The 64,904-nt window shown below is 52.1% G+C and overlaps 1 protein-coding gene and 1 non-coding gene across 2 annotated transcripts; both read left to right on the top strand.

Annotated features, from left to right (window-relative positions):
• The first annotated feature begins 8,908 nt into the window (after nt 1-8,908).
• Nucleotides 8,909-64,810, top strand: LOC116969901 (mediator of DNA damage checkpoint protein 1-like). Its single transcript, XM_033016658.1, has 19 exons — nt 8,909-9,294; nt 26,465-26,662; nt 29,649-32,538; nt 33,763-34,866; nt 36,783-36,906; nt 37,360-37,453; nt 38,698-38,784; nt 42,053-42,169; nt 43,489-43,587; nt 44,519-44,661; nt 50,191-50,329; nt 52,034-52,156; nt 55,733-55,924; nt 57,339-57,749; nt 57,785-57,983; nt 58,379-58,385; nt 58,702-58,951; nt 61,633-61,722; nt 64,473-64,810. The coding sequence occupies exons 1-19, from the start codon at nt 9,292-9,294 to the stop codon at nt 64,758-64,760; spliced, it is 6,558 nt and encodes a 2,185-aa protein (XP_032872549.1). The 5' UTR covers nt 8,909-9,291; the 3' UTR covers nt 64,761-64,810.
• LOC116969906 lies at nt 52,657-52,814 on the top strand. Its single transcript, XR_004410955.1, has one exon. It is a non-coding gene; the product is annotated as a U1 spliceosomal RNA (small nuclear RNA).
• Nucleotides 64,811-64,904: the final 94 nt, after the last annotated feature.

Raw genomic sequence — 64,904 nt, 5'->3', positions numbered from 1 at the left:
GTGGCCTCACCAGGGCCCTGAATAACTGCAGAAGGACCACTTTGCTCTGATACTTAACTCCTCTCGTTATGAAGGCCAACATGCCATTAGCTTTTTTCACTGCACCTGGAAAGACTGCTTATGTCCTTGAATGGAGTTAAGTGGGGAGGTAAAGCGACAAGTGTAGCGGTTGCAAGGGAACGTGCCAGGAGAGGCGGTGGTTTGGGTGGGAAGGGACGAATTGACCAGGGAGTTACAGAGGGAACGGTCTCTGCGGAAAGCAGACAGGCGAGGAGATGGAAAGATGTGGCCAGTGGTGGGATCCCGTTGGAGGTGGCGAAAATGTCGGAGGATTATTTGTTGTATGTAAATTTTTGTCTTATGCAAATTTTTGTTTTATGTAAATTTTTCTCTTATGCAAATTTGCTAATGTTACTTTTAATTCCCTCATCTAAATCATTGATGTATATTGTAAATAGCTGTGGTCCTAGCACCGAGACTTGCGGTACGCCACGTCACTGCCTGCCATTCTGAAAGGGACCCGTTAATCCCTACTTTTTGTTTCCTGTCTGCCAACCAATTTTCTATCCATGTCAGCACTCTACCCCCAATACCATGTGCTCTAATTTTGCCCACTAATCCCCTGTGTGGAAACTTATCAAAGGCTTTCTGAAAGTCCAGGTACACTACATCCACTGGCTCTCCCTTGTCCATTTTACTTGTTACATCCTCAAAAAACTCCAGAAAATTAGTCAGGCATGATTTCCCCTTTGTAAATCCATGCTGACTTTGACCGATCCTGTTACTGCTATCCAAATGTGCCGCTATTACATCTTTGATAATCGACTCCAGTATTTCCCCACCACTGATGTCAGGCTAACTGGTCTATAATTCCCTGCTTTCTCTCTCCCTCCTTTCTTGAAAAGTGGGATTACATTAGCTGCCCTCCAATCCACAGGAACTGATCCAGAATCTATAGAACATTGTAAAATGATCACCAATGTGTCCACGATTCCTAAGGCCACCTCGAGTACCCTGGTATGCAGACCATCAGGCCCTGGGAGTTTATCAGCCTGCAGTCTACCCAACATAATTTCCTGACTAATGTGAATTTCCTTCAGTTCCTCCGTCACCCTAGGTCCTCTGTCCGCTAGTACATCTGGGAGATTGTTTGTGTCTTCTTTAGTGAAGACAGAACCGAAGTACCTGTTCAACTCGTCTGCCATTTCCTTGTTCCCCATAATAAATTCACCTGTTTCTGTCTTTAAGGGACCCACATTTGTCTTAACTATTTTTCCCCTCTTCACATACCTAAAGAAGCTTTTACTATCCTCCTTTATATTCTTGATTAGCTTACCTTCGTACTTCATCTTTTCTCCCCGTATTGCCTTTTTAGGTACCTTCTGTTGATCTTTAAATGTTTCTCAATCCTCTGGCTTCCCGCTCATCTTTGCTATGTTATACGTCTTCTGCCTTACATTCTGCTATACATTCTTCTGCCTTCTCCCAATAACCCCCGACACCCATACTAATCAAAAATCTATTTATCTCTGTAGTAAAAATATCGACGAATTCCACAGATTCACCACCCTCTGACTAAAGAAATGTCTCCTCATCGCCTTCCTAAATGAATGTCCCTTTTATTCTGAGGCTGTGCCCTCTAGACCTAGACTCTCCCACCAGTGGAAACATCCTCTCCACATCCATTCTTTCTAGTGATGAGAAGGAATAACGTGGTAGTTAGAGAGTTGGACTGTAAACACAAGAGACTAGCTGGAAGAACAGCATTTTATATTCTGTTTGGCCAGCCTACAATCCAACAGCATGAAGACCGAACTCTCGTTTAGATATCCCCCATTCCATCCCCCCCCCCCGCTACTTCCCTGTGTACCAATGCACCATTGTGTGCCCTCATGGGCTACATGTTGCAGTATAGTGTTATCATCTGACACCAGCACGAAGGACAGTGTGCTGCCAATGGATTACTGCTGGCCGTGGATACAATCTTATAAAGTTTGAGTGTGATCTAAGAAGTAATTTAAAAGATGATGACTTCAGACTTTAGAGATACAGCGTGGAAACGGTCCCTTCGGCCCACAGTCCGTGCCGACCAGCACTACCACTGTTCTACACACAAAGGACAAAATTGACAATTTACACAAGCCAATCAACCTACAAACCTGTACGAATTTGGAGTGTGGGAAGAAACCGGAGCATCCGGAGAAATCCCATGTGGTCACGGGGAGAAGGTGCAAACTCCGTACAGGCACGATTGAACCCATGTCTCTGGCGCTGTGAGGCAGCAGCTCCACCATTGTGCCACCATACCTGTGGTAAAGATTCGAGTTTCCTCCGTTCTGAGAAAAGACTGCCCACAAGGTCTGTTTCCCTTTCCACAGAAGCTGCCTGATCAACTAAGTGTTTCTGCCATTCTGTTTCTTTCTAACCAGATTTCCAACATCTGCAGTTTTTCATTTTTGCAGAGACTTATGAAGACGTTGTTTTGATTCGAGGGCGTGAGCTATTTGGAAAGGTTGAGCAGGCTAGGATTGTTTTCCTAGTAATACAGGAGGCTGAGTTGTGATCTCATAGAGCCATATAAGATTATGAGGAAAATTGATAGGGTGAATGAAAGGGTCTTTTATCCAGGGAAAGGGAACCAAGAACCAGATGACAAAAGTTTAAGTATAGAGGGGAAAGTATTAATAGGAACCTGAAAGGCCACATTTTCAATCAACAGGTGGTGGGTATATGAAATGAGCTGCCAGAGGAGGTAGTTGAGGCAGGTACTATAGCAGCATTTAAAAGACAGGTGCATGGCTGGAAACATTTTGAGGGATATGGATCAAACGCGGGCAAATGTGTTGACCTTAGGTTGGGCATCTTGGTTGGCATTGATGAGGGGCCGAAGGGCTTGTTTCCATGATGTATCTCTATGATAACTGTGTGTAGGATGGAATTACGGTTGCTGCTTTATACTGAAGATAGGCACAGAGTGCTGGAGTAACTCAGCGGGTCAGGCTGCATCTCTGGAGAAAAATGATGGGTGACGTTTTGGGTCGGATCCCTTCTTCAGACTGTTTGAGTTTGCCTGAAGAAGGGTTCTGACCCGAAGCGTCACCCATCCTTTTTCTCCAGAGATGCAGCCTGACCCGCTGAGTTACTCCAGCACTCTGTGTCTATCTTTGATAATTGTGTTGGGGATTTTCCGTTTTCTTTTAGATGACATGCTGGTAGATTAATTTGCTACTGTAAATGAATCCAATTTGCTGGTATTAATTCCCTGTCCTTCTGTGCCCTCCTCTGGCAGATTTTTATTAAATTATTTTTATTTCTACTTGAGAGGGAGCTGCATAACCAGCCCTGCTGGTGGCAATGTTGCTCCATCTGAGATTGAAGGTAGATCATTGCAATGCCTCACATCCTGTGGCTCCAACTCACCTCTGTCTCCGGTGCAAATGTGGAGACATGGGCATCATCGATATGTGAATCATATGATGAGCATCATTCACTTTCACGGTGCAGATGTGGCACCAATACCGCCGCGTGTGTTGGATGGATTCAGGAGCTGACACCGACATCCAGAGTTTAGTTTAGTTTTGTTTAGGGATACAGCCCTTCGGCCCACCAAGTGATCCTACATGATCCCACACACTAGCGACAATTTACATTTTTTACCAAAGCCAACCAACCCGTAAACCTTTTGGAGTGTGGGAGGAAATATCTACCGGGTGGCGTCAGCAATGGCTGCCTCGCCAACATTCTGTCTGTCCTTTCCTTCCTTTGTTGTTTGTTTGTATATATATATGTTAAATGTATATTTTTTGTGTTCTTTAACTTGTTGTGTTTGGGGGTTGGTAGGGGGGGAGGAGTTGGGGGAAACTTTTTCTAATCTCTTACCTCGACGGAGATGGGATTTTCTCCCGTATCGTATCTCCGTCTGCACTGCGGCCTAACATCGAGGAGTTGGCGGCCTATGCTGGAGTCCGATTTCGAGAGCTCCACCGCGGGTGCCTGAGGACTTACCATCACGGAGCTCACGGTTTCTGGTCAGAGACCGACTTCGGGAACTCCAAGCCACAGGAGCTTCAACCGCCCCGACGCGGGAGCTTCGACCGCCACGACTGCGGGAGAATAAAGAGGAAGATTGGACTTTATTGCCTTGCATCACAGTGAGGAACGTGGGGAATCCTCTGTAGTGGATGTTTATGTTAAATTTTATGTAGTTGTGTGCCTTGTTGCTTTTTTTTAGTATGGGTGTATGGTAATTCGAATTTCACTGTACTTTAATTGATACACGTGACAATAAACTGACCTTGAAACCTTGACCTTGAGCGCCCGGAGAAAACCCATGCGGTCACGGGGAGAACGTACAAGCTCCATACAGACAGCACCCGTAGTCAGGATCGAACCCTGGTCTCTAGTGCTGTAAGGCAGCAACTCTACCGCTGTCCCACTGTGCCGCCCAGGTTTGAATTGTTCTTTCGTGGCCGTGCAAAACACACACACAACCCGCACGTCCTTGGGACGTGTGAAGAAACCAGAGCACCAGGTGGAAACCCTTGCTGTTACAGGATTACCCAAATGCCCTTAACATGAGTGTTACCTGCATGTAGCACTGTGTTGGGGCCGGTTAGTGAGAGGGGGAGCCAGATGAAACGTTGATGGTTGGATGGGACATGGTGGGGGAGGGGACAACAGGAGTGGATAGGTGAGATGTGGAACTACTGTAAGTGGGGAGGGGGTGATGAGTAAATGGATCCAGCTGGGGGAGGGGCTTGTAGGTGAAATGGGGATGTTGTATGGAACCAGGTAGGGGAAGAGGTGGGACTGGGCTAGTAGATGAGGTGTGGAGGGGATAAAGGGTGGATGGAAGCAGATCAGGGAAGGGGTGGGACGGGGTTCTAGGTGAGATGGCTGATCGTCCTCTAAATAACCCGTGCCTGCCTTCTCCCCATATCCCTTGACTCCACTAGCCCCTAGCGCTCTATCTAACTCTCTCTTAAATCCATCCAGTGATTTGGCTTCCACTGCCCTCTGTGGCCTTCTCCCCATAACCTCTGACGCCTGTACTTTCAGTGCTACAGAGAGTATTCTTAAGGGAATACATCTCAGCCTGGTATGGCAACTGCTCTGCTCTTAACCACATGGACCTACAGAGATTGATGAACAAAGCCCAGTCCATCACAGGTCCGGCACTTCCTTCCATCCCGTCCAGCTGCATCAGGAAGGCTGGAAGTGTGGTCAAGGCCACCCTGGTCATTCCCGTTCTGAGAGAAGATACAAGAGGTTGAAAGCCCTGACATCCAGATTGAAGACCAGCTTCTTCCCCACTTCTATCAGCGTCCTGAAATAAACACCACTTTTCAACTGAAGAAGCATCTCAGTAGAAAAGGAATAGATGATGTTTCGGTCTCGATGACAACCTCAACTCTGCATTCTTGTGGTAACTTTTCACCCCTTTCCAGGCTGAGATAGATCAGTATATATCATCCCCTGCCTTTAAGGTACTCCCTTTCCCATCTCCAGTGCCACAGTGGCCTCATTAGTCATCTCAGAGACAGTCAAAGCAATCTCTCTCTATTTAGACAATACACTTTTTATATCTTGTGAAAACAAAGAAGTGCAGTGTCTTGGTATAGGTGAGAAGGGATTGGACATGTGGAGAGGATAGAATTGAGGTATGTGCAGATGAGTTCAGTGGGGCAGGAACAGGCAGAAATAATGGGTCTGCCAAGGCAGTTGTTTGAGGATTTTCAGGAGGAGGTAGAAATGGGCCATGTGAGGCCACGGAACAATAAGGTTGGAGGCTGTGGCAGGCAGATCGCCTGAGGTGACGAAGAGTCCAAACCCAAAACGTCATCTATCCTTTTTCTCCAGAGGTTGCAGATAGTGAATATGGTTGTGAGAGATTGCAGCAGGATCTGGATCGATTGGCTAGGTTGATGGAATTTAATACAAAAAGTGTGAGGTGTTGCATTTTGGGACGTCGAACAAGGGCAGGACCTACACAGTGAATGGTAGGCCTCCAGGTAGTGCTGTAGAGCAGAGGGATCTAGGAGTACAGGCGCATGGTTCCTTGAAGGTCGAGTCACAGGTAGATAAGGTAGTCAAAAAGGTTTTTGGTTCATTGGCCTTCATCAGTCAGAGTATTGAGTATTGAGTTGGGGGGTCATGTTGTAGTTGTATAAGACGTTGGTGAGACCGCATTTAGAATATTGTGTTCAGTTCTGGGCACCATGTTATAGGAAATATATTGTCAAGCTTGAAAGGGTTCAGAAAAGATTTACGAGGATGGTGCCAGGACTAGAGGGTGTGAGCTACAGGGAGAGGTTGAGTAGGCTGGGTCTCTATTCCATCAAGCGCAGGAAGATGGGGGGTATCAGATAGAAGTATACAAAATCATGAGAGGAATAGATCAGGTATATGCACAGAGTCTTCTGCCAAGAGTAGGGGAATCGAGCACCAGAGGACACAGATTCAAGGTGAAGGGGAAAAGATTTAATAGGAATCTGAGGGGTAACTTTTTCACATAAAGGGTGGTGGGTATGTAAAACAAGCTGCCAGAGGAGGTAGTTGAAGCTGGGACTATCCCATTGTTTAAGAAACACTTAGACAGGTACATGAATAGGACAGGTTTGGAGGGATATGGACCAAGCGCAGGCAAGTGGGACTAGTGTAGTTGGGACATTGTTGGCAGGTGTGGGCGAGTTGGGCTGAAGGGCCTGCTTCCACACTGTATCACTCTATACCTCTATGACCCACCTATTCCAGCACTTGTGTCCACTTTACATATCTTCATGGGCGATTTTGTTATTTCTTCACATTGTACTTCTATATGTCGCATCCAGCCATTTCCCCCACTCCCATCTGCCATCAGGCAAGAGGTACAGAAGTGTGAAACCATGTCTCCATTCCTGGAGCAGACCTGTTTCCAAACCTACAGTAGCGCACACCTCCAGATTCAGAGACAGTTCCTTCCCACCTATTATCAGGCAACTGAACCATCCTACCAACAACTCAAGAGCAATCCTGAGCTACTAGCTACCTCATTGGTATCCTTTGGACTATCTTTGATCGGACTTTACTGGACTTTATCTTGCACTAAACATTATTCCCTTTATCATATATCTGTACACCGTGGACGGCTCAATTGTAATCATGTATCGTCTTTCCTGCTTTTCACAGTACCTCGGTACATGTGACAATAAACTTCCATTTGCCCCTTCATGTAACTTACTTTATTCCCTTGCAAGCCTCACTGTATCCTCTTCATAATTTATCTTACAATCCATATTTCTATCAACCTCAAATCCAGCCTTCATAAACCTTGAGAGCTTAAGATCCCAGCATTGATTCCTGCAGTTTACTGCTTGACAACCACAAAAGGATCCACAGATGACAAAATTCAGCCTGGCCTTCGATACAACAGCACGGTCTCCGACCATCTAAGGGGGGGAAAAAAATGCTGTTTGAAGATTGAGTTCTTAAATCGGGCACGAAAGTCATGGTCTAACAGGCAGCAATGATCCTTATCACCCTTCATGGTTCTGAGACACAACAGTACAGTACAAGATGAGGTCAATGGCTCTTTATTGGCACTGCACAGTGAAATTCTTTTTGCATAGATCACACATTCACGAGTCGCCATATTTTGGCGCCATTTACAAAATGTCCAAAGTCTGGTCCACCGCTCGATGTACTGGAACGGCTCCAGATCTAGGTAAGCCCCAGGTTGCTGCAGGACCGTCTCCGTCGCCCTTGACAGGCTTGGCCCGCAAACTGACACATTTTTGGTGCTTCAGATGTTTGTTGTGACAAATGTGCAGAGAGCGCTATGAGAGGCAGGCAATACTAAGTCTTAGGAAATAAAACTAGGCAGGTGGTGGAAATGTCAGTAGGGAACACTTTTGGAACAGTGGCAACATTTCTGTAAGGTTCTAGACATTTATGGAAAGGGGTAAGGTTGGTCTTTACATTCGGGTCTTAAATTGAGATGGCACAGAAGAGATGCAGGCCTCTTGCGGGGAAATGGTGTTAGTTTAGATGGGCAAAAAGTTACAGCAAAAGTTAAAGAGATACAACACGGAACAGGCCCTTTGGCTGACCAGCGAACCCCGTACACTAGCACTATCCTAAACACTAGGGACAATTTCCAATATTTACCAAAGGTAATTAACCAACAAAGCTGTACATCGTTGGAGTATGGGAGAAAACCGGAGCACCCAGAGGAAATGCATGTGGTCACGGGGAGAACGTACAAACTCCGTACACGAGTATCACCTATTTACACAAAGCCTATTATAAAGCTTCTCATCATATTTCTATTAAACCTCACTCGCCCAGTTACTGCACCTCACCCACAAACTGGGGGGGGGGGGGGGATCAAGACAATTTACAGCAGACAATTTACACCAGCCTGCATGTCTTTGGAACGTAGGTGAAAATGGAGCACCCGGGATCACAAGAGGAACATGCAAACTCCACACACAGATGGTTGACAGAGGTTGGGCCACCAGTGCCTCTAACCACTGGGCCACCGTGCTGCCTTGAAAACACCAACAATACTGTGTATGGATTACAAGATGTGCATCTTGAACCCATATGAACATCCGTTCATTGGATCTCGTCCAAAGCCGTAATCATTCTACCATCATGGCCTCAACGGTCACCACAGAATTGGGATGGAAACAAATCACCTTTGAATGTCCCTGTGCCAATTTTTTACTTGTTAAAACTCCTGAGAAGCACTTGGGAGATTTTGCTGTCAACTGTTCTTTGTAAAAGCTGCTATCACAGTTTTACTGTGCACATGAAAGCTACAACTGAGGCAAGGACATGGGAATAAATTATTTTCTTTCACCAGTTGCATATGCCAGCGGCTAACTTTTCACACCACAGCCTGCAGCCAGAGGCCACACACAAACACACAGGCAGAGCAGCAATGAGCTCAGTGAGGTGATCTACTGTCGGTTGTCGGAAGCCCCCCTGGTCTGGTCTTTTCCTTACAGAACCCCCCCACCCTCCCTCAATCCCCTGCCCGGCCCTGTCTTTCTTGCTGAATATTGAGGGAATTTGAAACTATCAAAGCAGCCAGGAAACCCCCCCCCCCCCCCCTCCCTCCCATACCAGCACAGGAACAGACAGGGAAATCCAGTGGCTGCCAAGTGCAGAAGCAGACTTTGGAAACTCTGCGTGTGTCAGAGCAGAGGAGAGCAAAAGGAGGCGAGGGTGGAATTGTAGCACAACGCAAAGTGGTTTATTGTCCCCTGATTCCGAAGATGAAGTTGAAAAAAAGAAGCTGTTGCAGCCATGGTAGGTTCAATCACATTTTTTTCTTCGGCTGAATCCAGCTAAGTTCCAGAAGTACAATGGCTGGGGTCTGCAGGGAGCCTCGGGGGTGGGAAACAGAAGTTAGTCAGAGAAAGAGAGTCGGTGTGAACGAGGGAGAAAACCAGACAGAGGTTCCGTTGTCAAGCGGGACAGAAGATATAGGGGATGTTGAGAAGGGGAAAGTGGCAAATCTATAGAAAAAGGCAAAACTAGCAAGTGAGAGGTGAGAATGGGGGCAAAATTGAAGTGACAGTGAGGAAGCACATAGGCACAGAAAGCCAGAGGCAGAATTAGTGAGAGGGAGAGAAGGAGACAGAGAGAGAGGGCAATGACAAGGGATTAAGAGCAAGAGAGTTGAAAAAGGCGTAAAGTAAGAGGCACAGATAACAACAGACAGAAAGGGAGGAAGAGTTTCTGGAATGCAGGGAACACAAGAGAAAGAGAGGGGCAGAATGGGAGAAAAGGTGAGAGACCAGAAAGGCACAGCGTGAGAGTAACAGGAGGGGGGACAAAGCAAGAGAGATGCACCATGAGAGTCAGAATAGGTAGAGAGACATAGAGGGTTTGAGCAAAGGAGTTATGCCTTGGAGTATAAGTGCCATGACAGGAATGTGTTTGTTTTCCAGTGCTATTGCTTGTGGTATATACTTTCCGATGGGGCACAGAATTCACATGTATTGCTTTTTTTTTGCCTGGGTTATGCTGAGGTACAAGCTCCTTGAAGGGTCCACAGGTGGTGCCATTTTATGGGGACACAGTATCTGCAAGCACTGACTCCCACTGGAGGCAAGGGGTCCCATGGATTCTTCATGATGTGGAACTGGTAATTAGTGATTAGAGAGATACAGCATGGAAACAGGCCCTTCAGCCCACGCTGACCAGCAATCCCCGTTACGTTACACTCGCACACACTACATGCTAGGGACAATTTACAATTTTTTTGTACTGAAACCAATTAACCTACAAACCCGTACGTCTTTGGAGGGTGGGAGGAAACTGAAGCACCTGGGGAAAACCTGCGTGGTCATGGGGAGAACGTACAAACTCCGTACAGACAGCAGTCGTAGTCAGGATCCAGCCGCCCTTGGTATTCGAGCAATTCTGGAGGTAGAGTGCGACAAGGAGAGAATGGCAGAGTCACAAACAATGGAACATATCTATAAGCAAAACACAAAGTGCTGGAGGAACTCAGCAGGTCAGGCAGCATCTGGGGAGGGATGGAACTAGTAACGTTTCGGGTCGGGGCCCTTCTTCAGACTGACTGACATAGCTACAAGCCAGTTCACTGGATATAGTTCAGATGCATTGAGAAATATTTGAAGGAATGTCACTGTGATTTGCAAAATAAACAAGGCCTGGACTGCTTGGTGTCTGAGGTCTCAAAGAGGCTAAGACGTGGATATATGTGAGATTGAGGGGAAAGGGAAAGAAGGATTTGAAGGCATGATGGTGGAGAAACTGACTGGAGGTTGTTCAGCAGGCCTGGTTTGTGGAGAGGGATCAGGTAAATGGAAATGTTCCCTCACAGCTCCAGTAACTGATGTCCAGCATTGCCTTTCCCCCCACATCCCAAAGATGAGCCAGTTGGTGGGTTAATGAGCCGCTGTGATTTGACCCCCAGTGTATATAGGTGTTTGGTCTTAAAATGGCCTACGGGTTAAGGAGACTGGATATATAGTAGACACAAAGCACAGGCAGAGAGCAGCACTCCAGAGGGAGAGACAGGAATGGGTTGAGGATGCAAACAAAGTAAGTAAGTTTATTGGCCAAGTATTCACATACATGGAGTTTGCCTTGGTGCTCCGCCCACAAGTAACAACATGACATAGTGACAGTTATGAATGTCTCAGAAAACACTAAACATTAATAATAATAAAGCATTAATGATAAAACACCATTGATGAAGCATGTGAACCAACAAAATACCAGATCAAAGGGAAGCTACAGATTTTTGGCTGTTGAGTAGAGCAACTACTCGTGGATAAAAAATGTTTTTATGTCAGGCTGTGGCAGCTTTGACAATCCGGAGTCGTCTTCCAGAGGGAAGTGATTCAAAGAGTTTGTGGCCAGGGTGAGAGGGGTCAGAGATGATCTTGCTGCTCGCTTTCTGGCCCTTGCAGTGTACAGTTCATCAATGGAGGGAAGGTTGCAGCCAATAACCTTCTCTGCTGATCGGACGATTCGTTGCAGCCTCCAAGTGTCGTGCTTGGTGGCTGAGCCAAACCAGACCATGATGGAGAAGGTAAGAACAGACTCTACGATGGCCGTGTAGAATTGGACCATCATTGCCTGTGGCAGATTGTGCTTCATCAGCTGCAGTAGGAAGTACATCCTCCGTTGTGTCTTTTTGACTGTGGAGTCGATGGTAGCCCCCCACTTAAGGTCCTTGGAAATGTTGGTTCTCAGGAACTTAAAAGACTCCACAGATGTGACTGTGGTGTTGTTGATGGTGAGTGGGGTGAGCTCTCCTAAAGTCTACAATCAATTCCATTGTCTTAAGAGCATTGAGCTCTAGGTTGTTGCGATGGCACCAGGATGCCAGCTGCGACACTTCCTGTCTGTAGGCAGATTCCTCCCCATCCTGGATCAGTCAGAGGGAGAAAGAGGGTGCAGAGGGAGGAAGAGAGAGACAGAGGAAGATGGAAAGTGTTGGTGTGCTGAGAAGAGTAACAGACAGGGGCTTTTGTAGATGGGGACCAAACCAGGCACAAGGCAGGAGACAGACTGTAAACTTGAAGACATAAAATTGTCATGCTGGATGGTCAAAGGCGGGTAGTAGAGGGTTGTTATTCTCACTGGAGGCCTGTGATCAGCCTGTGTGTGTAGGAATTAGTGATGGGTCCACTGTTGTTTGTCACCAACAAGTGCACTGTTGATGGGACTTGGTTGATGGGACTTGTTGGCCGATGTGGGCAAGTGTGGCCTCGGCAAGGCCAGCAGCATCATTAAGGACGAGTTGCACCCTGGCCACTCCCTCTTCTCCCCTCTCTCATTGGGCAAAAGGTATAAAAGTGTGATAACAAACGCCTCCAGATTTAGTGAGTTTCTTCCCAGCTGTCATCAGGCAACTGAATCATCCTACCACAACCAGATAGCAGTGCTGCACTACTATCTACCTCTTTTGTTACTCGCAGTCTACCCTTTATCGGACTTTGCTGGCTTTACGTTGCACTAAACGTGATACTTCTACCACGTATCTATACACTCAATGGCTCAATTGTAATAATGTATTGTCTTTCCGCTGACTGGATAGCACGTAACAAAGGCTTTTCACTGTACCTCGGTACACGTGACAATAAACCACCCCCCCGCCGGATGTCCCACTGAAAATGTGGCGCCTAGGTTGGGTGATCTCGCCCTCATTGTGACTTCTGCCGCAGATTGACGGGTCGAATTTGCCCCCCTGTGGCTGGGGCTCTGGAACTCCGGCTCAGCCGGAGCTGGCAGATCCATTCCCATAGCCGACTTCTCAACCCCACCCACCCAAGTCGTGAACTCTGTTGGTGCGACTAAACGGATAAAACGGAAAGGCTCTGGAACCAAGGGTGCTGGAAAATCACTGGTGGACCTGCATTGAGAACAGCGGACACGGAGATAAATTATGGATACAGAGGAGGGAGCAACAACTTCTCTCTTTTGGTCTGTAGAGCCAGTAGCCCAACGCCAAATTCTTTTTTGGTGTCAAATAAACTGCGAAGTCAGACTTGGATTTGTGAAAGAGCGGATGGTTGTTTTGGCACTGAGGGTTAGGACTGGGTGCAGGACAGGGAGTTGAGAACTCAGGTTGTGAGCACTGGCCCGCATGTTGTTGGGAACTGCAGATCCTGGCACAGATCTACAGCGGATTCCAGCTGCTGACATGGAGCGAACACCAGGCAATGCGCCACACCCGGCAACAACCTCGTCACTTCCATAACTGGCGAACTTCCACTGAGAAAAGTTGAAAGGGGTCTAACTGATGTGCATCTAGAGTTTCACATCATTGGCTCATCTTCGCAGATCAGATATTTACACTAACTTGGTTCAAAATAATCTGCTAACCGTGACCAAGACAGGGACACTAATTTACTCTTGCCAAATAATATCTCGTACAACTAGCCGAGGGAGGAGTTGGGGGCGCGCTAATTAACTTGCTAGACTAGCAGAGATTTGGGCTAGAATCTCAAGGTGGCATCCGGGGGAATTTTAAATCAAGTAATTAAATAGAATTTGGAATTAAGTAAAGCAAAGGTCAGTCAGTTTGATCATGAAACTGTCAGTTTGTTGGGGAAAGTCCATCTGATTCTTTGGAGGAATTTTACTGTCCTTATCCCAATGCAAGCCACTGCTTCCTTGGTTCGGGGCCAACTGTGGATGGGTAATAAATGCTGCTACTGCCAATGTTCACATCCCATGAATGCATAAATAAAAGCATACTTGCACACTCAGACCAAAACACAGTGGCCTTTTAGGAAGCAGTGAATTATTTAATTCATAGGAATGTGCATTTCAGCAGAGCTCTCTGTTTTGCAGAACAAAATCAACAAAGTGTATGACTGTTGTTTAACATCTGTGTGTTGGCTCCCTGTTATCGGAGTCCTTTCTTGCACGCCTGCACACTTATGTTATGTGCAGAATGAGCGACTGTCTTGGTTTGTGTGTTTGCCAATGTGTTTACATGCCTAGGGTTTACTTTTGTACATCTGTGCACCCTTGCATGTCTCCTTTACCATTCCAAGTGAATACTTTCCTCCATCCAGCCCGGGTCCTTACAGAGCACTTTTCCTGCCACTGTGGATGGCCAGGACTGCAGTATCCTGCTCCTTATCACCGGCTGGCTCTCACCTCCAGGCTAACCGTAGCAAGAGGAACTAAAAGAATGCTTGCATTCCTGGGGAAGAATGTCGGAGCTCCAGACTAAGTCTCAATTTCAGCATGGAAGGAAAAGGAGCAGCAAAGGGGTGGGAATACATGAAGAAACACCAAGTAATATTGTGCTGTCTTTCAATGCTCAACGCCAGATGCCCGGTGCAGGGGGACCAAGAAAGTAAAGTTAGTGAGGAACCAAAACCTAACACCCAGTACCAAAGACTGCACACACTCTCCAGCGAGGGAGTCATCCAACACGAGCTCTGGTATGGATCCTGATTTGAAAATCAGAGCATTGGTTGTGAGAAATCTAGAATGGGCAGACATACAACTGGCTGCCAGTCACTCTCCTGGGTGGTCATTCTCGCACCACTGGCTGGATGGTGATTCTCTTGTCTGTAGCGCTGGGCCAGGCGGTCTCAGTCTAATCACAGCCCTGAAGCGGGGTCTCGGTGATCACAGCCCTGGACCAAGGTCTCAGTGATCACAGCCCTGGACCAAGGTCTCAGTGATCACAGCCCTGGACCAAGGTCTCAATGATCACAGCCCTGGACCAAGGTCTCAATGATCACAGCCCTGGACCAAGGTCTCAATGATCACAGCCCTGGAGCGGGGTCTCAGTGATCACAGCCCTGGACCAAGGTCTCAATGATCACAGCCCTGGACCAAGGTCTCAGTGATCACAGCCCTGGACCACGGTCTCAGTGATCACAGCCCTGGAGCGGGTTCTCAGTGATCACAGCCCTGGACCAAGGTCTCAGTGATCACAGCCCTGGACCAAGGTCTCAATGATCACAGCCCTGGTGCGGGGTCTCAGTGATCACAGCCCTGGACCAAGGTCTCAATGATCACAGCCCTGGACCAAGGTCTCAGTGATCACAGCCCTGGACCAAGGTCTCAGTGATCACAGCCCTGGACCAAGGTCTCAGTGATCACAGCCCTGGAGCGGGGTCTCAATGATCACAGCCCTGGACCAAGGTCTCAATGATCACAGCCCTGGACCAAGGTCTCAGTGATCACAGCCCTGGACCAAGGTCTCAGTGATCACAGCCCTGGAGCGGGGTCTCAATGATCACAGCCCTGGACCAAGGTCTCAATGATCACAGCCCTGGACCAAGGTCTCAGTGATCACAGCCCTGGACCAAGGTCTCAGTGATCACAGCCCTGGACCACGGTCTCAGTGATCACAGCCCTGGAGCGGGGTCTCAATGATCACAGCCCTGGACCAAGGTCTCAATGATCACAGCCCTGGACCAAGGTCTCAATGATCACAGCCCTGGAGCGGGGTCTCAATGATCACAGCCCTGGACCAAGGTCTCAATGATCACAGCCCTGGACCAAGGTCTCAGTGATCACAGCCCTGGACCACGGTCTCAGTGATCACAGCCCTGGAGCGGGGTCTCAATGATCACAGCCCTGGACCAAGGTCTCAATGATCACAGCCCTGGACCACGGTCTCAGTGATCACAGCCCTGGAGCGGGGTCTCAATGATCACAGCCCTGGACCACGGTCTCAGTGATCACAGCCCTGGAGCGGGGTCTCAATGATCACAGCCCTGGACCACGGTCTCAGTGATCACAGCCCTGGAGCGGGGTCTCAATGATCACAGCCCTGGACCAAGGTCTCAATGATCACAGCCCTGGACCAAGGTCTCAATGATCACAGCCCTGGAGCGGGGTCTCAGTGATCACAGCCCTGGAGCGGGGTCTCAGTGATCACAGCCCTGGAGCGGGGTCTCAGTGATCACAGTCCTAGTGGTCTCTCTCTCTGGCACCCTCTGTGTCATTCTGCATCAGCAGTTGTGTGAATTACAGTTTTGTGACCAAATGCTCTGCCACAGTGGAGTGGCCGGCTGCCCAGCAGGTGGTGGCTGTGTTGGCTCGAGCCCCAGGGTGGGCTCTCACTCCCAGCAGCTGCCCTCGGCAAGCAGTCACTTCCCAGCTGGACTCTGTGCCGTCTGGAACAGGTTTAATCACAGCCAATGCATGGAGGCAAACGTAGCGGTAGATGTAAACATTGGGATAACCTTGAAAAAGACTACAAAAATCAAGTTGTTGGAAGTTAGCTACTAGGCTAACCTATTGTAAATGTAAAAAATGACAATGAAATATGAAACATGAAGAGACATGTCAAAGTGAATCGAGGCTTGTTAGAGAATGAAGCCGGAGAAACAGTTTTAGTTTTAAGATACATCGCGAAAACAGGCTCTTGGGTCCACCGATTCCGCGCTGACCTGCAATCCCCGTACACTAACATTATCCAACACACTCAGGACAATTTACAATTTTACCGAAGCCAATTAACCTACAAACCTGTACGTCTTTGGAATGTGGACGAAAACCAGATATCCCGGAGAAAACCCACAGGTCACGAGGAGAAAGTACAAACTCCGTACAGACAGCACCAGGTTCGAATCTCTACTCGCTGGAGTTTAGCAGGTTAAGGGGGCATCACATTGAAACTTACAGAATAATGAAAGGCATAGAGTGATGTGGAAATTATGTTTTCAGCTGGTGGGAGAGTCTCGGACCAGAGGTGATAGTCTCCGAATTAAAGGGCGCTCTTTTAGAAAGGAGGTGAGGAGGCACTTCTTTAGTCAGAGGGTAGTTAAATGTGGAACACATTGCCACAGAGGGCTGTGGAGGTCAAGTCACTGGATATTTTTACGGCAGAGATAGACAAATTCTTGATTAGAACGGGTGTCAAGGGTTTTGGGGAGAAGGCAGGAAAATGGTATTATCAAAGGTATTTTATTGGTCACATTCACATACAGGTGTAATGAAGTGAAATGCTTTTTGCCATTTTGCAGCACACAAAAAAAGAATACAGACATAACACCAATGAGAGTCTTAAACACAAAGAACATCCCCCCACAATGGCTCCCACCATGAGGGAAGGCACAAAGTCCAGTCCCCAACCCCAGTTCACCCATAGTCGGGCCTATTGAGGCCTCCACAGTTGCCTCTACGGAGGCCCGATGTTGCTGGCCGTTCTAGCCGGGTGGTGGTGCTCCGGCGTCGGGAGAGTCCTCACAGCGGCATGGGAACCCTGGAACGGCCGCCTCCGTACTGGAGGCCGCGGCCTCCGAAGCCGACAAGGCCGCGACGGTTGGAGCTCCACCACTGGCGATCTCATCTAGAGATCCCAGGCTCCCGATGTTAAGTTCAGCGCCGCCGCCCGCAGCTGGCCGCTCCACAGTCCCGCACTCCGCGATGTTTTACCCGGCGGTCTCAGCTCACCGGAACCTCCAGCGCGGCGACCCAGGCAAGGCATCGCCCACTCCACGATAGCGCTCCAGCGCTGTGTCGCCGCCGAAGCCGAGGTTCTGGGCGGTCCGCGACAGGAAACGCCGCTCCAGGCCCGCTGGTAGGCCGCGAGGACGGGTCGAAGCTGCAGCCCGGAGAAAAACTGCCTCTCCGACCAGGTAGGGACCCTGAAAGGCAGTTTCCCCTCCCCCCCCCCCAAACAAAAAAGTCTAGACCTCCAAACAAAACACTTTAACTAACTAAAAATAAAAATAAAACGGTGAAAAGACAGACAACTGCTGGCAGGGCAGCCGTGCACAGGACAAATATCAGCCATGATTGAATGGCGGAGTAGACTCGATGGGCCGAATGGCCTAATTCTACTCCTATAACTGTGAACGTGTGTGAATCCAGGTCTTTGGCACTGTGAGGTAACAATTCTACTGCTGAGCCACAGTGCGGCCCATAGTTAAGGGGAACAGTGCAGTGGCAGAGAGCTAAGAGATATTCTGCATCAGTCTTTATGCTATAATATGCAATGAACTTCCCATTAAAATTAAAATCAGTGGGGTAGGAATTAAATACGATCATTGTTCTTCAGGAATTAATATTTTAAAACTATTGGAGCAGAGACTGGTGAGTTCCTGGACTCCCAGAATTCTGCAGGGGTGACGGAGGCATGGAGAGGTGCTGGAGAAGTACCAAAGGATTGGAAAACTCTCAGTTTGGGACCTTTACTGAAAAACTTGGAAAACAAAAAACAAGTGATTTTTGGCTATCGCCTGTAATTGGAAAGATGCAAGAACTAATTATCAAAGGTTGTCATAATCTAGGGTGGCACGGTGGCGTAGTGGTAGAGTTGCTGCCTTACAGCGCCAGAGATTCTGTACGGAGTTTGTACGTTCTTCCCGTGACCTGTGAGGGTTTTCTGCGAGACCATCGGTGTCCTCCCATGCTTCAGATGTACAGGTTTGTAGGTTAATTGGCTTGATATAAATGTAAATTGTCCCTCGTATGTGCAGGATAGTGTTAATTTGTGGGAATGCTGGTCGGTGCGGACTCAGCAGGCTGAAGGGCCTGTTTCCTACGTAATCAAGTATCACTAAACTACATTAATCAAGTAGATTCAGCATGGTTTCAGAAAGGTGAAAATCATGTCAGACAAATTGATTAGAATGCTTCGAAGAAACAGTCAATTAAATATCAAAAGGTCTTCAACAAAGTCCCATTCAAATGGTAATGGCGTTGGTAGGTAATACTTGTCCCACCCTGCTCATTCCTTCTTCTCCACGCCCCTATTGGGCAGAAGGTACAGAAGCTTGAAAGTGCGCAGCACCAGACTCAGGAACAGCTTCTTCCATAAGCTAAGGAACTGTCCGATTCATTTCTACCGCATTGGACTTTGTCTATGGAACTGCTGCGCTACCACGCTGAGAACTATATTCTGCTCCCTCTTTCCCTTTGCTCTGCCTATTGAGTTTGACGATTGTATTTCTCTACTCTATTATCTGATCAGATAGTATGCAAAACAAAGCTTTTCACTGTACCTTTAGTTACACCTGATAACAATCAACTAAATCTAAAATATATTAGCATGGATAGAGAACTTGTTAATGAGCTGACAGCAGCATATAGGGAAAAGGGGTCAATTTCAGGGTGACCAACTGGAATCAGTGGGGGTGCCAGATAAACAACTGCTATTTATGTTTATTAATTATTTATGGGAAGGAAGCAAATGTGCCGCGTTCAAATTTGTGGTTGATACAACAGTGGAGGAAACAATTATCAGGATAGCTTTGAGAGAGATTGTTGAGTTGGCAAACTGTTGGCTATGTGGGGAAATGTGAAAAGTGTAATAAAACATTAATATCTAATTGAAGAGACAGGAGAATCTGATGAACAAACAGATTTGAGAGTCCTCATACATGAAACACAAGTGCAGCATTTAATTGAGAAGCCTAATGGAATTTGGCTTTTATTTCAAGAGCGTTGGAGAATATCAGCAGGGAAGTCTTCCTACAACGGTACTAGGCAAAGTGAGACTACATCTAAAGAAGCTGTAAAGTTCCGCTCCCCTAAGTTAAGGACAACTACTTTATCATTGGAAGTGGTTGAGCAGGATGACCCCCCCCCCATATGTGGAAGCTGAACAATTAGGGTCTGTATTCACTGGAGTTCATTGCAAGATTTTCAGACGCCAAGATTTCCACGTATCTCCTCATGGAAGAATCTAGAACCAAACTAAGGGGGCATCTGTTTAATACTGAGATGAGGAATAATTTCTTCTTTCCTAGGGTTGTGAGTCTTTGGAATTCATTGCTCCTTGACAGCTGCAGGATGAATCCTTGAATACATTCAAAATAGAGATGGAATTTTAATCGGTAAAGGGTTAGGACGGGAAAGCAGGCTGAAGAGAAGCTGGATTAGCAGTGATGGTGAATGGAACAGTTTTGAGTGGATGTATAGCCTGCCCCTGTTTCTCTTCTGGTTTTAAGAGATTATTAGGTGATCCATTAGTTATGGAAGTGAACTTTGACCAGCGTCGATAGGTGTGGCCCTCATACAGTCATTCAGAGGTTTCCCATGACCCTTCAACGAGCAGAGAGCTGACCACGACTGCCTGGCCTGCAATGCTCCCATCGTCTGCGCCATCTTACACACATAAATCAAACCTCGGCCTCCCTTGGTGGAAGATATTTTTGGCTCGGGCGTCAAGACAGCTGCAGTGGTTGAATAAAACCAGCAACAATATAAAGCTTGAAAGCTGGAGCCACGAGGCACTGTCCTTCGAGAATAACAGCTTCCCTTTAACTCCCTGCGTGCCCGTTTCCTAGGTCTCACCCACTTAACACAGGAGCCATGCCGACTTATTCCTGGATCAGTACCAAACAAATCCTATTCTCCCACTTTAACTCTGTATCAATTACCAAACTAATTCCCCCTGCCCCATTCTCTTGTATCTCTATATAAACCAGGGCTTCACTAATTCCCCACAGCCCAGTACTTAAAAAAAAATATTCACGAGAAAGTAGCAGTGGTCTCTCAAGTCTACGCTGTTGTCCAATCTGATCATGATGATCTGCTTCAGTTCCACCAGTTCCTCAAATGCTGCATCTCTAAACTAAACCATCTCTGCAAGGACAATCCAGTTCCACCACAGGCAGAGGTTCTGGCAGAAGTTGTTCAGCACTTGAGTACAGATTTGTCCACTGAGCAGGGAAACAGTAGACAATAAGGAGGAGATCTCCCTGCCCGTGTCTGGGCTCATGCTATGAAACATTTAATTTAGAATCAAGCCGAGGACTCCCAAGTGTACTGTCCGACCTATATAGCATTGTACGACCATCGCCGGCACGTCTGTTCTGCCACCATGACATGTCACACTCCTGCATTGAGGAGAAGGAACCCAGTTTTATGAAAAGTATGATTTTGAAAGTGCAGCTACATCAGGCTGTTGTTCAATTAGCTCATGGATTAGCTCTATTGGTTTGGAAACCAGTTTCCATTTGAGAGGACATTGTAAAATCAAATGGGCTGGGAGTGTGACTTTGAAGCATCCAGATTCAGTGCCTAGGTTGGTGTCGGATGAGCTGCTTGGCTTTGTTTATTTTGGTTGAACGTTATTCTTATGAGACAACTGAATGGCTGAACCTAATTGCAGAGATTTTGTGGAAAGGTGGGAGGCAACTGGAATGCAGTATAGAGTGGTTGGGCCTTATGGCCAGTTTCTGTACCGGAAATAACCACTCCTCTATCAGCAGTCATGCCTTCAGCTGTCCCTGAATTCTCTCTATTAAACTACATTCGTGACCTACCCTTTTATCACTCATGTAATGGCTCCGAAGTGCTTTGTAACCAACTTTACTCTGCTGGACATTTTTACTAAACTGAAAGAGGCAATGCAAAAAAGTGAAGTGGTGGAAAAAGTCAGCTGGTCAGGGCATCTATGGAGGGAAATGGACAGGTGACGAGTAGGAAAGAACTGCAGATGCCGGTTTAAATTGAAGGTAGACACAAAATGCTGGAGTAACTCAGCGGGACAGGCAGCATCTCTGGAGAGAAGGAATGGGCAATGTAACTGGTTGGGCCCCTCTTCAGATATCACGACCTAATGCGTCCCTTCCCTCCACAGATGCTGGCTGACCTGCTGAGTTCCTCCAGCACTTTTTGTTCATAATTCCAACATCTGCAGTCTCTAAAGTCTCCACCCAAATACAAGCTGTTGCTTCTCACACCCATGGCACGACTAGGAGTTAGTTGGGGACTGGCCATATTTTTCCCACTGTGCCTGGGCCCCATCTCCTTTCCTGTCTGGATGTCCAGCACATTCAAATCTCCCGTCATTGCATGTCCTACACTCCCTTTGTGCAGAACAATCAACACACTCCCTGACTCATTCCCCAATCAAAGGGGCACTGAGCACTCAATCCTGAGCCAAAAATTCCTGCTTGTAAAGCAGGAGGGGTAGGGGGCCAACTGAGGGGGGCTTCCCAGCTTGTTAAAATTGCAGGGCCACTCTCCAGCACATAGGGAGCCTTTTAAAGTAGAATTGTACTGAATCCAGAATTATAGCAGGCTCAACCTCTTCCACTAGGGTCTTTTCCTATCCAAATAATTGCACAAAAAACAACTACTATAAACCCAATATTTCCCATCAAATGCATTCCCACCAGAGCCAGTCCCTTCCAACTCATTCTGACTGCAAAGAAAACCAACAGGGACAATAACATCCCATTACATTATTTCAATATGCTTCCCTTTTCTCCCACTCTCTACGAACACAGCCCGTTCCCATGCACTCGAGCCATACAGCTGTCATAGTAAAAGCCGCTTGGGCTGAACTAGTACACAGATCCAGCTGCAGACGTGGTAGCTGGGACTTTAAATTTAAGGAAGGGCAAGATTGCAAATGGAATATTTTCCTTAACATCATTAGGCTGGAATATGTGGTTACCATTTAGCTCTGTGGACTTCACCACGCAAAGGACCAACTGCAGAAACCTGCACTGAAGTTAGAAGTAGTGATTTGGTCCAAAGTTATAGGAGCGGAATTAGGCCATTCGGCCCATCAAGTCCACTCCACCATTCAATCATAGCTGATTTATCTTTCCCTCTCAGCTCCATTCTCCAGCCTTCTCCCCTCAACCTGAGCAGCCAACAGGTTGAACACAATTAAAGGAATTTTTTGATTAGTAAGGGTGTCGGTCATTTAAAACTGGGATACATAAAAACTGCATTGTCCCTTCTCCTCCCCCTCTAAAAAGGATGGTGAATCTCTACCAGGGGGCAATGGAGGCTAGATGGATGAAAGTTTTTACGGTGGAGATACGTTTTTGAAAGATCAGTTGGTTGGGAGCTATGGGGAACTGGCACAGAGAGAGAGTGAGTTGAGGCTAGCATAGATCAGCCATGATATTCAATGGCAGGGCAGCTTGAGGGGCAAGTGGTACACTATAGCTCTTTCTTCTGCATCTGTAGTCATATAGTGTTGGTGTTTCTTTCATTGTCACTTCCACCCAAAATGTGGTTGCACTTCACCAAAAGGAAGCATTAGCAATAAACACCAGACTTGCTACTAATGTTCACACCTCATTATCAAAAATGTTACGTGCAGTTTATCAGCTTGTGTCTGAGACTTATCCAGTTATTGAACATACAGATATAGACTACTACATTTGCTGAGGAGTTGTAAATGGGCATTCAGCAGTGAACAGAGTGGCACAGCTGGTAGAGCTGCTGCCTCACAGCGTTGAGACTGAGGTTTCATCCTGATCTTGGGTGGTTGTCTATGTGGAGTTTGCATATTCTCCCTGGGACTGCATTGCTGCTCCCGTTTCCTCCATGTCCCAAAGACGTGCCGGTTTGGAGGTTAATTGGCCTCCCTAAATTTTCCCTAATGTGAAGTTATCAATAGTAACTTTGATTCAATGGGCCAATTGGCCTATTTCCCTCCTGTATGTTTAAACAAAAGATCGCCATTTCTGATGGAAGGAAGTTATCAATGAAGCAATAAAAGATGGTTGTACCTAGTACACTGACCAGAAGAACTCCTGCAGTGATGCCCTTTGTTGGGGTGATTGGCATCCAATAACCAAAAAGGTCTAACTTGAACTGCTAGTGTTTTCCCTTTGTGACGATCAACTTCAGAGCTCCTTGATGTTACCCTCAGTCCATAGCTTCCTTGATATCAAGGGCAATCACTTTCATCTTACTTCTGGAAGTAGTTTTTTGGTGAATGTTTGGACCAAGCCAGTGGATGTTGTTTACTCCAGATTTTCAGAAAGCCTTTGATAAGGTGCCATACGTGAGGCTGCTAAGAAAGATGAGAGCCCATGGTCGGATACTAGCATGGATAGCAGGTTCCCCGATGGCAGAAGGCAATAAAGGGGGCTTTTTCTGGTTGGCTGCCAGTGACAAGCGGAGCTTGTATATTAATGATTTGGATGGGTGGAGATTGAAGGCTTTGAGGCCAAGTTTGCGGATGATACGAAAATAGGAGACAGGTGGTGTAGAGAAAGCAGGGACTCCGCAGAAGGAATTGGATAAGTTGAGAGAATTGGCAGAGAAGTGGCAGATGGAATATAGTGTAGCAATGTGTGGAGTCATGTATTTTAGTAGTAGGAATAAGGCGTAGACTATTGTAGATTGATGATGCATGTGAACCAATCACACACAAGCCAGCATCACTAACTCCACCCCACTATAACACTTATACTAACACTCGTTTCCAGCACTGCCAGTCTGAGCAGCTAGGATGTACTGACAAACAACCGTCCTTAATGCTGTTACGTTTCAGTGCTGTTTAGAGATGAATTTGAATCATATTCCGTGTCTGGAATACTCTCTACATGGTGTCAGAAGTGGGATACGAACCCACGCCTCCAATTGGAGACCAGAACGAGGTAGTGCTTTCCGCACCATTCGGGAATGTCTGCCACCAGCGACGTCCAGGGCAGTGCTGGTGGAGGTTGTTGCAGGAGGGGCTGCCGCTGCTGATGAGGCGCAAGGTTGAAAGTGGGGCAGGAAGCTATGCGGTCCCGGATGTACTTGGCCATTCCCGTCTGGGCACTGTTGTCAGCCCGACTGACGAGCCACGATCATACCTTGTCGACTGTGAGGGAGCGGTATACAGGAGAAGTCAACAACACCTGCTTGCTGTGAGGGAGCCCCGACCACCGCCTGCTGGTCCCTATGCTCCGCCGCTCCAGTTCCGGCCGCCTTTTGCGATGTCTCCCACCCATCCCCGCATGCCTTGCACCCCTCCACGTCCCTCGGTCTCCACTAACCACGGGGCCTCACCTACCGCGTGTTTCCCCTTTCGGTCACCACAAGCGCCCACCGCGCTATTCTCGCCTCCAGGCTCTCCGTCTCATCTTTCTGGTGAGGGGGGGGGGGGGGGGGGGGGGGGGGGGGGAGGGTTTGGTCCGCACGCGCTCGGGCCTTGTCAGTAGACCACCAGACAGATATGGCGAGTATGTTTAACTCCATGGTATGGGTGCCCTTCCACACATTAATCTTTAGGGGTAAGGATGTAGATTGATGATTCATGTGAACCAATCACACAAGCCAGCATCACTAACTCCACCCCACTATAACACTTATACTAACACTCGTTTCCGGCACTGCCAGTCTGAGCAGCTAGGATGTACTGACAACCAACCGTCCTCAATGCTGTTAAGTTTCAGTGCTGATTAAAGATGAATTTGAATCATATTCCGTGTCTGGTGCTTGTCTACAACTATTTTCTAAATGGGGTGAGAATCCAGAAATCGGAGGTGCAAAGGGACTTGGGAGTGCTGGTGCAGGATTCCCAAAAAGTTAAAAGTTAATTTGCAAGTCGAATCTAGAGTAATGAAGACAAATGCAATTCTAGCATTTATTTCAAGAGAGCTAGAATACAAATCCAGGGATGTAATGATGAGGCTCTGGTCAGGCCGCATTTGGAGTTTTGTGAGCAATTTTGGGCACCATATCTCAGGAAGGATGTGCTGGCTCTGGAGAGGAGGTTTATGATTCCAGGAGTGAGTGGGTTTACATATGATGAGCGTTTGATGGCACTGGGCCTGTACTCGCTGGAGTTTAGAAGAATGAGGGGGGACTTCATTGAAACTTACCGAATAGTGAAAGGCTTGGACAGAGTGGATGTGGAGAGGATGTTTCCGCTAGTGGGAGAGTCTAGGACTAGAGGTCATAGCCTCATAATTAAAAGACATTCCTTTATGAAGGAGATGAGGAAGAATGTCTTTAGTTGGAGGGTAGTGAATCTGTGGAATTATTTGCCACAGAAGGCTGTGGAGGCCAAAAGTCAAGGGATATTTTTAAGGCAGAGATAGATAGATTCCTGATTAATACAGGTGTCAGGGGTTATGGGGAGAAGGCAGGAGAATGTGGTTAGGAAGGAGAGATAGATCAGCCGTGATTGAATGGCAGAGTAGTCTTGATAGGCCAAATGGCCTAATTCTGTTCTTATCATTTATGACCTTATGACCAAGACTGCGATGACAAATGGCAGCAAATAATTTTGGTCAAATGCACAAACAGCAGAGACGTTTGCAGGTTAATGGCGAATGGCACTTCAATTCCTTGCTGGAAACACCTCCCACTTGCTGATGGGTAATAACTCTGGGATGTGGGAACTTTTTGAAGACTGGAGCGTTGGACTGAGGCTGGTGGAACTGGATGTTGTACAGTAACTGGAACCAGATGGCGCAGAAGGGGTTGGGTCGATTGCTGGGGTGGTAGGATCATGCTCAGGTTCTGCCCAGGCTGATTGCCCGTCCCTCCTCCAAGCTTAAATCTGTGCCCGGGTGCCCCTGGAGAGGGAGTACACTGTGTTCATAGGCACCTTGGCTGCTTTCCGAGATGGCTGGGCACTGCAGGGGCTCTTGGATACCAATATTATCATTGCTTTGATACTTCCTTGTTTGTTTTTTTTATTTTGGCTTGACGTTTCCTTAGAATAGTGAATAAGCTGTCCTTTGAATTTGCAATAAACTTACCTTTGCAAACAAAAAAAAGATTTTTTCCATTTTTACTTTTTTAATCACCTTCTTTGCAGGAGTCTGAAGCTGTAGACAGCTGCATTCAGAGATCACTCTCTGCCCTCTATCCCCCATTTGAAGAAACAGCTGCCACCCTCCTTGCGCAGGTGTTTGATGTACTGGAGAAGATCTACCAACATGATGCTCTGCGCTATATCATCGATTTCTTCATCCCTGCTAAGCACATCCTGCAAACTATCCAGCAACAGGCCTGTGTGAGTATCAATCAAAGATAGACACAAATTGCTGGAGTAAGTCAGCAGGTCAGGCAGCATCTCTGGAGAGAAGGAATAGGTGACATGGGGGTTGTGAGCATCAGGCAGTTTTAATTGGGGCACAGTAGGGATGGAGCTGAGTACAGTAAAACTCTCATGAACCAGTGGTCAACATTTTTTTCAAAACTGATGGTTCAACATCAGGCTTGCAAGAAATCGGTTCCCGACTCCCTGATCCTTGTCATTCCCACACTGCCTTCAAACTACGTAGGATTCCGTATCCCATGCTTCACAAAATTCACAGAGAAATTTATTATAATACAACACAACATCCAATAGTCTGGAACAATTTGCTAGTCCGGTACCATAGACCCAGGCATTCCCGGGTATCTGAGTTTTGTATGGAAACTGAGCAGTCTTCCATTTCCCTCCAGCTCACTGAGGTCACGATCCTTACTTTCCCTCTCCCCTTACCAGAATCGCTGATTCCTGCACTCCATCTTCCCCATCACGGGTCTCAATGATCATTCTCAATTCACAGGGTCACTGGAAAATTAAAATACAAAACAACATTTTTAGAAAGTGAACTAAAACTCTAAGCAGGAAGTACAAGTGCAAAATAAAGTCCAATAGTCCCAAATGACCCAAGCTCGCTGGATTATCAGGTCTTCAAACTGAGCAGAATATCATTACCTTCCGTGGAGGTGGAGGCATCACCAGGAGCCTCTACCTTCCCTCAGTCTAAAACTCACCGGGGTCCCCCATCCCCCACCTTTCATCGGAGTTCCCATCCCCCACTCTCATCCATCATCAGGGTCCCTGCCTGCCTTCCCTCCCTCCCCCCTTTTCCTAAACCACCATCGGCAGGGATCCCATTCCCGCCCTCACTTTCACAATCTCATCACTGGGGCCCCTTGGTCCTATGCTATCCCACTTTTGCACCCCCTCCATACACTCCCTACTTACAGCTGCCAATAAATCAGACAACTGTGGAGGCAAGTCATTGTGTGTTTTTAAAGTGGAGATTGACAGATTCTTGATTAGTAAGGGTGTCAAGGGTTATGGGGTGAAGGCAGAATGGGGTTCAGATGGACTGGGCTACTTCCGGGCCCACCCGTCCGGAGCGCCGGGGACACAGTCTGTGCGTCAGGGCTACTGTCCAGAGGTCCGTGGCAAACCGTCTGGGCATCAGGACTATCATCTGAGGTGCCAGGACCACCGGGACCTCCGTCTGGGGTGCCAAGGCCACCGTACGGGACTGGGCTGGGGCCAAGGACCATGTGTCCTCTCTCACCGCCTCTCCCTGCCACCGCAGGAAACGTACGCCGCTTTGCCCAGGTCTGTGGCGACGGGGCCACCGTCTGAAAGTAAGCATTCAAGTACAGCAGGCAGTGAAGAAAGCGAATGGCATGTAGGCCTTCATAACACGAGGAGTTGAGTATAGGAGCAAAGAGGTCCTTCTGCAGTTGTGCAGTGCCCTAGTGAGACCACACCTGGAGTATTGTGTGCAGTTTTGGTCCCCTAATTTGAGGAAGGACATTCTTGCTATTGAGGGAGTGCAGCGTAGGTTCACCAGGTTAATTCCTGGGATGGCGGGAATGTCATATGTTGATAGAATGGAGCGGCTGGGCTTGTAAACTCTGGAATTTAGTAGGATGAGAGGAGATTCAGGGTTTGGACACGCTTGAGGCAGGAAACATGTTCCCGATGTTGGGGGAGTCCAGAACCAGGGGCCACAGAAAAATAATAAGGGGTAAGCCATTTAGAACGGAGATGAGGAAACACTTTTTCCACACAGAGAGTTGTGAGCCTGTGGAATTCTCTGCCTCAGAGAGGCTGGTTCTCTGGATGCTTTCAAGAGAGAGCTAGATAGGGCTCTTAAAGATAGCGGAGTCAGGGGATATGGGGAGAAGGCAGGAACGGGGTACTGATTGGGAATGATTGGGGTTGATAGAGTTGACGTGGATAAGCTTTTTCCATTGAGAGTAGGGAAGATTCAAACAAGAGGACACGATTTGAGAATTAAGGGACAGAAGTTTAGGGGTAACATGAGGGGGAACTTCTTTACTCAGAGAGTGGTAGCTGTGTGGAATGAGCTTCCAGTGGAAGTGGTGGAGGCAGGCTCGATTTTATCATTTAAAAATAAATTAGTTAGGTATATGGACGGGAAAGGAATGGAAGGTTATGGTGAGTGCAGGTAGATGGGACAAGGTGAGAGTAAGTGTTCGGCACGGACTAGAAGGGCCGAGATGGCCTGTTCCCGTGCTGCAATTGTTATGGTCTGAGTGCAGGTAGATGGGACTAAGTGAGAGTAAGTGTTCGGCACGGACTAGAAGGGCCGAGATGGCCTGTTTCCGTGTTGTAATTGTTATATGGTTATATGATCATAGTTATATGGTTATATGATCAAGTGTTCGGCATGGCTCGAAGGGCCGACTCCTGCACCTATTGTCTAATGCAGTGGTTCTCAACCTTTTTTCAGTGATGTACCCCCTGTGAAATATTTTTTCAGCCAAGTACCCCCTAACCAGCGCAAAAATATAGGCCTACATAGGCCTATATTTTAAAATCTCACGTACCCCCTGGAGTGCCTTCACGTACCCCCAGGGGTACGCGTACCCCCATTTGAGAACCACTGGTCTAATGGACCAAGGACAGGAGCCTGAAGACTGCAACAACCAGGTTCAGGAATAGCTACTTCCCCACAGCCATCAGGCTATTAAACCTGGCTCGGACAAAACTCTTGATTATTAATAACTCATTTTCTGTTATTTGCACTTGATCAGTTTATTTATTCATGTGTGTATATATTTATATTATGGTATATGGACACACTTATCTGTTCTGTAGTAAATGCCTACTATGTTCTGTGTGCTGAAGCAAAGCAAGAATTTCATTGTCCTATACAGGGACACATGACAATAAACTCACTTGTCTCACCTCCCTCTCCCTCTCTCTCTCTGCCCCCCCCCCCCCCCATATGCAGGAACCGTATGGCGGCCGCCGCTTCGCCCACGCGGGTTGGCCCCTGTGCCAGCGCGGCCTGGTGGTGGTGCAGCTGGCTGCCCTGGACTGGCGCCAGCTTCGTCCCGGCGACTTCTACCTGCAGCTGGCTCCCCGCCAGGCCGGCCGCGGGGCCCGCCTGCTGCTGAGGTGGCCGGGCCCAGAAGGCCCGGGGTCGGAGCCGGTGCCCGAGGCTTCCTACCCGCACCTCTTCACCGCCGAGTGGCTGGACGGAGTCAACCGGCGCCACAGCGGCAGAGGAGGAGGCGGCGGCGGCGGCCTCGGCCTCGAGTGGTGCCTGGCGGCCGAAGGGGGCCGGCTGAAGAGGCTGCCCTGGAGGCGGGTGGTTTACCCGCTGTTGGAGCCCGAGGACGGGCCCGAAGCCGAAGCCGAAGCCGGGCCTCGCCCGCCCGCCATCGGGACCAGGAGACGGCCCTCGGGCGACGGAGCGGACGCTGAGCCGCGGACCGGGGCCGAAGCCGGCCTGAAGAGAAGCCTGGGCAACGGGCAGGATTGGAGCTGGGATAACGACGCTCCGGACGGCGAGGCTTCCACTTACTGCTCGGTGACGGCCTGCGGCCTCGACGACAACGACGACCACCAACTTCAAGATGGCGACGAGGGCGAGTACGTCGAGCTTCTGGAAGCTTCCGCGCACGCGCGTGGCTGCCCTCGCCCGCGCCCGCGCCCGCGCCGCGCCTGCGCGCTGCCCGCCTCGCGCACGGCCTCGCTGCCGGCCGCCGCCGGGCGCCGTCGGCCTGCGGGCACGCATGCGCGGGCGCGGCGCGGGGCCTGGCAGCACCGCCGTCGGCGTCGGAGGGGCGACAGCGGCGGTTGTGGCGGCGGCGGCGGCGGCGGAGGTGGGACCAGACGGAGGAGCAGGACGTCGAGCAACAGCCGCGCCGCCGCCGAGCAGGCCACGCCGTTGCCCGGGGCGACGGGCCGAGCTGAGGTGGAGGGAGCAGGCGACGCCGACGCACACGCCCCCGAGCCGCCCCGTCCGGAAGCCGCGACCCCATTGGATGGCGAGCTCGGTCACGTGGGACCGGGCAGCGGCTCTGCGCTGCCATTGGCCGAGGAGGAGCGCGCCCCGGGCAGGACCGCATGCCGATTGGACGAAGAAGCGTGCCCGTCCGAAATGAGACCCGGTCATCCATTGGCTATAGAAGGCACGTCGGCCATGGCAACTGGACTGTCATTGGCTGGACGGGAAGGGTCCCCAACCCTATTGGCTGGACGTGAAGGGTCCCCAACGCCATTGGCTGGACGGGAAGGATCCCCAACGCCATTGGCTGGACGGGAAGGGTCCCCAACCCTATTGGCTGGACGTGAAGGGTCCCCAACGCCATTGGCTGGACGGGAAGGATCCCCAACGCCATTGGCTGGACGGGAAGGGTCCCCAACCCTATTGGCTGGACGGGAAGAATCCCCAACGCCATTGGCTGGACGGGAAGGGTCCCCAACCTTATTGGCTGGACGGGAAGGATCCTTAACCCTATTGGCTGGACGTGAAGGGTCCCCTACCCTATTGGCTGGACGGGAAGGATCCCCAATGCCATTGGCTGCAAATGAACAGTCCCCAGTGCCATTGGCTGGTGACGGCTCGCCGCAAAATGGGGGCCGGCTATTGACACCGGATCCCTGCCCAAAACCCGCGTCTCGCCGGCCACTGCCTGATCGGAGCTCGCCAAAACCTACATCCCAGCGGCATTCACGGAAATTTGGCAGTGACCCGTCACTGGACCAATGGAAAACTGGGATCGTGCCGTCGCCGGCGAAAAGGGTTTTGCCAAATACGTTGCCTGGGATGTCGCTGCCTCGGGAGAGCGAACGAAAAACCGGGACCAAACATTCCATGGCTGTGATCAAGCTGCCAAAGACGAGGACCAAAACATTTCTGGTTGAAGAAATTGCAGCAACAACTGGGCCTGAACATTCGTCTGGTCAACAAACTTTATTGGAAACGGGGACTCAGCAGTTGTTGGCTGAACAGAGGCCGCCTGCATCTGGCACCAGGCAGTCTTTAGATGCACAGGTCAAGTCAAGGATGACGACTGACCAATCATTGAGTCAGCAGCCTGCCATGGCAATTGGCACCACACCCCCATTGGATGAATATATGGGATCTGAATTGACCAATCAGAGTACAACGACATCTGGGATTGGACCGTTATTGGCTGGACAGGATCAGGTAACGAGTAGGACTCAGCAGCCATTGGCTGACGAGGCTGCCCCAAGACCTGGGAGAGAACAGCCATTGGCTGAACAAACAGCCTTGACTGGTGATTCATTGGCTGAGTCTGTAGGACCTGGACTAAGGCAGACCAATGCTGAGCGAGATCCAGCCAGAACTTGTGCTGATAGGTCACATTCGGCCAATGAACAATCTGCCGTCAGGACACAGCCATTGGTTGCAGCAACGGGATCCAGGATCTCATTGGTGGATTGCCCAGAGGGGGACCGGTTGAACTCATTACCGCAAAGCTCAGGGCTTGAGGTTAACTACTCTGGACCCACGATCACCCAGACGGCAGAATGTTGCCTGTCGCAAGCCCACACGCTAGTCGACCAGACAGAGAGACCCACCTCTCCCCCAGAGGAGGCCCGAGGAGACTGTCGGTGGGATGGGGCAAGGCCCACAGGGGCAGGGGAGTTACCCACCCCCAATGTGCGGGGTCTTTCGTCGGAGCGGGAGCACCATGGAGGGGAGGAGGCGAGATGGCCGGACGGTGTGACAACAGCTGCACCTGTACACAACCTGAGAGGTGAACAGAGGACATCAGGGGAGGCCAGAGAACGAGAGGGATTGTCAAGCCGAGGTCACCCTGCTGAAGTATCCCAAAGGGAGCACAGCTCAGATTCCACTGAAGAAGGTAAGGGATCACCTCTCTTGATGGACATAAAATGCTGGAGCAACTCAGTGGGTCAGTGTCCCTGGATAGAAGGAATGGGTGACATTTTGGGTTGAGACCCTTCTTCAGATTGAGAGTCAGGGGAGAGGGAGACATAGAGACATGGAATGGTAAGGTGTGAAAACGAGAGATCAAAGGGGACTTTGATCAAGGAAAATGTAGAATGGATCATTGTTAGCTCTGAAATCAGAGTACAACGACAACTGGGATTAGACGGTTATTGGTCGGACAGGATCAGGTAACGACCAGGACTCAGCAGCTATTGGCTGACGAGGCCTGTACTCTGAACCCCCAAAATGTCCCCCATTCCTTCCCTCCAGAGACGCTTCTTCTCCTGCTGCGTTACTCCACCATTTAGTGTCTATCTTCGGTGTAAACCAGTACCTGTAGTTCCCTCCTACACACCTGCTCCCTTGGTATGTAGGGGCAGATGTGAGCTCATGGATTGAGATGTGTAAGATGGAACTGCGATGCGAAACGTCCCCCATTCCTTCTCTCCAGAGATGCTGCCTGTCCCGCTGAGTCACTCCAGCTTTTTGTGTCTGTCATGGATTGAGATGTTGCGTGGTGGGTGCATGGAACGAGCTGCCGGAGGAGGTAGTTGAGGCAGGGACTAACAATCGGACAGGTACATGGGTAGGGGAGGTTTAGAGGGATAAGGGCCAAACGCCCAAGGTGGGACTAGTGTAGATGGGGCAAGTTGGTCGGCATGGGCAAGTTGGGCCGAAGGGCCTGTTTCCACATGTATGACTCTATGACTAGTGCGGTAGGGTGTCGCAGCGGTAGAGTTGCTGCCTTACAACAACGCCGGAGACCCGGGTTCGATCCCGACTACGCGTGCTGTCTGTACGGAGTTTGTACGTTCCCCCCATGACCGCGTGGGTTTCTAAGAGATCTTCGGTTTCCTCCCGCACTCCAAAGACGTACAGGTTTGTAGGTAAATTGTCCCTAGTGTGTGTAGGATGGTGTTAATGGATAGTGTTAAGTGTGCGGGGATCGCTGGTCAGCACCGACTCGGTGGGCCGAAGGGCCTGTTTCCGCACTGTATCTCTAAACTAAACTAGACTATGTCAATGAGGGAAGGGGATTGCACTATATTTCTCATCTCTGCATTGTTCTACTCCCATTAGCACTGCTCTCTCGCCCTGACTCCCACTCACGGCACCTCTCTCTTCCTTCCTCCAGGTTCCCCCGAGGTTGACGTGCGCAGAGGCCGGGGAGGGGGAAGGGATTCACCTTGCCAACCTTCCAAACAGCAGGAGGAGCTGACACCTCCAGCCCAGCAACTGCCCGAGGCCCCTCCGCCCAGTCCGAGCGAGGCCCGTCTGCCTGGTCCCTCCAACCCTCCTCCGCTTGGTCCCACGGGAGCCCCTCCACCACATCCACCCCACCCTCCCACACGCTGTCCGTCAACTGCCCCTCCGCCCTGTCTGAGCGAGACGCTACTGCCTGATCCCTCTGACCCCCCTCTGCCTGATCCAACTGATGCATCTCCGCCCCATCCACCCCACCCTCCCACGCTCCTGGTGCCCCCGCCCTGTCCAACAGAGGCCCTCCTGCCCGGTCCGTCTGACCTCCCTCCGCCTGGTTCAACAGACACCCCTCTGCCCAGTCCGTCCCAGTCCCCTCCGCCCGGTCCAACAGAAACCCCTCTGCCTGTGGTCCGTCTGCCCATTCTGTCCGACACCCCTTCACCTGGTCCGTCTGACACCGCTTCGCCCGGTCTGGTCGATGTCCCTCCTCCCCATCCACCCACCACCCCTTCGTCCTGTCCGTCCGATGTCCCCACTGAGGACCCCTCCCCAGGTCTGTCTCTGGTCCCCCTGCCACAACTTCCTGACGCTCCCATATGCCCACCAACCCAGGCCCCCTCACCTCCACACTCCGAGGCAAACTCACCATCTACTCTGGCTCCCTCACCTCGACCCTCCGAGGCCCCATTGCCTCAACCGTCTGACATTCCCTCACCTCGACCCACCGAGGCCCCGTCGCCTCAACTCTCTGACATTCCCTCCCCTCGACTGCCCGACACTCCTTCACACCAAGTGGCCAACATTCCCTCACCCCAACTGTCTGAAGCCGCCTCACCCGAACCTCGCCAGGAATCCCCCCACCGGCCATCAGATGCCTCGTCGAACCATCCAACCAGCCCTGGGAGAGGGGATATCGATGCTGCAACACAGAGCCATCCCCGTCTCCTCGATCCAGCGCTCCCCAGTCACGCCTGCACCACAACTCTGCTGGAGGTCGATTTGGATGTGCTGCAGTCGGAGGTCCTCTCCCTCCCAGGTGAGTCGAGGGTGGAGCAGAGAATAGGTCGAGACCCGGGCCGCACGGTGGCACAGCGGTGGAGCTGCTGCCTCACAGCCCTAGAGACCTGGGTTTCATCCTGACTACCGGAGTTCTCATAGACTGTATGGAGTTTGTACGTTCACCCCTTGAGCGCGTGGGTTTTCTCCGACTGTACAAGAGCTGGCTGCTCTTGAAAAGGAGGCGCAGTCCTCTTTCTTACAGTTTGGCTTTCTTCCCAACCAATTGTTCAAGCGCTTTTGATTGCAACATGCGCCTTCATTTAGTTCAACAAAGGAAATGACAAGTTACTAAAGTGCTCCGGTTTCCTCCCACACTCCAAAATGTACAGGTTTGCTGGTTAATTGGCTTCAGTAAAATTGTAATTTGTCCCTAGTGTGTAGGATAGTGCTAGTGTGTGGGGTGATCGCTGGTCAGCTCGCACTCAGACCGGGGGGGGGGGGGGGGGGCTGTTTCCACTGTATCTCTAAAGTCTAAAGGAAAGTAAACTTGGAGAAAATTAGAGAATTCAATGTCCATTCCTGATAACAGGTGGGAAGAAACAGCCTCTGCATTTTCACATTTCTGTGCCTCTTGCCTGATGGGAGACGAGAGAAGAAGGAGGGACCTTGATGATGCTGGTGGTCTTGCCGAGGCAGTGTGAAGTGTAGATGGAGTAGATGGAAGGGAGTTTAGTTTGTGAGATGGTCTGGGCTGCGTCCACAATTCACTTCCATTTCTTGCAGTCTTCAACGGAGCTGTTCCCAAACCGTGCTGCAATGTGTCCCAATAAAATGCTTTCTACGGTGCATCTGTAGAAGTTGGTGGGAGATGCCGAACTTCATAAGCCCTCCGTGGAAGTAGGGTGCCCCGAGATCAGGGCTGAAGTACAACTGGAATATGAGGAGCAAGTAACTTGTAATAGTGGGAGGGGCGGTCAGTGTAATGTGAGCAATACAGGCCCACCCAGTGCAGTACAGGCTTCACTGTAGGATCAATGAAGGCAGTGTGGAGTTTGCACGTTCTCCCTGATGCCCCTCCCGTGCAGTGCAGGCCCCTCCAGTGCAAGACGGGCCGCTCCAGTGCAAGACGGGCCGCTCCAGTGCAGGGCAGGCCCCTCCAGTGCAGGGCGGGCCCATCCAGTGTGGATCAATGAAGGCAGTGTGGAGTTTGCATGTTCTCCCTGATGCTCCTCCAGTGCAGTGCAGACGCCACCAGTGCAGTGCGGGTTCCTCCAATGCAGTGCGGGCCCCTCCAGTGCAGTGCGGGCCCCTCCAGTACAGTGCGGGCCCCTCCAGTACAGTGCGGGCCCCTCCAGTGCAGGGCGGGCCCCTCCAGTACAGTGCGGGCCCCTCCAGTACAGGGCGGGCCCCTCCAGTACAGTACGTGCCGGTGCAGTGCGGGGCCCTCCAGTACAGTGCGGGCCCCTCCAGTACAGTGCGGGCCCCTCCAGTACAGTGCGGGCCCCTCCAGTACAGTGCAGGCCCCTCCAGTGCAAGACGGGCCGCTCCAGTGCAGGGCGGGCCCCTCCAGTGCAGTGCGGGCCCCTCCAGTACAGTGCGGGCCCCTCCAGTGCAGTACGGGCCCCTCCAGTACAGTGCGGGCCCCTCCAGTGCAGTGCGGGCCCCTCCAATGCAGGGCGGGCCCCTCCAGTGTGGATCAATGAAGGCAGTGTGGAGTTTGCATGTTCTCCCTGATGCTCCTCCAGTGCAGTGCAGACGCCACCAGTGCAGTGTGGGTTCCTCCAGTGCAGGGCGGGCCCCTCCAGTGCAGGGCTGGCCCCTCCAGTACAGTGCGGGCCCCTCCAGTGCAGGGCGGGTCCCTCCAGTGCAGTATGTGCCCGTCTAGTGTGGTTCCATCCAGCAGCTGCCCGCGATGGCCGTTGGCCTCATTGTCTCTCTGTACCATTTCCGCAGGGAGCAGGGACCGGAGTGGCCGAGCCCTCGTCATCCTCATGGCTAGGAACCCCATCCTGCACAAGCCCACCTGCAGCAGCACACAGCTGGCCAGGATCCTGATGTACCTCCACGCCATCTCCAGGTGAGGACACTTGGACCACGGCCCACTGGCATATCCGTCTCTCCCCCCTCTGTCATTTCCCCCCTCTGTCATTTCCCCTCTCTCTCCCTCTGTCTCTCTCTCTCTCCCCCCCTCTGTCTCTCTTCTCTGCCTCACGTTTTGTCGCTTGCTTCCTCTTTCTCTGCGTCTTTGTCTCTCTACCTCTGCCTCAGTTTCTCTCCCCTCAACGATGTCTATCCGCCTCTCTCTTTCTCATTCTAATGCCCATTCTGTCCTTCTCTCTCCCTCCACGCCTCCCTTTTACAGTTACATTTTTGTTTCTCCGCCTCCCAAGTCCCTTTCCCATCCTCCCCCTTCCCCCACGCACGATCTTCACTCGTCGTCTTTCCCTCTGTGGCCTTTAACCTCTCCCCCTCGCGCTCCAGGGGCGAGCTCCCACCCCCGTGTAACTCCGTTCCCCTTCTGCCCCTGCAGGAAGGATCTGCAGGAGCGAGGCCTCCGAGTGCTGATGGAGTCCCACCATCACTGGCCAGCTGCGGTGATTTGGAAAGCCTTCGACATCTTCCAGGTGAGATACTTCTCCCCGGCACAAGGCGGCAGAGTTGGAACATCGTGGCCTTCTTTGTCTTGCATGTTCGATTCTTGCCATCTTTGTTTGACAATAGACAATAGGTGCAGGAGGAGGCCATTCGGCCCTTCGAGCCAGCACCGCCATTCAATGTGATCATGGCTGATCATCCACAATCAGTACCCCGTTCCTGCCCTTCTCCCCATATCCCCTGACTCCGCTATTTTTAAGAGCCCTATCTAGCTCTCTCTTGAAAGTATCCAGAGAACCGGCCTCCACCACCCTCCACTGAGGCAGAGAATTCCACCGATTCACAACTCTGTTTTTATCCACGAGTAGTTGCTCTACTCAACAGCCAAAAATCTGTAGCCTCCCTTTGATCTGGTATTTTGTTGGTTCACATGCTTGATCAATGGTGTTTTATCATTAATGTATTATTATTATTTAGTGTTTTCTGAGACATTCGTAACTGTCACTGTATGTCATGTTGTTACTTGTGGGCGGAGCACCAAGGCAAATTCCTTGTATGTGAATACTTGGCCAATAAACTTACTTACTTTGTGTGAAAAAGTTTTTCCTCATCTCCGTTCCAAATGGCTTACCACTTATTCTGAAAATGTGGCCCCTAGTTCTGGACTCCTCCAACATTGGGAACATGTTTCCTGCCTCTAGTGTCCAAACCCGTAATAATCTTATATGTTTCAATAAGATTCCCTCTCATCCTTTTAAATTCCATAGTATACAAGCCAGAGTATACAAGTTTGGTTGTCATAGAGTCACGCAGCACAGAAACAGGCCCTTCAGCCCACCATGTCCATGCCAACCGTTAAGTCCCACCTGCACTAATCCCATTTACCAGCACTTGGTCCACAGTCTTCTAAACCTCCAAGATTCAAGGACATTCAATTAAATGTGAGGACCTTCCGCTCTTCCTCTCCCTCCCAAGTTCTCCCTAGTTGAGGTAGGGTACTATCGCAACATTTAAAATATATTTGAACAGGTAAATGGATAGGACAGGTTTAGAGGGACATGGGCCCAACTTGGGCAGGAGAGTCTAGAGTAGACGGGACATGTTGGTCGGCATGGGCAAGTTGTTTCCGCACCCTGTGAATATCTGGGAATCCCCCCCCCCCCCGGCTAGAGGAGGTGAATCTCTGTGATTGTTTCTCCGCTGTTTGGGGCATTAGCTGGGCAGACTGGCAGCTTTTTAATCTGACATTCCTCTCTTTGATCCGTTTTCCCAGGGAACCGTCCCCGGAGGAATCCACTCCATTCTGGTGCTGACGGGCAAGGAGTCTCCGATTGTCAAGGAGGGGCCGCGGGGCTCTCAGGTACGTAGGGACCCCCGCACACTGGTCACTGCGCCAATGCTGATCGCCCGCTCTCGCCGCGTCCCCACAAATGTTTCATTTAGTTTAAGGACACAAAATGCTGGAGTAACTCAGCAGGTCAGGCAGCATCACTGGAGAAAAGGAATATGTGATGTTTCGTGTTGAGACCCTTCTTCTGATCATCCACAATCAGTAACCCGTGCCTGCCTTCTCCCCATATCCTTTGAATCCACCAGCCCCTAGAGCTCTATTAAACTCTCTTTTAAATTCATCCAGTGATTTGGCTTCCACTGCCGTCTGTGGCAGGGAATTCCACAAATTCACAACTCTCTGGGTGAAATTTTTTTTTCTCATCTCATTTTCATCTCCCCTTTATTTTTGGACTGTGGCCCCTGGTTCTGGACTCCCCCAACATTGGGAACGTTTTTACTGCATCTAGCCTGTCCAGTCCTTTTATAATTTTTATACATTTCTATAAGATATCCCCTCATCCTTCTAAACTCCAATACAATCTCACTCTTTCCAATCTTTCCTCATATGACAGTCCCCCCATCCCGGGAATTAACCTGGTGAACCTACGCTGCGCTCCCTCAATAGCAAGGATGTCCTTCCTCAAATTAGGAGATCAAAACTGCACACAATACTCCAGGTGTGGTCTCATAGAAACATAGAAATAGGTGCAGGAGGAGGCCATTTGGCCCTTCGAGCCAGCACCGCCATTCATAGTGATCATGTCTCACCAGGGCCCTGTACAACTGCAGAAGGGCCTCTTTGCTCCGATACTCAAATCCTCTCGCTATGAAAAAGCATCTCCGATACAGTACAATTGTGTAGCAGTTGGAGACAATATACAGAGCGCCATTTTCTAGTCCTAATTGTTGTAAGTGCAGGGATCTTGATCTGACCGTGAAGGCCCGTTGTCCTTGCGGAGTTGCAGGGTCGGTCTGGAAAACCGTGCCCTCCGTCCCCGCTTCCCCCGCCGTGGGCAGCGTCCGGTCCACGAGCTCGGCCTCTTGGAGCGGAGCCCGGTCCAGCCGAGCCCCAGGCTGTTGCAGGGCCTCCAGCGGCCCACTTCACCGTCAGTGCACGGCACTGCCTCCCCGCACTGCCTCCCCGCACTGCCTCCCCGCACTGCCTCCCCGCACTGCCTCCCCGCACTGCCTCCCCGCACTGCCTCCCCGCACTGCCTCCCCGCACTGCCTCCCCGCACTGCCTCCCCGCACTGCCTCCCCGCAATGCCTCCCCGCACTGCCTCCCCGCACTGCCTCCCCGCACTGCCTCCCCGCACTGCCTCCCCGCAATGCCTCCCCGCACTGCCTCCCCGCACTGCCTCCCCGCACTGCCTCCCCGCACTGCCTCCTGCAGCCGGTCCGCACTGCCTCCCCGCACTGCCTCCCCGCACTGCCTCCCCGCACTGCCTCCCCGCACTGCCTCCCCGCACTGCCTCCCCGCACTGCCTCCTGCAGCCGGTCCGCACTGCCTCCCCGCACTGCCTCCCCGCACTGCCTCCCCGCACTGCCTCCCCGCACTGCCTCCCCGCACTGCCTCCCCGCACTGCCTCCCCGCACTGCCTCCTGCAGCCGGTCCGCACTGCCTCCCCGCGCTGCCTCCCCGCACTGCCTCCCCGCACTGCCTCCCCGCACTGCCTCCCCGCACTGCCTCCCCGCACTGCCTCCTGCAGCCGGTCCGCACTGCCTCCCCGCACTGCCTCCCCGCACTGCCTCCCCGCACTGCCTCCTGCAGCCGGTCCGCACTGCCTCCCCGCACTGCCTCCCCGCACTGCCTCCCCGCACTGCCTCCCCGCACTGCCTCCCCGCACTGCCTCCCCGCACTGCCTCCTGCAGCCGGTCCGCACTGCCTCCCGCGCTGCCTCCCCGCACTGCCTCCCCGCACTGCCTCCCCGCACTGCCTCCCCGCACTGCCTCCTGCAGCCGGTCCGCACTGCCTCCCCGCACTGCCTCCCCGCACTGCCTCCCCGCACTGCCTCCCCGCACTGCCTCCCCGCACTGCCTCCCCGCACTGCCTCCCCGCACTGCCTCCCCGCACTACCTCCCTGCACTGCCTCCTGCAGCCGGTCCGCACTGCCTCCCCGCACTGCCTCCCCGCACTGCCTCCCCGCACTGCCTCCCCGCACTGCCTCCCCGCACTGCCTCCCCTCACTGCCTCCCCGCACTGCCTCCCTGCACTGCCTCCTGCAGCCGGTCCGCTTTCAGTTCAGTTAAGTTTATCGTCACATTTAGTTAGAGTGAAAAGCTTTTGTTGCGTGCTTACCAGTCAGCAGAAAGACAATATCTGATTCCAATCGAGTCATTACAGTGTATAGATACATGATAAGGGAATAACGTTTATAGACAATAGGCGCAGGAGGAGGCCATTCGGCCCTTCGAGCCAGCACCGCCATTCAATGTGATCATGGCTGATCATCCCCAATCAGTACCCCGTTCCTGCCTTCTCCCCATATCCCCTGACTCCGCTATCTTTAAGAGCCCTATCTAGCTCTCTCTTGAAAGCATCCAGAGAACCGGCCTCCACCGCCCTCTGAGGCAGAGAATTCCACGGGATCACCACTCTCTGTGAGAAAAAGTGTTTCCATTCTAATAAAAGCGTCTCCGTTCTAATAGTGCAAGGTCTCCGTCTTCCTCGTCTCCGTTTAGTGCAAGGTTAAGCCAGCAAAGTCCGATCAAGGACAGTCTGAGGGTCACCAAAGAGGTTCCACGCATTAACACTATCGTACACACACTAGGGACAATTTTATATTTATGGCAAGCCGATTAACTTACAAACCTGCACGTCTTTGGAGTGTGGGAGGAAACTGAAGATCTTAGAGAAAACCCACGCAGGTCAGGGGCGGAATGTACAAACTCCGTCCAGACAGCACCCGTAGTCAGGATGGAATCCGTGTCTCTGGCGCAGTGAGGCAGCAGCTCTACCCGCTGCACCACCGTGCCGCTTGTTTAAACCCCCCCTCCCCAACGCCGGGTTTCTTCCCTCCCGGACCTGCGTTAAACTTTACCCCCGATCATGGACAATCAGTATCAATGGACCCCCTGAAACGGAAGGAAAAAGGGATTTCTCTTTATCTCCTTCCTGCGCACTGACCATCTGATTCTGTGACCCCCCACCTCTCTGTTCCTGTACCCCCACCTCTCTCTTCCTGTACCCCCACCTCCCTGTTCCTGGACCCCCTCCCCCCCCCCACCCTTCCCGGCGTCTCCCCAGGGCAAGGCCGTAACCGTGTCAACCTCTAACCTCCCCACGACCCCCGCAGGTGAAGGTGGTGTCATCGATCCTGGCTCTGCACGAGTACGTGGACCCCGCGCAGCTGACCGAACCCTTCGGCGGAAGCTTCCAGTACAACCACCAGAAGTGGGCGCGATTTCGCCAGGTGGGCATTTCGCCCGCTCCCTTGGTGTGGGGAGTGGGGGGAGGTGGGGAGTGGGGGGAGGTGGGGAGTGGGGGGTGGATGGAGGTGGGGGGAGTGGTCAGTTCAGTTTATTGTCACGTGTACCGAGCTATAGTGAACAGCTTGTGTTGCGTGCTAACCAGTCAGCAGAAAGACAATGCGCGATTACAGTCGAGCCATTCAAAGTGTATAGATACATGATAAGCGAATAACGTTCAGTGCAAGGCAGACAAAAATGCTGGAGAAACTCAGCGGGAGAGGCAGCATCTATGGGGCAAAGGAATAGGCAACGTTTTGGGTCGAGACCCTTCTTCAGACTGATGTCTTGGTGGGGGGGGGGGCGGGAAGAAGAAAGGAAGAGGCGGTGACAGTGGACTGTGTGAGAGCTGGGAAGGAAGGAGAAAGGAGGGACTACCTGAAATTGGAGGTCAATGTTCATACCGCTGGGGTGTATACTGCCCAAGCGGAATATGAGGTGCTGCTCCTCCAATTTGCGGTGGGACACACTCTGGCCATGGAGGAGGCCCAGGACAGAAATGTCGGAATGGGAGGGGGAGTTGAAGTGCCGAGCCACCGGGAGATCAGGTTGCTTTATGCGAACAGAGCGGAGGAGTTAGGTGAAGCGATCGCCAAGCCTACGCTTGGTCTCACCGATGTAGAGCAGTTGACACCTAGAGCAGCAGATGCAATAGATGAGGTTGGAGGAGGTGCAGGTGAACCTCTGCCTCACCTGGAAAGACTGCTTGGGTCCTTGGATGGAGTCGAGGGGGGACTTTTAGTGCAAGGTAAAGTCCGATCAAAGATGGGTCCCCGATGAGGTAGGTAGTAGTTGAGTGCGATGGATAGGAATGGCCAGAGGTTGGGGGAACCTCCCCCGTGGACATGCCCCTCCTGGGTTAGGTGCCAGGCATGGATCGCCCTGGGACGGGAGGCTGTTGGAGGGTGGCGGCTTCCCATGGGCAGAGGGAGCAGGGGCGAGCGGAGGGGAGGGGGCGGTGGGGCAGGATTGGAGAGGGTGGCAGCAGGGTGGGGCTGATTGTGAGGGGTGCAGGGTGCAGATGGAAGGGGGGGGGGAGTGTGGTTGGACATGTGGGTTGAGATAGACCATGGTGGGTGGGGGTGGATAACGAGGGTTGGGGTGAGGGAGGGGGTGGTGCTGGTGAAAGGTGTGGGAGAGGTGTAGGGATGAAGGGCCTGGGATTGGGAGGGGAGGAGAGGGAATGGGATTGGGAGGAGGGGAGGGAAGGTCTCGTGCCCCAGAGCCCAGCCTGGCACTAACGATGCCTTCACTCCTCCCGCAGAGCCTGGAGTCCTTGTCCGGAGCCTGCAGAACCTCCATCCTGTTCCTGCGTAGCACCAGGCACCAGCTGGAGGCAAAGAGGCTTCCCCACACGCTGGAGGTAACGCCGGGGGGTCACACCCTCACCGGGACCCCGCCCGCCCCACACGCACTCCGAACGGGGTCACCTTCTCCAATACACAGTCTGACCCCCCCCCGACCCCTCCCCTCCCACGTCCCACACCGGGAACGGGGTTCCCTCCCCAACACACGACCCTGATCCCTTCATCGGTCAAACTCACCCCCCCCCTCCTCCCGACCCGGCCGACACACTCGGAACAGTGTCCCCCCTCTCCAATACACGGCCCAGTCCCCTCCCCAATACTGAACCCCCCCCCCACCTCATCACACACTATCAAACGCCCCCACCCAATACTGGACCTCCCCCCTCAACACACTTGTCAGACCCCTTCCCCAATACTGCCCCCCCCGTCACACACTCTCAGACCCCCTCCCCAATACTGGACACCCCCCCCCCCCCTCATCACACACTCTCAGACCCCCTCCCCAATACTGGACTCCCCCTCCCCTCATCACACACTGTCAGACCCCCCCCCCCACCCAATACTAGACCCCCCTCCATCCACACACTCTCAGACCCCCTCCCCTATACTGGACTCCCCCTCCCCCCACACTGTCAGACCCCCTCCCCTATACTGGACCCCCCCTCTTCCCACACTGTCAGACCCCCTCCCCAATACTGGAACCCCCCCCCCTCTTCCCACACTGTCAGACCCCCTCCCCAATACTGGATCCCCTCCCCCCACAAACGGTCAGACCCCCTCCCCAATACACAGCCTGATCTCTTTCTCCCGATCCCACACATTCCCCGTCACACAGTCTCAGTCCCCTCTCCAATACCAGACACACAGCTTGTTCCCTTACCCGATCCCACACGCTCCCCTCTCACACAGTCTGACCCCTCCCCAACACGGCGGGGGGCTGCGTATTCACCTGTGACTGTGCGTTGTTCCACCTGCTATTTATTACAGGAGGTTGCTGTACTCATCGAGGAGGATCAGACATTAATGAGACAGGTCCTGCAGGACACTCGGTTAACGGGGCTGCAGCAGGAAGGGGCCGCCATCCTGGGCAAGCTCAAGAGGGAGATGGCTACCAACTCAGAGGACTACAGGTAACTCCCCCTCTCCCGGGGTTTATCCTCCCATGCGAGGGCTGGTGTAGTACCTGCTGCCGGAGGAGGATATCAGTGCCATTGTGAGGCACGTGTTCAGCCATAACTAATGTCTCCAGTTATAGTGGGACAGAGTGATACAGTGTGGAAACTGACCCATCAGTCCAACTTACCCACACCGGATAACATGCCCCGTCTACACTAGTCCCACTTGCCTGCTCTTGGTCCATATCCCTCCAAACATGTCCTATCCATGTACCTGTCCAAATGTTTCTTAAATATTGGGATAGTCCCTGCCTCAACTACCTCCTCTGGCAGCTCATTCCATACACCCACCACCCTTTGTGTAAAAAAGTTACCCCTCAGATTCCTATTAAATCTTTTCCCCTTCACCTGAAAACTATGTCCTCTGGTCCTCGATTCCCCTCCTCTGGGCAAGAGACTCTGTGCGTCTACCCGATCTATTCCTCTCATGATTTTGTACACCTCTATAAGATCACCCCTCATCCCCCTGCGCTGCCAGGAATAGAGTCACAGCCTGCTCATCCTCTCCCTACAGCTCAGACCCCCGAGTCCACACCAACACGCGACAGATCTTGGATGGACTGACAAAATGGTTGCCTCACTGGCCACCCCAACATAAAACATTTGCCTCAGTGCCGTCAGCAAAACCCTGTGAAAAGAAAAACATGGGAAGCAATTGCCCAATGGCGAGACCGCTTCTCACAAGTTCACAATTTATAGGAGTAGAATGAGTCCATTCGGCCCATCGAGTCTACTCCACCATTCACTCATGTCTGATCTCTGCCTCCTAATCCAATTTTCTTGCCCTCTACCCATAACCAATGACATCCATTCTAATCAAGAATTTGTCTATCTCTGCCTTAAAAATATCCACTGGCCTGGCCTCCACTGCCCTCTGTCACATTGAGCTCCACAGATTAACTACCCTCTGACTAAAGAAGTTTTTCCTCAACTCCTTTTTAAAAGAGCGCCCTTTAATTCTGAGGCTGTGCCCTCTGGTCCTAGACTCTCCCACCAGTGGAAACATCCTCTCCACATCCACTCTATCTATGCCTTTCATTATTCTGTAAGTTTCAATGAGGTCCCCCCCCCTCAACCTTCAAAACTCCAGGAGTACAGGCCCAGTGCTGTCAAACGCTCATCATATGTTAACCCACTCATTCCTGGAATCTTTCTTGTAAACCTCCTCTGGGCCCTCTCCAGAGCCAGCACATCCATTCTCAGATATGGGGCCCAAATTTGTTCACAGTGCTCCAAATGCTTAGTGTGTCAGGCAGCATCTCTGGAGAAAGGGAATAGGTGACGTTTTGGGTCGAGACCCTCCTTCAGACATTATTCTAGTTTATTGTCACGTGTACCAAGGTACAGTGAAACGTTGTATAGTCGACACGAGGTACATTCCAAAGATGTGCATGTCTGTAGGTTAATTGGCTTTGGTCATCCCACACACACCATGTGGACACCCAATTGAACTCAACAATGAGGATCATCACAGGAACAATCCGCTCAACACCACTCCCCTGGCTCCCTGTCCTATCCAACATAGCCCCTCCACACATCCGGCGAGTAGTCCTCACTCAAAGGATGCTCCAAAAGACCAAAAACTCCCCTCACCTGCCAATTCACATGGACATCTTCAACCCACCCACTGCTCGACTTCCATCTAGACCACCAATTTGGAAGAACCCACCACCAGCTGATTTCACCATCCAATGAGCTTGGAAAAAGGAATGGGAGTCCAAGGACGTCCCAAATAAACATCTGGTGTCAGACCCCACCCTACCGGTCCCTGGCAACAATCTCCCAAGGAAGCAGTGGACGAAGCTGAATAGATTCAGGACTGGACATGGCCTCTGCTTGGCCAGCCTTCACAAATGGGGCAGCAGTCCAACCCCACGGTGTGCTTGTGGAGAGCAGCAAACAATGCAACACATCATTGAAGCATGCCCTCAACAAAGACTCAAAGGAGGACTTGTCACCCTTCATACAGCGGATCAAGAGGCAACTGCTTGGCTAAAGGACTTTGCATTCGCTAAATAAATAAATTGGCTTTGGTAAGCTGTAAAATAAATTGTCCGCAGCGTGTAGTATAGCGATCCAAGTGCTCCGGTTTCCTCCCACAGTCCAAAGACGTACAAGCTTGCAGGTTAATTGCCATCAGTAAAGATTGTAAATTGTCCCTATTGTGTGGGAAAGTGCTAGTGTCCGGGGATCGCTGATCGCTGGCTCCACCGTTATGACACCGCGCGGCCCCAAAGTACAGACTGCATCTGCACTTCATGCTGCCTCGGCAAGGCCAGCAGCATAACCATGGACCAGTCTCACCCCGGTCACTCCCTCTTCTTCCCTCTCCCATCAGGCAAGAGGTACAAAGTGTGACAACGCACACCTCCAGATTCAGGGACAGTTTCTTTCCAGCTGTGATCAGGCAAACTCTAAACCAAACTGAACCATCCTATCAACAACTGGAGAGCTGTCCTGAACTACCATTGACCTCATTGACGACCTTCGGACTATCATTAATCGGACTTTACTGGACTTTATTATGCGCTAGAGACCGGTCCTGAGCTACCATCTACCTCATTGGAGACCCTTCGACTATCTTTAATCAGACTTTAATGGACTATATCTTGCACTAAACGTTATTCCCTTTTTCCTGTATCTGTACACAGTGGACGGCTCAATTGTAAGCATGTGCAGCCTTTCCCTCTGACTGGTTAGCATGCAACAGAAGCTTTTCACTGTACCTCGGTACACGTGACAATAAACTCAACTAAACTCTATCCAGCACTTTCACTAGTTGGTAAGCTTCAATTAGGTCCCCCTCCCTCATCCTTCTAAACTCCAGCGAGTACAGGCCCAGTGCCGACAAACACCCATCGTATCTTTGAGGGGGAAAGGATTTAATAGGAACATGAGGGGCAAGGTTGTGGGTGTATGGAACGAGCTGCCGGAAGAGTTAGCTGAGGCAGCGACTATCGCAACAAAAAGCTTTTTACTGTCTCTTGGTACACGTGACAATAAACTAGAACTCTGGAGACTGTTTCTCCTCCCCTCTCTCTGTCTCTCCCTCTGTCTGTCTCTCCCTCTCTCTGCCTCTCTCTCCCCCCCCCCCTCTCTCTGTCTCTCCCTCTCTGTCTCTCTCTCTCTGTGTCAATCTCCCTCTCCCTCTCTCCACACGTTGTCCTGCCTGTTTGAGAGCTCGCGCTCCTCTCACAATGCTGCCGATTATTCCGCCCACCTCTCCCTCCCTCTCTGTCCTGGCGGGCTTTCAGCTGGGCAGCGTTGGGGTCCCACCTCCTCCCCGCTCACTGCCTTTGAAGCCATGCCGCTGGACAGCGGTGTTCCGGTCCCATGCCATCCGTGTGATCCGTAGGGGCGGGGGGGGGGGGGGGGGGTCAGGTCCCAGCCCCAGGCAGCTGGCAGCGGCCACATTCTTTCTGCTGTTGTTTTCGAGCAGTCTTGTTCCATTAACCCTTCATCATACCGGTCGATCAGCAATTAAAGATGTGGGCACAAAACGCTGGAGTAGCCCGACCCGCTGAGTTACTTCACCACTTTGTGTCATCCAGTCATGAAGTGATACAGTGTGGAAACAGGCCACTCGGCCCAACTCGACCACACCGGCCAACATTGTGTTTAAGAAGGAACTGCAGATGCTGGAAAATCGAAGGTAGACACAAGTGCTGGAGAAACTCAGCGGGTGCAGCAGCATCTATGGAGCGAAGGAAATAGGCAACGTTTCAGGCCGAAACCCTTCTTCAGACTGATGCAGGGACTGTGGCAGGGAATTCCACAAATTCACAACTCTCTGGGTGAAAACGTTTTTTCTCACATCAGTCTTAAATGGCCTCCCCTTTATTCTCAGACTATGGCCCCTGTTTTCTGGACAGAAGAACCTTTTTCACACAGAGAGTGGTGAATCTCTGGAACTCCCTGCCACAGAGGGTAGTCGAGGCCAGTTCATTGGCTATATTTAAGAGGGAGTTAGATGTGGCCCTTGTGGCTAAGGGGATCAGAGGGTATGGAGAGAAGACAGGTACGGGATACTGAGTTGGATGATCAGCCATGATCATATTGAATGGCGGTGCAGGCTCGAAGGGCCGAATGGCCTACTCCTGCACCTAATTTCTATGTTTCTATGTAAGATAACGTCCAGTAAAGTCCGATTAAAGATGTGTGAGTGAGAGAGAGAGAGAGAGAGATTGTGTGTGTGAGACTGTGTACGAGTGTGTGTATGTGAGAGAGAGGTTGTGTCTGTTTGTGTGTGAGTGTGTGTCTGTTTGTGCACATACATATGTATGTACTTTGCACATTCTCCCTGCAACCCTGCAGGTTTCCCCCTGTTTCCTCCTACATCCCAAAGGTGTGTAGGCCCGTCAGTTAATCAGCCGCTGGGAATTATCCCCCCCCCCCCCATCCTGGTGCATGTGACACGGGCAGAACCAGTCGGTGGGAATGTCAAGTCAAGAGAGTTTAATGTCATGTATCCCAGATAGGACAATGAAATTCTTCCTTGCACAACAGAGTATTGTAAGCATAAATACAGAACAGTTCAGTGTGTCTATAATAGCATAGACCATATATACACACATAAATAAACAGGTAACGTGCAATAGGCTGTTATAGTTCAGAGTTAATTTGATGGCGAGTTTAATAGGCTGATGGCTGTGGGGAAGAAGCTGTTCCTGAACCTGGATGTTGCAGATTTCAGGCTCCTGTACCTTCTACCTGATGGCAGCGGAGAGATGAGTGTGTGGCCAGGACGGTGTGGGTCCTTGATGAAGTTGGCAGCCTTTTTGAGGCAGCGACTGCGATAGATCCCTTCGATGGTGGGGAGGTCAGAGCCGATGATGGACTGGGCAGTGGTTACAACTTTCTGCAGTCTTTATGAGAAAGGATAAGTTGTAGCGTACAGGGAAATAAGGAGAGGTGGGGGGAGGGAGTGTGACTCCCCGTGAGCTGGCGTGGAGCCGATGGGCCGAACGGTCTCTTCCTCCGACTGGATAGGACAGGTTTAAAGGGACATAGGTCACCTGGGACGACAGATGGCACAATGGGCTAAGTGTTCGGCTGGCGACCGGAAGGTAGCCGGTTCGAATCCCGCTTGGAGTGCATACTGTCGTTGTGTCCTTGGGCAAGACACTTCACCCACCTTTGCCTGTGTGAATGTGTGTGAGTGATTGGTGGTGGTCGGAGGGGCCATAGGCGCGGATTGGCAGCCACGCTTCCGTCGGTCTGCCCCAGGGCAGCTGTGGCTACAGAAGTAGCTTACCACCACCGAGTGTGGCTGAGGAGTGAATGAATAATGCGATGTAAAGCGCCTTGAGTATTAGAAAGGCGCTATATAAATCCCATCCATTATTATTATTATAGGTCAAACGCAGGCAGGTGGGACTAGTGGAGATGGGACATGTTGGGTGGCGTGGGCAAGTTGGGCCGAAAGGGCCTGTTTCCGCACTGTGAGACTCTACGACTGATATCGGTGTTCTGGATTATTGCCAGGGATGCCATGAAGACAACCTGTGCCCTCTACGACCAGGTGGACGAGGAGGTCCATCGCCTGGTCCAGGTGTCCAACCAGCGCCTGAAGGATCTGGAGAGCCTGGCGCAGTTCTGGTGGTTTGAAGACCAGTTTCGAGAGGTAGGGGCCAGGGCAGGAACGCGGGCTGTTAAACCTCGACCGGTCGGTGAACTGTTCTCAACGATGCTGGAGGTTCCAGACCATTCTCCCTGGGCAGAAATACCAACGGGGGCAAACTTGGGCCGTATACTGGAGATAGGATGTAGATGCATTTGTAAAGGCAAGGATTTAATAGGGATAGAGAACAACGCTGCACCCCCCCCCCGGCATGGGGAAGGGGGGGGCGCAGCGAACAACGAGGGCTATTGGGGTCGACATTGAACGCCCTTTACGTAGTGACTCTTTGCATACTTGTGTATGGTCGGCAAAACAAAGCATCTCACTGTGACTTGTCACATGTCATATTAAAGTATCATTCAACTTTGAAACGGTGACCAAGAAGATTGACGAGGGCAGTTCAACAGACAATAGGTGCAGGAGGAGGCCATTCGGCCCTTTGAGCCAGCACCGCCATTCAATGTGATCATGGCTGATCATCCCCAATCAGTACCCCATTCCTGCCTTCTCCCCATATCCCCTGACTCCTCTATCTTTAAGAGCCCTATCTAGCTCTCTATTGAAAGTATCCAGTGAACCAGCCTCCACCGCCCTCCGAGGCAGAGAATTCCACAGACTCACCACTCTCTGTGAGAAAAAGTGTTTCCTCGTCTCCGTTCTAAATGGCTTACCCCTTATTCTTAAACTGTGGCCCCAGGTTCTGGACTCCCCCAACATCGGGAACATGTTTCCTGCCTCTAACGTGTCCAAACCCTTAATAATCTTATATGTTTCAATAAGATTCCCTCTCATCCTTCGAAACTCCAGAATGTACAAGCCCAGCCGCTCCATTCTCTCAGCATATGACAGTCCCGCCCTCCCAGGAATGGCCGGGGAAGTTCAGTAGATGTTGTCTACATGGAGACATGTGCTGGAGGAACTGAAGATGGGCCCGACCCGAATCATCGCCTGTCCATTCCCTCCACAGATGCTGCCTGACCCACTGAGTTCCTCCAGAGGTTTGTGTGCTGTCTTTGACTAGAAGGCCGGCATCACGGGGTCCAAAGTGAACTAGCCTCTGTATTAAAAAAAATACACAAAATGCTGAAATAACTCAGCGGGTCAGGCAGTGTCTGTGGAGAACATGGAGAGATGAGGTCTCGGGTCAGCACCCTTCTTCAGACTTCATCGCAGGCTCCCCCAACATCAGGAACATCTACCCTGTCCTATCCGTTAAGAATTTGATATGTTTCTATAAGTTTTATATGTTTCTCATCCTTCTAAATTCCAGTGTATACAAGCCCAGTCGACCCATTCTTTCATCATACGTCAGTCCCGCCATCCCGGGAATTAACCTGGTGAACCTACGCTGCACTCCCTCAACAGCAAGAATGCCCTCCTCAAATTAGGAGAACAAAACTGCACACAATACTACAGGTGCGGTCCCACCAGGGCCCCTTACACTGCAGTAGGACCTCCTTGCTCCTAAACTCAAACCCTCTCGCTATGAACTGTTCGTTACTGGGGCCGGAGGGATTGAGTTTTAAGGAGAGACTGGACAGGCTGGGACTGTTTTATCTGGAGTGAAGGAGGCTGAGGGTGAGAGAGTTTTGTGAGCATCTTTGCGTTGGGACCCATCCTGTGTGCAGTCAGACGCTCTCTCATGGGGCTGGACACTCTGACACCCTCCCTCTCCCCCCCCCCCCCCCCCCCCCCTCTCCCTCACAGGTGAGCGACTGGCTGAGGGACGTGGGGCACCCGTGGCTGGAGAGGAGCGAGGAGACGGAAGATTCTCTCCCGGCGCTCCGGCAGAGGCAGCAGGAGTTCCGGGACTTCAGCCAAACCGTGCTGGTAAGCGGCCGGGGCGGGACGCTGACCAGATTCGGCTGAGCGGTTCATTCCAGGGTCAGTGGGAAAACGTGGCATTATTCACATAATAGCCCTGTCCCACAGTGTGAGTTCATTCCAAGAGTTCTCCTGAGTTTAAAAAAAAATCAAACTCGCGGTAAACACGGAGAATGGACGTAGCGGGTACGTCGGAGCTCGGGGACGTCTCTTAGCGGCTCGTAACGCTAACGGCAGGTACTCGGGAAGGCTCGCTAACGGCAGGCAAGCACGGGAAGGCTCGTGAAGATTTCTCAACATGTTGAAAAATGTCCACGAGAGCCCCGAGTACCGACGAGCGGCCATTACCGTAAATCTCCGAGTTCGAAGCAGGGAAAACTCGGGAGAGCTCTTGGAATGAACTCGTACCGTGGGACAGGGGTTTAACCCCCCCCCCCAGCAGCCCCGGAATCGCCGATCGCTGCTCCTTCACGTGGATTCGCACAACAAGCTGGAGTAACTCAGCGGGACTTACCTGGCGGGGGGGACAGTCGGCGGTCATGATGGCCGATCTCCCAGGACCAGGCTATCCCATTGCACTTCGGGTGTGGTGACGCCGGCGATGTTCCCAAATGCGGGGTACTCAACGGCAACATTTGTGGTAGTGGGGGACTGCATTCGCGTTAGAGGGCAGCACGGTGGGGCAGTGGTAGAATTGCTGCCTTACAGCGCTTGTAGCACCGGAGACCCAGGTTCAATCCCAACTACGGGTGCTGTCTGTGCCGAGTTTGTATGTTCTCCCCCGTGACCTGCGTGGGTTTTCTCCAAGATCTTCGGTTTCCTCCCACACTCCCAAGGAGTACAGGTATGGCCCCCGGTGGGGGTCCCTCTACGCAGGGATTCTCCCCCTCTACATTGGGGACCTGGGGTGGAGGGTATTGCACCGAGGTGTTCCCTGCAACCTGTTTCTCTCGAGGTTCACAGACTCGCCAGCCGCCTGCCACGTTTGCGGGCTGGAAGAGTCTGTGTACCACGTGTACATGGACTGTTTGAATATCTAAAGGGGCTGCTCCTTGCATTCTGGCTGCATTTTTCACCCACCATCCTCATCTTTGGACACCCTGTGCGTAGGGGAGAGGGTAGAGCTGAAGATGTCCTGGTTGGGTTGCTCCTGGGCCTGGCCAAGCTGGCCATCCGCGAGTCACGGCGCCAGACGGTGGAGGGCTCTACCCGAGCCAGCTGCCTGCCCCTTTTCCGGGGATACGTCCGTGCCCGGGTGCGGATGGAAAGGGAATACGCCCTGTCTACGGGCACCCTGAGGGAGTTCCGCGACCGCTGGGCACCGAGGGGGGTTGAATGTATCCTTGACAAGGATTGAAAAAAAAAAAGAAAAAAAAAAGGAGTACAGGTATGTAGGTTAATTGGCTTGGCGTATGTGTAAATTGTCCCTAGTGTGTGAAGGACAGTGTTAATGTGCGGGGATCGCTGGTCGGCGCGGACCCGGTGGGCTGAAGGGCCTGTTTCCACGCTGTATCTCTAAACTAAACTGAACTAGACAGGCAGCATGTCTGGAGAGAAGGAATGGATGACGTTTCGGGTTGAGACCCTTCTTCAGATGTCTCGACCTGAAACGTCACCCATTCCTTCTATCCAGAGATGCTGCCTGTTCCGTGGAGTTACTCCAGCTTTTTGTGCCTATCTTCAATTTAAAGGATGATTTATGGATTTAAGAGAGAGTTAGATAGAGCTCTAGGGGCTAGTGGAATCAAGGGATATGGGGAGAAGGTAGGCACGGGTTATTGATTGGGGACGATCAGCCATGATCACAATGAATGGCAGTGCTGGCTCGAAGGGCTGAATGGCCTCCTCCTGCACTTATTTTCTATGTATGTTTCTAAACCAGAGTCTGCTGTTCCTTCCTAGGCGCTCCTTCACGTGGTGTGGCCATCACAGGCTGTCCGTCCTCATAAGTGATAGGAGCATAATTAGGCCATTCAGCCCATCAAGTCTACTCTGCCATTCAATCATGGCTGATCTATCTCTCCCACTCATCCCCATTCTCCTGCCTTCTCCCCATATGCCCATGACACCCGTACTAATCAAGAATCTATCTATCTCCGACTTAAAAATATCCATTGACCTGACCTCCACAGCCGTCTGTGGCAAAGAATTCCACAGATTCACCACCCTCTGACTGAAGAAATTCCTCCTCATCTTCTTAAAGGAACGTCCTTTAATTCTGAGGCTGCGACCTCTGGTCCTAGACTCTCCCACTAGTGGAAACATATTCACTAGCCCTGCTTATGTACAAGAGTTGAGACGTCACGTTACAGCTGTAAAGATATAGTTTAGTTTACTGTCACGTGTACCGAGGTACAGTGAAAAGCTTGTGTTGCGTGCTAACCAGTCAGCGGAAAGACAACACGTGATTGCAATTGAGCCCTTTAAAGTGTGCAGGCGGATCCATGATAAAGGGATAAGGATAGTTAAAGAACTGTAGCTGTACAAGATTTAATTTAGTTTAATTTAGAAGGCCGGCACGGTGGCGGAGCGGTAGAGTTGCTGCCTCACACCACCAGGGACCCGGGTTCGATCTTGACTACGGGTGCTGTCTGTACGGAGTTTGTAAGTTCTCCCTGTGACAGCGTGGGTTTTCTGCGGGTGCTCTGGTTTCCTCCCACACTCCAAGGACGTGTGGGTTTGTGGATTAACTGGCGTTGGTAAAACTGTGCACAATGTGGTCGGCTGCGACTCGGTGGGCCAAGGGGCCTGTTTCCGTCCTGCATCACCAAAGCCTAAAGATGCAGCACGGAAACAGGCCCTTCGGCCCATCAGATCCATGCCGACCTTCGATCCCCGCCAACGGCAGTTCTACGTTGTCCGGGCCTACACACCAAAGGGTAATTTTTTTAATACAAGCCAATTAACCTACAGCGGGAGTTGGAGGCTGCGCGTCTAACTTTCCACCTGAGCTGTAAGGAGACGGAACGGTGCTGGAAAATGGAACAGGGAGGAAGATCGGCCGTGATCTCGTGGAGAGACGGACGAGGTTCCGTCACGTCCCTTCCGCCATTCGATCATGGCCGATCTATCTTTCCAGGGAGACACAAAATGCTGGAGAAACTCAGCGGGTGAGGCAGCATCTATGGAGAGAAGGAATAGGCGACGTTTCGGGTCGAGACCCTACTTCAGGGAGAATCTACAAACGTCACAAGGAGAAAATGCAAACCCCATACATACAGCACCTATAGTCAGAATCGAACCTGGGTGTCTGACGCTGTAAGGCAGCAACTCTACCACTGTGCCACCCCCAGTCTCCGGGCATGAGTTAGGGGAAAGGTTTGGGGGTCTTTACGACGGAGATGAGGGGAGTGTATTTTGGATGGGCGGGTCTTTGGGACTCTTCCCCCACTAAGGGCGGTGGGATCGAGTCTGGGATTGTGGGTGAGGTCGAGGGAGGGGGGGCGAGAGGTCACCGGGAGTGGACGGGAATGTGGGGTTTGCGGTGGGAGAGCAGGGGGGGGGCGAGGGCCGAGCGGCCTCCTCTGCTCCGTCCGGCGCAGCGTGTCCCTACGCCCCTGACCCGTCTGTTTCTCCGGCCAGGAGCGCAGCCAGAGGGCCCAGCGACTCCTTCAGGGAATGTCCGGCTGGGACGTGGGAGTCTCTCCCCGCCTGCGGCCCTACGCTGACCAGCTGAGGGGGTACGGAGCGGGACTGGCCCGCTTCAGCCAGCGCCTCGACCAGCAGCGACTCCACGTCGACCACACCATCCGGCTGCACCAGCATCTCCAGACGGTGAGACCCAGCCTGCCGGTCAACCAGGGGGGGCACCAGTACACTGACCGGTCAATACACTGACCACTACACTGACTGCTTCACGGCTGTTACAGCGAAACTCTTGACCAATACACCGACACATCCTGAACTGCACACACACTCAAAAATACACATGCACTGACACGCGCGCGCAGACACACACACACACACACACACACACACACACAGACACAGACACACACACACACACACACACACACACACACGATAGACCATAGGTGCAGGAGTAGGCCGTTCGGCCCTTCGAGCCAGCACCGCCATTCAATGTGATCATGGCTGATCATCCACAATCAGTACCCCGTTCCTGCCTTCTCCCCATATCCCCTGACTCCGCTATCTTTAAGAGCCCTATCTAGCTCTCTCTTGAAAGCATCCAGAGAACCGGCCTCCACCGCCCTCTGAGGCAGAGAATTCCACAGACTCACAACTCTCTGTGAGAAAAAGTGTTTCCTCATCTCCGTTCTAAATGGCTTACCCCTTATTCTTAAAATGTGGCCCCTGGTTCTGGACTCCCCCAACATCAGGAACATGTTTCCTGCTTCTAGCATGTCCAAACCCTTAATAACCTTACATGTTTCAATAAGATCCCCTCTCGTCCTAAATTTCAGAGTATACAAGCCCAGCCGCTCCATTTTCTCAGCATATGACCTGGTGAATCTACGCTGCACTCCCTCAATAGCAAGAATGTCTTTCCTCAAATTAGGGGACCAAAACCGCACACAATACTCCAGGTGTGGTCGCACTAGGGCCGTGTACAACTCTTTGCTCCTATACTCAACTCTCCTTGTTATAAAGGCCAACATGCCATTCGCTTACTTCACTGCCTGCTGTACCTGCATGCTTACTTTCATTGACTGATGAACAAGGACCCCCAGATCCCGTTGTACTTCCCCTTTTCCCAACTTTTAGATAGTAATCTGCCCTCCTGTTTTTGCCACCAAAGTGGATAACCTCACACTTATCCGCATTAAACTGCATCTGCCATGCATCTGCCCACTCACTCAACCTGTCCAAGTCACCCTGCATCCTCATAGCATCCTCCTCACAGTTCACACTGCCACCCAGCTTTGTGTCATCTGCAAATTTGCTAATGTTACTTTGTGTCTAATACAGACACACATGCACAGAAATACAGATACACACACAAAGGTCACAAACACACACGCACACAGACACACACAGAAATATAGACACACACACTCACAAACACACAGACGCACCCAGTGTCACAAAACACACAAATATACACACACACGCTCACACTGCCACACACAGACGCACACTCATACTGACACACCTACAGACACAAAATTACACACTCACTCTCTTCCTCTCCTCTCTCTCCCTCTATTCCCTCTTCCCCCCTCTGCAGGATGACAGCTGGTCTCGGGGGAGCCTCCAGTCTCTGTCCACGGTGGGCTTGTCCCCGCTCCCTCGCCTGTCCCCGGGAGACCGCATATCTCCAGACAACAGGCGCCCCTCCCCGCCCTGCCCGCAGGGACAGGCCCGCCCACGGCCCGTGGTCCCCGAGACGGGGGGTCCGGAGGGCTGGCCCCGAGCGCCCGGCCCTCCTCACCCGGGCCACCGCTGGGCTCCCGAGGGTGCTGCCTCCTGCCTGGGTGGCAGCCGGACCCCCTGCCCCCAGCGCCGGAGCCCCCGCCCCACCGGCCCCTCCTGGCTCAGCGCCTGGTCGCTCAGCGGCAGCCCCTCGCCCCCTCGCCCCTCCTCCACCTCCACCCCGGACGTTCGAGCCCCCTGCCCCCCCCCCACCCCCCCTTCCCGACACACCGTGGGGTGCTGCCGCCGCCGCCGCTGAAGAAGGCGCAGAGCTTTGAACTGGGGCCCGGTGGGGCCGCAGGGCCGGGGGTCCTGATCCGGGGCCTGGAGGTGAGCAGCAGCCAGCTGGTGGATCGGACCTGCTCCCCCCGTGAGCACGTGATGCTGGGCCGCAGGGCAGAGCGACTGGCACAGGCACCCTGGGGAGACTCGCCCGAGGTACAGCTCCCACCAAGGGCAGGTAGGTGGCCGCTCAGTTTAATCTAGTGTCACCTGTACCGAGGTACAGTGAAGAGCCTGCTGTCCAGTCAGCAGAAAGACAATGCATGGTTTAAAACTTACATACAATACATTCTCCTCCCCTCCTCTCTTTCCCTACCTTTCCCCACCTCACTCTTTCCCTCCTCTCCCTCCCTTTCCCCTTCTATCCCTCTCTCCCCTTCACTCCCTTCCCGACTACAAAACAGATCAGTGTGTCCACATACCATTATATACGTAAATACACACATGAATAAATAAACTGATTAAGTGCAAATAACAGATAATGGGCTATTAATGTTCAGAGTTTTGTCCGAGCCAGGTTTAATAGCCTGATGGCTGTGGGGAAGTAGCTATTCCTGAACCTGGTTGTTGCAGTCTTCAGGCTCGTGTACCTCCTACCTAAAGGTAAGGGGAGATGAGGGTGTGGCCAGGATGGTGTGGGTCCTTGATGATACTGTCAGCCTTTTTGAGGCAGCGACTGCGACAGATCCCCTCGATTTGTGCTGTTCCTCCAATTTGCGTTTGGCCTCACTGACAATGGAGGAGGCCCAGGACAGAAAGATCAGTGTGGGACTGGGAGGGGAAGTTACATTGCTTGTCAACACCACTAACCTGCTCTCTGCTTGGACCCATCCCACCCTCTATCTCTCCCTCCCCCTACCTCACTCCCTCTGTCCCCCCCCCCCCCCGTGCTGCAGCAGACCGCGCCGTGCGGTGGCCCAGGCTCTGGCAGCAGAGCGGCATTACGTGAGTTCGCTGGAGCTGGTGACGGGCAGCTACGTGCCGGACCTGGATCGCCCCGACGTGCCAGCGGAGCTGCGGGGCAAGAAAGGCCCGCTCTTCGGCAACCTGGAGAAGCTGCTGGACTTCCACAGAGAGCGCCTCCTGCCAGCGCTGGAGGCGAGCGCAGCCTGCCCACTGCGCCTCGGCGAGCGCTTCCTCGCTCACGTACGTAGCGGCCCCCCCCCCCCGGGTCAGGCAGCCCTCCCCGCCACTCCCATCCTCCCCCCCCCTCACCCATTCCCTCCACTCCCCTCCCATCCTCTCCCCCCCCCCTTCCACTCCTCACCCATTCACACCACTCCCCCTCCCATCCTCTCCACTCCTCACCCATTCCCGCCACTCCCCCTCCACTCCCATCCTTTCTCCCCTTCCACTCCTCACCCATTCCCGCCACACCCCCTCCACTACCCTCCCATCCTTTCCCCCCCTTCCACTCCTCACCCATTCCCGCCACTCCCCCGCCACTCCCATCCTTTCCCCCCCTTCCACTCCTCACCCATTCCCGCCACTCCCCCTCCACTCCCCTCCCATCCTTTCCCCCCCCTTCCACTCCTCACCCATTCCCGCCACTCCCCCTCTCCCCCCCTCCCATCCTCTCCCCCCCTTCACTCCTCACCCATTCCACCACTCCTCTCCCCGCCTCCTCCCCTTCCATACTCTTCTTTCTTCCTCCCCCCCCCCCCTCACCTATTCCCGCCACCCCCCACCCTCCCCTCCCCTCCCGTGTGTCCCTCTCCCCCCCCCTTCCACTCGTCACCCATTCCCACCACCCCCTCCCATCCCCTCCACTTCCATACTCTTCCCTTCCCCCCCCCCCTCACCATTCCCTTCCAGCCACCCCACCCTCCCCTCCCCTCCCATCCTCTCCCCCCCCTTCCACTCGTCACCCATTCCCACCACTCCCCTCCCATCCCCTCCACTTCCATACTCTTCCCCCCCCCCCCCTCCCGTTCCCTCCCCCCCCCCCCACCCCCCCCTCCACTCCCAGTACTCTCTCCTCCCCCTCCCCCCCCTTCCACTCCTCGCCCATTCAGGCCACTCCCCTCCCCTCCCCTCCCCAGGTGGGGACTGAGGTTCGGGCCCCAGGCGATGTTGTTCTCCGGATCGCAGGAGGAACTACACTGTTAGTTAGTTCGATTAGTTTATTGTCGCGTGTACCGAGGTACAGTGAAAAGCTTTTGTTTCGTGTGAACCAGTTAGTGGAAAGACAACACATGATCACGATCGAGCCATTCGCAGTGTACAGATACAGTTTAAGGGAATAACATTTAGTGTTAGGCAAAGCCCGCAAGAAATTGCAGCGAATTGTGGACGCAGCCGAGACCATCACACAATCCAACCTCCCTTCCATTGACTCCATTTACACCTCACGCTGCCTCGGCAAGGCCAGCAGCATCATCAAGGGCCAGTCGCACCCCTGGCCACTCCCTCTTCTTCCCTCTCCCATCGGGCAAAAGGTACAGAAGTGTGAAAACGCACACCTCCAGATTCAGGGACAGTTTCTTCCCAGCTGTTCTCAGGCAACTGAACCATCCTACCAACAACTATAGAGTAGTCCTGAGCTACTATCTACCTCATTGGTGACCCTCGGACTATCTTTGATCGGTCTTTGCTGGCTTTACCTTGCACTAAACGTTATTCCCTTATCCTGTATCTGTACACTGGTTGGCTCGATTGTAATCATGTATTGTCTTTCTGCTGACTGGTTAGCAAAGGTTTTCACTGTACCTCGGTACACGTGACAATGAACTAAACTGAACTGAAATAGAAGGGTTGGCTGGGCAGGCCGGGGCTGGGTTTAGGGGAACCAGATGTTACTGAGATGCGGGAGATCTGGAAGGGGGGCGTTCCGTGAAGCTGAGGGGGGGGTCCAGAACTGGGTGGGGGCCGTCTCCCTGTGAAGACGGAGAGGTCTTCCCTTCCCGGGAGGGCAGGGAAGATTCTTCTCCTCAAGCGGCTGAAGTCCCCGGTCTCCTCTCTGAGATGTTGTTGGGATGGGAGATTGTAACCTTCACCTGGTCCGCCCTGTTTCAACGAATGCAATCAACCTGGCGCACACAATCAAATAAGCTTCCTGGTTCGGGAGCTGCAAGGCGTACGAACGGCACCAACTTGTGAAGACCGCCAGCAGGATTATTGGTGCTCCACTCCCTTTCCTGCTGGACATATACAGGAAGAGATGTATCAGCAGAGCCATCTCCATCATCAAAGACCCCTACCACCCATCGCATCACATATTCTCCATCCTGCCACCTGGGAAGAGGTACAGGAGCATTAGCTGCAAAACCAGCAGGATGCTCCTCAGCTTCTTCCCGCAGGCTATAAGACTGATAAACGGACTTTGCCCCCTGCCAAAGTATCGCGCACCAACCACCAACCTGGACACACTGCAGCAGAGCCACCGTCGTGCCGCTGCTGATCGGAACGCCTGTTGATGTTTAGTAGAGTGTTTAATTTGTTCATGATATATGTATTTTTATTTCTATTTATTTTTTTACTGCACACTGAATGGACACTGGTTGAGCAACCTTCTTTTGTTTCCTCTGGGTATGTGAGTACTCAGGAAAATGACAATAAAGATCAAGTCGAGCACGTTAGGCTGTGCACACCAGACGCAAGAGGAAGATCACCTTGTTCCCGCTGATTGTGACTTGTCTCCCCTTTGTTTTCTCTCCCAACCTCATCTCCCCCTCAATTCCTCCCCCCGCCCCCCTCATCCCAACCCCCCCCCCCCCCCCCCCCCCCCCCTCCGCCACTCCTCACCTCCCTCCCCTTCCTTCTCCCTCACCCCCTCCTCCTCCCCACACCCCCTCCCCCTTCACCCCCATCTATCCCTGTCCCCACAGAGAGAGCAGTTCTCCCTCTACGCCCACTATGTGAAGAACAAGCTGCAGTCTGACGCTCTGCTCGCCGCCCACGGCAACATCTTCTTCAAGGTAACGAAACGCTGCCCGATTTCCCCCCCCCCCCCCCCCATTCCCCTCGGGGGTGTTTCCCAAAAGGGTGGGGGGGACAGCCGTGCTCCTGTAGCCCAGACTCTATGAGTCATAGAGTCACAGCGCGGAAACAGGCCCTTCGGCCCAATTTTCCCACACCGGCCAACAAGCCCCATCTACATTCCAGGGGAGGAGGATGTCAGTGCCATATGAGGCACGTGTTCAGCCATAACTAATGTCTCCAGTTCTCGTGTGACAGAGTGATACAGTGTGGAAACAGGCCCTTAGACCCAACTTACCCACACCGGCTAACATGCCCCATCTACATTAGTCCCACTTGCCTGCTTTTAGTCCATATCCCTCTAAACCCGTCCTATCCATGTACCTGTCCAAATGTTTCTTAAAGATTGCGATAGGCCCAGCCTCAACTACCTCCTCCGGCAGCTCGTTCCATTGATCCACCACCCTGTGTGTGAAAACGTTACCCCGCAGATTCCTATTAAATCTTTTCCCCTTCACCTTGAACCTTTGTCCTCTAGTCCTCAATTCCCCTGCTCTGGGCAAGAGACTGTGCGTCTACCCGATCTATTCCTCTCGTGATTTTGTACACCTCCATAAGATCACTCCTCATCCTCCTGCCCTCCATGGAATAGAGTCCCAGCCTGCTCAACCTCTCCCTGTAGCTCAGGCCCCTCGAGTCCTGGCAACATCCTCGTAAATCTTCTCTTCACCCGTTCCCACTTGTAACTACCGACTGAGGCGTTAGTTCCAAACTCCCCCCGTCGCGAGGCTTGCGACACACAGCAGCGTTGTGGTGTTGGTATCTACTGCAGTTGTACAGGGTCTTGGTGAGACCACACCTGGTGTATTGCGTACAGTTTTGGTCTCCTAATCTGAGGAAAGACATTCTTGCCATAGAGGGAGTGCAGAGAAGATTCACCAGACTGATTCCTGGGATGCCAGGACTTTATTATGAAGAAAGACTGGATAGACTCGGCTTGTACTCACTAGAATTTAGAAGATTGAGGGGGAATCTTATACAAACTTACAAAGCACTTAAGGGGTTGGACAGGCTAGATGCAGGAAGATTGTTCCCGATGTTGGCGAAGTCCAGAACAAGGGGTCACAGTTTAAGGATAAGGGGGAAGACTTTTAGGACCGAGATGAGAAAAACCTTTTTCACACAGAGAGTGGTGAATCTGTGGGATTCTCTGCCACAGAGGGCTGTTGAGGCCAGTTCATTGGCTATATTTAAGAGGGAGTTAGATGTGGCCCTTGTGGCTAAATGGATCAGGGGGTATGGAGAGAAGGCAGGTACAGGATACTGAGTTGGATGATCAGCCATGATCATATTGAATGGTGGTGCAGGCTGGAAGGGCTGAATGGCCTACTCCTACACCTATTTTCTATGTTTCTATCCCAGGGATGATAGGGTTAACATATGAGGAACACTGGGCCTGTACTCGCTGGAGTTGAGGATGAAGGGAGACCTCATTGATACACACTGAATAGTGAAAGGCTTGGGTAGAGTGGATGTGGAGAGGATGTTTCCACTAGTCTCAGAATGAAAGGATGTATCTTTAGAAAGGAGATGAGGAGGAATTTCTTTAGTCAGAGGGTGGTGAATCTGTGGAATTCATTGCCACAGAGATTGATAGATTAGCTCTAGTTTAGTTTAGAGATACAGCGCGGAAACAGGCCCTTCGGCCCACCTAGTCCGCGCCACACACTAACACTATCCTACACACACTAGGGACAATTTACATTGACACCAAGCCAATTAACCTACAAACCTGTACGTCTTTAGAGTGTGGGAGGAAACCGGAGATCCAGGGGTCACAGTCTTCCAGAACCAGTCTTAGAATAAAGGGGAGGTCATTTAAGACTGAGGTGAGAAAAAACTTCTTCACCCAGAGTGTTGTGAATTTATGGAATTCCCTGCCACAGAGGGCAGTGGAGGCCAAGTCACTGGATGGATTTAAGAGAGAGTTAGATAGAGCTCTAGGGGCTAGTGGAGTCAAGGGATATGGGGAGAAAGCAGGCATGGGTTATTGATAGGGGACGATCAGCCATGATCACAATGAATGGCGGTGCTGGCTCGAAGGGCTGAATGGCCTCCTCCTGCACCTATTTTCTATGTTTCTATCCCGGGGCAAACCCACGCAGGTCACGGGGAGAACGTACAAAGTACTTGCAGACGAGCATCCATAGTTGGGATCGAACCCTGTACAGTGGGCCGAAGGGCCAGTTTCTGTGCGGTGGGCTGAAGGGCCAGTTTCTGTGCGGTGGGCCGAAGGGCCAGTTTCCGTGCGGTGGGTCGAAGGGCCAGTTTCTGTGCGGTGGGCCGAAGGGCCAGTTTCTGTGCGGTGGGTCAAAGGGCCAGTTTCTGTGCGGTGGGTCAAAGGGCCAGTTTCTGTGCGGTGGGCCGAAGGGCCAGTTTCTGTGCGCTGGGTCAAAGGGCCAGTTTCTGTGCGCTGGGTCAAAGGGCCAGTTTCTGTGCGGTGGGCCGAAGGGCCAGTTTCTGTGCGGTGGGTTGAAGGGCCAGTTTCTGTGCGGTGGGCCGAAGGGCCAGTTTCTGTGCGCTGGGCCGAAGGGCCAGTTTCTGTGCGGTGGGCCGAAGGGCCAGTTTCTGTGCGCTGGGCCGAAGGGCCAGTTTCTGTGCGCTGGGCCGAAGGGCCAGTTTCTGTGCGGTGGGTTGAGGGGATGGAGGGCCTGACTTCCAGCGTCCCTGACTCTCTACCTCCCCCCAGAGGCGGCAGCTGTTACTGCGAGACCGCACCGACCTGGCCGCTCACCTGCTCAAGCCCGTCCAGCGCATGATCAGCTACGGCCTGCTGCTGCGGGAGCTGGCGGGAGAATGCGGCACCGACCAGGGGAGACAGCGGCTGCAGCTGCACACTGCCGCCGACATGGTCGACTTCCAGCTCCGTCACGGACATGACCTGCTCGCCATGGACTCCATCCGCGGCTGTGACGTGAGTGAGGGGAGGGGAGGGGGACGGAGAGACACCGGTCAGTGTACAGATATCCCCCTGTGAAACTCCGGGCAGTGTAGTGATGTCCCCCAGAGAGGGACACATAGAGAGACTAGGGCTGCCAACTTTCTCACTCCCAAATAAGGGACAAGAGGTCAAAATAAGGGACAAATTCCCCACGGCAATTCGTTGACTGACTCGGCCATG

This window comes from Amblyraja radiata, unplaced genomic scaffold, assembly GCF_010909765.2.
Source record: "Amblyraja radiata isolate CabotCenter1 unplaced genomic scaffold, sAmbRad1.1.pri scaffold_397_ctg1, whole genome shotgun sequence".
Taxonomy (NCBI): Eukaryota; Metazoa; Chordata; class Chondrichthyes; order Rajiformes; family Rajidae; genus Amblyraja; species Amblyraja radiata.
The sequence above is the reverse complement of the archived record's forward strand: the minus strand, read 5'-3'. Positions and strand labels throughout refer to the sequence as shown.

What these genes read in the sequence shown, in the direction of transcription:
- LOC116969901 (XM_033016658.1), top strand. An exon ending in ACCAACTCAGAGGACTACAG is followed by an intron (nt 44,662 to 50,190) that starts GTAACTCCCCCT and finishes GATTATTGCCAG; the next exon opens with GGATGCCATGAAGACAACCT. An exon ending in TTGAAGACCAGTTTCGAGAG is followed by an intron (nt 50,330 to 52,033) that starts GTAGGGGCCAGG and finishes TCTCCCTCACAG; the next exon opens with GTGAGCGACTGGCTGAGGGA.